Genomic DNA, 72089 nt, shown 5'->3' on the forward strand with positions numbered 1-72089 from the left:
TTTGATGGCTAAGAAGGATGTGAAATCAAGGATGATTAGATGGGTATTGCTGCTACAAGAATTTAACTTTGAAGTCAAAGATAAGAAGGGTTATGTAAAGCAAGTTGCGAATTACCTGTCTAGAATGAAAAGTGAGTAGGCAATTAGTGATGAAATGAAGATAAATGATGCATTTCTTAATGAGGAGATCTTGGCTGCTACTATAGAGAAAATGCCTTGGTTCGCTGATTTTGCATAGTATATTGTGAGTGAGGTCATTTCAGAAAATCTTTCTTTCCATCAAAGAAAAAAATTCCTGCATGATGTGACACATTACTTCTGTGATGAGCCGTATCTTTTTTGGTGATGTGCTGACAATATTATAAGGAGATATGTGCCAGAAGTGGATGTATTGTGTATATTGGAAGCATGCCATACTTCCCCAGTTAGAGGCCACCCTGTAGGTGACCGAACGGTTAGGAAGGTGTTACAGAGCAGCTACTATTATCCAACATTGTTCAAGGATGCTGATAAGTTTGTGTTGAAATACGACCAATATCAGAGGTAGGGGTCGATCTCCAAAAGACATGAGATGCCTTTGACTAAGATGCTTGAAATGGAATTTTTTGAAGTCTGGGGCATCGATTTCATCGGTCCTTTTGTAAGCTCATATAGGATGAAGTATATTTTAGTTGTAGTTAACTATGTCTTGAAATGGGTCAAAGCTGTTTCCTTGTCTGATAATGAAGGAAAGAGGATTGTTACTTTTCTCAAGAAGAACATCTTCTCTTGCTTTGGAGTACCACGTATTATAATAAGCGATAGAGGATCTTATTTTTGCAACAAAGTGTTCGAGCTGCCTAGAAAAATATGGGGTGAAATAGCATAGAGTAGCCACTCTATATCACCCACAAACTAGTGGGCAAGTGGAAGTGTCAAATCGAGAGATTAAAGCCATCCTATCCAAAACGGTGAACTCTAGTCGGCAAAATTAGTCTTAAAAGCTCGATGATGCCTTGTGAGCATACCAGACTTCTTTTAAGACACCCATTAGCATGTCACCATTCCAGTTGGTCTATGAAAAAGCATGCCACTTACCAATAGAGTTGGAGCACAAGACTTTATGGTCACTCAAAAGGTTAAATTTGAGTTGGAAGGAGGCAACAGAGCTAAGAATGGGATAACTGAATGAGATAGATGAATTTCATCTTAGGGCATACGAATGAGCAGACCTATATAAACAAAAGATGAAGAAGTATCATGATTGGAGGATCGAGAAATGAGATTTCCAAAAAGGTGACTTGGTGCTTCTGTTCAATTCCAGACTCAAAATGTTCCCAAGTAAGCTTAAATCCAGGTGGTCAGGCCCGTTTAGAGTTAGTCAAGTCTATTCATCTGGAGTAGTAGAACTTGAAAATGAAGACGGCAACACCTTCAAGGTAAATGGGCAATGAGTCAAACTTTATATTAGACCAAAATACTTGATGAAAAGTACTGCTACTATCTGTCTCGATGAAGTCTGAAGTAATCGAGACACCTGAGTCATGTCGCGACGTTAAATCAGGCGCTACATGGGAGGCAACCGATGATTCCTGTGCTTGATCTACTCCAGGTATACCCTAACCCTTAGTTCAATTTTAAGTTAAAGGTGTAAGGTGAGTTGTTGTTGTAATATTTTGTAGTTAACTAGGAGAAATTCAAGTACCTGAGGCAGTTAACATGGTTTTGTTATTTTGTGAACACCTCTCAAGTGGTCTAATTCTTTAACTATGTGATTTGCATCTAATCGTGACCACTATTCATCTTTGTATGATATTAGTTCTAGTAACTTGATAACTATTGCTAAACAATTGCATGAACTGGATAAGTAGTAACTTGTGATATACTTGTGTGCCATGTGCGTGTGAGATTTTACTTAGTTCCCTTTGTATGTTGGATTCAGAACTTGCCCGGTTAGTCTTACCTAGGTTGAAGGATAGGGGTTAGGAAAGGATCATAGGCTATTTTGATATTAGCCCACTTTAGCCTAAATGACCTTCCCTGTATGCATAATGTCCCTTAATCCCTATTTTGAGCCTGAATAGCCAATTCCTTTTTATGATACCTATCACCATCCCATTTTTATATCATAATGAACCTGTTTTATCCTGGTCCTTCTTGGACACTGTGCACCTTGACTTAGGCAAATGGCCTAAGTTAAGGGTGGCTATCATAGGGGTGCGTGATGTAAAATAAGTATGAAGAGAGGTAGAGTAAAAGAAAAGAATAAAAAGTTGGGTGCGGTGGCAAAGAGCAAGAAAAGAAAAGTTGTGAAAAAAAATAATTGTAGAAAAGAACCGCACCCATCCTGAATAAGTGTGATCAATAAAAGAGAAGAGTAGAAAAAGGTAAATGAGTGAGACCCCAAAAGCTAGTATATTGTCAAGGAGGCTTAGTCACTTTAAATATCATCGAGTATCATACCAGCCCCTAGCCTACATTACAAGCCAAAGAGAAGACCTATAGTGATCCTAGCTGACCTATCTGAAGATCTTGGTAATGAAAATAAGGACAACCCTATGGTATTCGGCATTCATTGATTGGAACTTCATTTTGAGATTGAGTGTCTTGTGATTGTCCCCATGGTTTCATATGTTATGTCTGATATAAGTGCAATGGGACTTCTTTGTAGCAAGGGCACACTGGTTACGTTGCTAGTTTCTAACTTGTTTGGATAGTGTAAGCTTGATACATGCATGGTTGTTGTTGCTGATTTGATGCCATATCTTGATTCCTGTGTGTCACGTTATTGCTCTTCAATAACATACACAGTTGTTTGTAAATTGATTGACCTTGGAGATGGTGAAAATATTTTGAGATAATATGGATGGTTGACTGCTGAATGTACTTTGTATTCTCTTGGTTTTGTTTTAGTTACTTGAGGACAAGCAATTGTTTTAAGTTGAGGGTGTTGATGTGTGAGCAGATGCTAACACATTAGAGGCTTTTAACTGAGAATAATTAAAAAGTGTTAAGGAACTTTTGTCGTTTTTTATTGTTTTATCTTTGATTTTGCAGTGGAAGTCAAGAGAAAAGAGAACCAACAATGATGGAAGTAAAAGAGTTGAAATCTGAAGCAAATAGAAGAGAAGTGTAGCTGATGACATTCCTGATAAGTTGTCAGCACTCTGATAGGTTATCAGCTTCATCGTCAGCCTTAAACAGAGAATGAGATTCAATTGGAAGAAGTGACGACAACATGTGATAAGCCGTCAGCCTTGTCATAAGCCGTCAGAGTCGCCGTCAGCCTTAGATAGAACATGAGAGCTGAGGTGGAGAAGTGACGACATTATCTGATATGTCGTCACAGTTTTGATAAGCCTTCAGGATTCATCATCAGCCTTTAGAAGAAATTATCAAAATTGAAGAGAAGCTGACGACATCCGTGATAAGTCATTAGCCTCCTAATAAGACATCATAAATGTCATCACCTAATCCGAGAAGAACACTGAACTCTGTAATTTTGTTTCCATAATTATGCTGAATTATTTAAAGCATAGTTTAGGATTTTCTAAGGGAGGATTCTGAACCTATTTTGGAACGCACGTATTTTGTTATTTTCTATCTAGTTTCTTGGCTTGAACAAAACAATTAACTTTGAAGAGATTATCATCAATATTTTGGGATTTCTACTTTGATATAATCTGAGAAACACTCGTTGCTATTCATCTTGTTGTAAGTTCATCTTTCAAATTATGAATTCAACTTGTTATATCAATTATTACATTATGAGTGGTTAAATCCCTTTAACCCAAATTATGGGATCTATGGGTTAGGTCTTGGTAAGTTGCTAAGTGTTCAAGATTCTAAAGGTAATAGGACTCCTTGATAAATCTGAGGTTTTAATTATTGCCTATTGGTTGCAAACGATAGATAGCACCTGTTTTGATTTGATTGAGATAAGAAATCAACTATAGTAGGAAGTGAATTATTGACAGGAACTTGGAAGCTACCAACCTTCCATTTAATAATTAACGTTGTAACAAGGTTAATTAACCTGAGGTGAAGTCTGGTCAGTGAATATAAATTTCCTAAGTCCGAGAGGATTAGGTAATTAAATGATTAAGTAGGTCGAGAGACATTTAGGCATAACTTCGATAAAGACAATCTGTTGTTCCTACCTATCGTTAGAATCTTGAATCACTATTAGCATCTATCAAGTACCAAAGCCCATAGTGAACACAATTCTAGTTTTTCATAAACTCTTGATTACAAAAACTGAAACTAAAGTGACCAACAATTATTTGCTAAATTCTCACAACCCCCAATTTACCGGAAACTACTAACTATTAGTTGATTAACTCGCATACAACTCAGATTCATACCATATTCCCTGTGGGATTCGACCCTAACCTAGTTGGGTTATATATTGACAACGATCGCTTACATTCTCACATGAGAAGTGTAGTTTGAGCGTTATCAATTGGGTATGTTGTTATTGCATGCTCCCCGCTTAATCATGAAACAACAACAACAAAAATAATAATATACTCAATATAATCCCAATAGGTGGAGTCTAAGGAGGATAGAGTGTGCGCAGATGTAAGATCCCATAAAATCCTAGTCGTTTGAATCCTTTAAAGCATGCCAAGTGAGGCCCCAGACTTTGAAAAAAATTCAGCCAAGTGTTAGGACTTAGTTTTTTATAAAGACCTCGAACTTTGAGGAATTTATTTACAACTTTTCATACCTTAGAAAGTTAGTTTTTAAGTTGATTCGTGATCGAGAAAGTCAATAGTACATCTCAGGTGAGTTTCAGAATTTATGGATTAGCGTAAGGGTGTGTTTGGAATTTAGAAATAGTGGCTCGAGGAGATAAGCGTAGGGCGCCCTGCCCAGAGCGACACTCCAGAGCCTGCGGTGCCCTGCCCAGAGCGATTCTCTAGATCCTGCGATGCCTCGCCTAGAGCGGCGCTCCAGAGCCCGCGGCGCCCTGGCTAATCCAGCCCGTGTATTTTTCTGTAGTTTAGTTCTGTATTTTTAAGGGCAAATGGGTCATTTTCCCTTCTCCCAACAGCTCCATAACATGGGATTAAAGCCCCAAATATCAGAATTGCTCATGTTTTTCACAAAATCCTCTTAAGAACAAGCCCTGGCTTCATCAAGTTCAAGAAATAATCAAACCTCAAGAACTCACCCTAACCTCCACGAAATTTACAATCAAGGTATGTTAGGTGTTCATTCAAGGGTTTCCTTCCACCCTTGGAGTTCACGAACCCTTTTTAACTATAAGATTAGTGATTTCGTGATTTACATATTTGAATTTAATTGTGTTCATGTATGCATTGATGTTGGGTATTCAATTCAAGATTTAATTGCTAGTTTCATGAATATAAAGTAGCATGTGTGTGATGGATGTAATTTTTATGTCAAGAACCCTTGAATTGTGAATTGACTGTTGCAGTCATGATACATAAGCATGTTATTCATGCCCAAGTATAAGGTTATGCTTCCTATGTGTTTGTCAAAATGCCTAAGTGAATAAATTGTGCATTGTGACCCATTGGTGATCTTCATGATGAATTCATGCTAGAACTACACGTTCAAATTACTCCCATGTCAAAGTTATGCCTTGTAAGTGTTTGATAGAATGTCCATGAGATTGGAATAGTGAAATTATGATATTCTAGCTTGTTTTTCCATTCATTTACAATGTCCAAATATTTGTCAAAATGCCTTAGTGAATACATTGTGGATAATTGATTATTGTTATGTTTTCAAGAATTGTCATGTCTCATTATTATTGATGTCATCGAGTCCTGGGGGTATTAATTACCCAAAATTTAGCTGTTTGCTTAGAATTATAGTAGCTATAAATTAGACTCAGTATTATCACGAGTAGTAGAACCCAGTCAGTTACAGAACTCAGTGAACTCAGTCCAACTCAACCAATCAACACTATCAGTGTCAGTTCAGTCAAGCTTAGTATAATTTAGAAATCAGTTCAGTATCCATTTAATTGGGAGTAGGATTCAGCACCGAGCGAACCCAGGGATGGGGGCATTCCTGACAGCAGAGGTTTGACCCTTAGTAGCAATCCCTACGTTACAGAATTACGTCGCCAGTGTAGGGTAAGTCGTCCTTCTACCATATTAGAGTTGACATGATCATATATATACATATATTCTTGAGTCTTTCTACCAGACTAGGGTTGACACAACATTGTTAGTATCCCTTGGCAAGGTGCTAACACCCTTCCAACTGGGGTCACAGGTTTGACCCCAAACTCAATTCATAATTGGGGTATGTCAGTTAGATGAACACTCCCACAATTACAATTTCAGTATCAGTCTCAGTATAGAACTCAGTTAAGTTCTACAGAATCAGGACTGTCAGATACAATCACCCAGTTACCAGTAATCCCAGATATCAGTTGACCAATTATCAAAACTCTGTACTTAGCTTTAGTGTAATCTCAAAAATAGTATACTTGTATATGTGCAGTGTTGCATACTCAGCGTTTACTGCATGTTCAGTTAGTCATGTACCCCTATTCAGTGATATTCATATTACTCAGTCAGTTATTGTTCATGCATACAACCTTACCTCACCTAGCATACCAGTACATTCAAAGTACTGATAAATACCTTTTTATTTGAGCTATGATGTCTTATATCATAGGTTTAGACACACGGGTTCCTGACCGTACTTAGCAGCCCAGACTTTCAGCAGCAAATTTAGTGGTGAGTCATCATAGTCCGAGGACAGAGTTATCATTTCAGTATTTCAGTAATTCATCATGTTTAGTAGATGGAGTTAGTTGGGGACTTATCCCATCAACTCTATATTCAGACAGTTAGAGGCTTTCAGACTAGATTATTTCAGACAGATGTTCCATTTTCAGTATTCATTTATCAATATTCGGTATTTGATATCAGTTACAGAACCTTATGTCATTTCAGTTATACTTCCGCATTTATTTTAGTATTATTATTCAGTGCTCACAGCAGGTACCAGTCATGGGTTAGCTTGTACTCCTTTGGGGTTATAAGCATTGTATGACGTCCGGGGTACAGACTCAGGACATTACAGCAGACCTTACTCCTAACCTGTAGGTTGGAGAGGTTGTTTCCACTTAATCCTGGAACTTTTTCTGTTTATAGCTACTAAGCAGTGTCGTGGCCCATATTTGAGTTGAAACTGAAAAGTGTATTTGAAGTTAGAAAGTGTTTGTGCAAGTTGTTAGTCGTTTTGAACATAATTTTGATGATTTGTGAGTGAAAACTAGCATTTTACAATACACCTTATAACTAATAAATATGTTTATTGAATTTTGTTTACTCATGACGAAACAAGTATTTGTAAGTAATAAAGTTTGGAATTTCTGATAACCACTTATACCCGACCCAATTCACCTTAGTTACATAAGAGTGGGTGATTCAGATGATGTTCAACTATTCTACTACTTCGTTATGTCTGAGTCGATTTCAAAATTAGACCCTCTTATTCTATGGCTAATTGGAGGCCCTGGCTACTCTACTTTATCTGGCCTTTTCTTTAAGATAGGTCCAATAATGTTGGAGCCTATGGAGTACGGTGACTTTAAGCCAGTACACTATAATAGTAGCTTTCCCTCTTTGGTCTTGAATCCTCATACATGGATAAAGGTAAACATATATCTGTCAGTGACTAATCTCAGGATATTCATCAGCTTGTAGCCTAACTGAAATGTTGTTAATTAGGTAGCGAGCTTTATATTCTTAGATCTTCTAGTTGTTGCTGGATTTTCTAAAAATGCAGCTCATTAGGTATTGTTCAGAAGATTTTTCATTCCTTCGTCCTCCCCATCACTGCATGTGTTTAATTAACTAAAGGTTAAGTCAAAGATTCTTGAATATTTGGCTCATTTTGCAGATTCATTAATTATTTTGTGTCAATTTGATTATCGATACTTCAAGATCCCAAAAATTTTATCTAAAAGGATTTCTACGCCAACAAAATTTCTAATTTCCTTTCCATCAAAGCGGTCGCAGTTTGAACAAGTCCACTAATTACATATGGTGATTCAATTCTTTGTAATGTACATCATTTGTGCATCCATTTTTCCTTTTAGCTGAAAGATTGGAGGTTGAAAACTACATAATGCAATGTTAAGAATACCAATTAAACTTTCTAGATATAACAATGGTTATGGAAAACTACATAATGCAATGTTAAGAAGACCAATTAAACTTTCTAGATATAATAATGGTTATTAGAAAAGTATGATGTCTATGCTCAAGTACTCTTATGTTGAATCATGATGTAGTGAAGAGAGAATTTGGATAAATTTCATCACTCGCATTAATTTTATTTTTGGGATTACTCCCCTCGACAGAGGATTAGGGACAAATATTATATTCTCCATGAAAGACTACGAATTCATTCAATGTACTCCTCACCCCAAGGTAGATCTCATCTTTTTCCTTTTGAGATTCTTAGATTTTGTTTCATGTTTTTTTTATGTTTCATGTATCTTTATAGAACTAGACCACTCGATTCCTTAGAACAGTAGTAGTTATATTGGATCCTTGGGAATCATCACTGGTATGATAGGTGTATATATTTTTTGATAAAAATATCATTTTAATGTCACATTTATTTCACTGTGAAACTTAAAACATTATAATATTTTAGCAGCACAAATATGACATTGTGGAGAACAAGGACACTGCCTCTAGATTAGAATTAACAAATTGTAGAAGAAAAGTAGGACAAGGATAAAAACTTATTTTACCGAAGACATTGCATCCTACTTGTTTTTTGAGGATGTACAAATGTCCAAAGTCAAAACTACTTATCAATGCAAGTTTTTTGTGTTACATTGTAGTGTTACTTTGATGTTGAGATTTAGTCGATTTAGTCTTTTTTAATTTGTAAAAATATGATGGGAGATTTGGGAGGGAAAGCTGGAAAAGTTTTTCTAAAGGTATAACAACAACAATTTTTATCCAACTATTTGGAAATACTGCAATTTTAGGAATAGGACAACTTCTCAACTAACAGCTCTTGAAAGATCTTAGCATGACAATTCTAATAATAACGACTTTATTGCATCCACGAAGGGTGAAACATCCAGTGTTACTGTCCATGAAGTTGCACAATGTATTGAAACCATCACAACAAATGACTGCCAAATAGTTTGATAGCTACATACATAATATAATATAGAAACTAGACAAGTTCATGAACGTTGGTGTGAAAAGTAGGATTCAATCACAACTTCGTAGATTCCGATTCAAGAGAAATGATGGTCTTGAAAGAGAAAATAATTTGTTTTTGATGTTCTACACATTATTTGCTTTTCTTTTGTGTGATAAGTTTAGCTATTCACCTGCATAGAGCCTCTTTGGATTGCGTACTAGGTGTTTTTAAGTCAAAATAGTTTTTAAGTACTTTTATAATGCTTGGGTAAGATTAAATCACTAGAGTCAAAATTCATACGTTGGGATTCCTAACTTATGGCTTTTGACTTATAAATCAAAAGCTATAACCCTATCCAAACAGGGTCATAAAGTACGAAAGATTGTTATTATGATTGTTTTTGATGTTTTCTTGGGTATGAACTCAAAGTTTTCATGCAGCTTTGTATCTTTTGATTTTCTTCTATAATGAACACACTAATTGACTTCAGTGAGTCATTATATACAGAGACGGGTTGCTTAACAATGTCAATATGTCTCTATATTATTTTAATTGTTATTTGAAAGATTACTTTCTTTTTTGTGCTTATTTTTGCTTTGTGTCATGGATCGTGAGTTTTTATAGTCTTAATTTTCTTATAATTTTATTTCAGGTCCACAGTAAAGGTTTGCAGGCTGCGACTAACAATCATGTAGCATTTAATTCTTTTTATTTTTCCTTTTCAGGCTTTTTAAACTCTCTTTTCCATTTTATTTCATGTATTTATGTATTTAAATACCATGAGAATTTTATAAAAAATATGACATATTCAAAGTCATTCTTTAGTCAGTAGTAAAGACTATTTTAGTCATTCTTTAGTCAGTAATAAGGACTATTTTTAGTGTCTTTATATTTATTCTTATTTTACTTTGTTCATTAGGATGTAATTTTTATAATTTTTTTCTTAAATTTCTTTCCTTGATGGATTTTGGTGGTTTTAATTCTCTTAATTTTTTCTTTTCTTGTATCAAATTGATGCTTTTCGTGAGAGGCTTAAGGCTCAGGATCATGTGTTATGTTCTTATTATTATTCTTTTTTTTTTTTTAATTTATACCTTCTTCATTCTTTTAGGTAGATTTACAATTTATATGCATATTAGTTTACTTCTTGCATTTATATTGTAACATTTTTATTTTTTTTATGGAAACATATATTTTAACTTAAATGTGTGAATCACTATTTTTATCTTCTACATATTTTAATTATTTTCATTAATTATTTTTCATATTTTTTACTATTATTTTAATTTAATCTATGATCTTTGTATTTGTAAAAAAAATATTTTTTATGACTACGCGAAGCGCGGTCAAGTGCACTAATATATATATAAAGGAGAATGTTAGAATAGGTGATGTGGCACCTCTGAATGGCCCCGATTCCTATATATCTTTTATTTCCTTTTTTGATTTTTTTCACCATTTTTTGCATTGATCAATTTGTTTAATAAATAAAAAAACTATTATATCTCATGAGTTACAAAAAACCTACATCCATTTACATTTTTTATTTAAGTAACGTGTCCCTTCAACTTTCTTCTATCAAATTCTTATGACTTGAACAATCTATATATAGGCAATGGTTTACTCGAAAGACAACATTGAACTTTTTAGCCATGGTTGAATGCAAAAGAAGAAAATTAAAGTTAGTAAGTTTTCAATATATGTGGTTTTGAGCATTGGACCCCTTACTTTGTATGATTTAGAATTGATTGAATTTTACTGAATATTTCACATGTACAATCATTTGCTAATCTTAAGAAATTTTTTTGTGACTTTTCATATATTTGTGAAGGTGTGATCATTTCTTTATTTTCATGTATTAATATTATTTTGTTGTACATGTTTTAACATAACATAGCAACAACATATAAAAAGTTTTCATTCTTATTATTGAGTATTAACAATTTCAGCTTTATGATATACCTTATTTTTTTTACTAAAAATTTATCATCAACAACAATATAACAAATCATGAAATTGTGGGTTCAAATCATCAAGAAATCAAAAAGGTGGGAGTTCTAATTAACCTTTTGCCAAAAGCATTCATTGGTATCGTCTCTGTCATGGCTTCAAGGAGCTTTCTACCTCAAAACTCTATTCATGTAAAGCCATTATGTTGTCAAGATGCAAAACGATTAGGGACAAAACATGAACCTTTACATGTTCGTAAAATATGAGATTCGTTTGAGAGGATACAACCTTATGCTTCTTGATAAGTAAACTCCACATTTGTGACTTAAGAACAAATGAAGGATTTATTTCTTTTGGTATCAACTTAAGTCATATTAACACCTCACATGTATATACAAATTACTGTTTCTCTCAAACAAATGAAACATTTGATAATGGCAAAAGAAAACTGTTTGTGCTACTTCAGTTTTGGAGAAGAAAATAGACTCCACGAACCTCCTAAACATGATTAATAATTAGAAAGTGGATATTTAAGAAGAGAAGATGTCTTTGCATATTTGCTTTTGCCATTAGTAAATGGTGCCCCTTCTTACACTTTTTATCTTTCATATATTTGTCATTAATCGTCTAATTTTTTTTTGCTTGTTATTTATAAAGTTTGCCCCTCACTTTGGTCAATTCGTACAACTATTGTTAGAAAATCATCTTGTATTGCTCTTGCCATTAATAAAACTCTGGTGTAAAATATCTGAGAGACTTTACGTTCAAATTTATCCATCAACTTTTGATTATGTTCTAAGATTGTGCACAAATTAGATATTCGTTTATGTCAAAGGAAAAAAATAAAATGTTATAAGGGATTAAAATTAGACCAAAAAATTAATGCATGGCGAAATTGCTTAATTACACGATAGAATCTTATCTGGCCCTTTTTACACCATGTAGCACTACAAATCTGTTGCTGCTTATAGAGACCAGCTTAAATTTTTCTCTTTACATACTTGATCACAGAGTGAACAAAAAAATTCAAATATATGAATATAACATATTTGAATAAATGAATTATTTAATCATAATCAAGACGGTTTCTTAAATTGGCTATACGTTATAATTTAAGAGGTTTGCTTCAACTGTCTACACGTTATAATTTAAGAGAGTTGTTTCATTTTTCATATGCTTCATGATTTAATTATGAATGAGTAGTGATCTTTCAGTTTGATTTCAGTTTCATTGATCATCACCGCAGATTGAAATTGTGCATAAAAAATAAAGAGACACAAAATTAAATAATATATGACTTATCATGTTTTAATGTATATGACATCGGACGAAAATGCTAACTCAAAAGTTTCAATAAGTTGGGTGAAAATAATAGAGATGTTACCTGTTTCATTATTTTTCATACGCATTTTACACACAACTCAATAGTTTTTAAAATAGCATTTACATATTTTCCTTAATATTCATAAAGAATATTAATGGTGGTACATTAATAGGTATACTTGAAATGGTAGAATTGCATACGAAAGGGTGGGATAGTCTAAATATGAAAAAGTGATATTCTTTTTTAGACGGATTAAAAATATAAGTGTGTCACATAAATAGAATCGATAAAAAAAAGAGTTATAATATTTTCCACTCGATCCAAGAAAATGGCCGTTACAGCAAAGTTACTATTGATATACCTTATTTTTGTGTACCAAAAATTTATCATCAGCAGCAATATAAAAAATCATGAAATTACGGGTTCAAATAATCAAAAAATCAAAAAGGTAAGAGTTCTAATAAAATTTTTTCCAAAAGCATTCATTGGTGTCGTCTCTGTCTTGACTTCAAGGAGCTTTCCACCTCTAAACTCTATTTGTGTAAAGCCATTATGTTGTCAAGATGCAAAACGACGAGGGACAAAACATGAACCTTTACATTCCAAGAAAGTGCACTGTCATTAATAGGCTGGCCACTTCCAAGGATCATGCATCTGTCCAGCTCAACGCGTTGGACATTTGAATGAGTTTGGCCGATATACTGGCCAATTAACCACTTATGGGTATTCGGATGAGTTTGCCACATGATATTCTCTAGCAAAAGACAAAAACTGAAGTTGGACAACAATGAGAATTCTCTATTTGCTTTTGTTAGCGATATTCATTTAAAATATGAACGTATTTTTAATCTTTGTATATATAATTCAAAGAAGACAATAAGCATCAGGAGTTGGGACTACAGCTTTAGCAATTCTTGCATAGTTCATTTGAGTATCTCTTTTTGTTGTCTCTCTTCCTCAAGTAGTATAGCTATTTTCCTTTTGCTTTTTTCTTTTTTCAAAAAAAAAAAAAAATATCTTATAGAACATCCTTTTTTTCCTTAACCATTAATTATTTTAGTTCTTTTTAATGATTTGAATTTAATAATTTAATAATTAGATTGGTGAACGAAAGAGAACGAAAATGTAAAAAGTGATGAAGTCAAAAAACGAAAAAAGAAAAGGAATGGTGATGTGACAAAATATAAACAAAGCAATTGGACTAATGAGTAGAAATATATTGTGAAAATGATATAAAACTAAAAAAGATTATAAAGGGTTAAAATATTATTCCTTCAGAAGTGACGCCTTTAAATCTAATATTAAACTTAAAGAAAATGATATCTCTTACCCTCTTATAATTTGAATAGGCGTAAAGATCTTTTTTAAATCACTTACGTGCAAAAATAAAGATCTCTTATGCGTAAGAATGAGATCTCTTTTAAAAATGATATAAAATTAAAAAAAAATTATAAAAGTTTAGAAAACAATATCTCCAAACTTGCAAGACAATTCCTCTTACAAGTCTCTTTTTAATGTGTTGAATTTGATACTTTTTTAAATTAGTTTTAATATGTTTAGATGAAAAAAAAAAACTAATAAATTCATGTTCTTTAAAATGTTGCATCCAAGTGTACAGTTAACTATTTAGAAATAACTTCTTAACAAAAAATTAATAAATAGTAACATTTTGAAAAGCTCACTCTAAAAACTTATGAAAAAGATAATGATTCATTTGTATTTTGTCGATGATATAAAATAAAAAAACAAGTGTGTCATAATTTTTATTCTTTTAAATAAATTTTAAAAAATTATATAAATTGTATGTATTTGATTTTAATATTTTTGTGCTAATTCGTTGGAGTTACTCTTTTTGCAGTTGATATTACTAATATATTCTAATTCATTAAAGGATAACTATAGAAATTATTAAAATGACAAAAGAAACTGTGTGATCAAAGTAATATGAGTTACTGTATTACTACTATTAATAAGAGTTAATAAGAGTGAAAAAGCAGGCAGTTCTTCGTCAACATACCTGCTTCTTCACCTGTTTCAGCTGCTCCGTAATTTTATTATATTATTCCTAATTAATTATTTTAAGTCATTTATATATAAGAAAATTAATAATATTTAATTAAAAATGCGATAAAATAGATATTTATGGCATGTCTATTTCAGTTGCTTCAATAGTAGTTTTATTATATCACCTCAGATTATTTATTATATGTCATCTAGGTATTAAAAAATTAATAATATTTAATAAATAATAAAATAGATATAAATAATAAATTAATTCTTGATATTTTAAATTAATAGAACATCTTATATGAGACTCATTTAAGAAAATTCACTAGTATATTTGCTCCATGATTTTACTATATTACCCCTAATTAATTATTGTAAGACATTTACATATAAAAGAATTAATAATATTTAATAAAAAAGGGTAAAATAGACATTTATGACATGTCTACTTCAGCTGTTTCAACCGTAATTTTACTATATCACCCCTAATTAATTATTATAAGTCATTTAGGTATTAAAAATTTGATAATATTTAATAAAAATAAAATTGACATAAAATGATAAATTAATGCTTGATGTTTTAAATTAACACGACATCTTATATGAGACTCATTTAAATTTTTTTCACAAATATTTTCTTATAGTAATTTTGTTATATTACTTCTAATTAGGTATTATAAGTCACTTAGGACATATCCGCTTCGCTGCTTCAATCATAAAATTTGGTTGACTCTCGAATTTATTTCAGTACTACTTAAATTGGAATAGAAGAAAAAGTATTATAAATCATAATAATTAAAAACTTAAATTATTTTAAGATTATAAGTGACTATTAATGCCATAAAATTTTGGATAAGGAGAGTAACATATATTATTTAAAAATTACATAAAAATATTATAAATTACAATAGGTAACAATTTAAAATATTTTAAAACATATTAAGAATCTGATTGATTATCTATCTTATATTTGTGTCATATAAATTCGGGATAGTTTTGGCATTTTATAATTTGCATGTTTCATTGTTTTAATTTAGTAATTTGTTGATGTAAATGATGTTTTTGAATTTAACATATTTTGAAAATTTAGTGCTTTGTTAATCATATAGTAAAGCATATGATTGACTTTTGAAATTCTAATAGTGTCACATAAGTTGCGATAAAACAAGTAACATAAATTATTTGAAATTACATTAATAGATACCAAAATCACAAAGATTAACAACTTAAAATATTTTAAAAAATATATTAGTAAAAAAAATTGATTGACTCACTAAATTTTAAAATTGGGACAAAGCGAGTTACATAAATTTACTAAATTATATAAAAGATACTATAAATCATAATGATTAGCAACTTAAATTATTTAAAAATTTATAGTAATAAAATTTTTACTAACACTCCAAATGCTATTTGTGCTACATAAATTGAGATAACATAAATAATATATGTTGGGCCCGTGATGGCACGGGCTACGATATCTAGTTTAACTATAGTAACAAAGAATATTCATCAAATTTATTTTTTTGGTCAATATTATATTTTCAATAATGAAATATTTTCTTACTATAACTAGCTAGACTTTTAATTATTAATTATTTACAATTAATACACTTAATATTGATGCCATTATAATTTCTTAATGTGTGTTACTCATTTTTTGCAATTACTCCATGTTTATCATCCTCTTTAATTAGTACTAGTAATACAAAATTTTAATTACTTCAAAGATAAGTAACATATTATACACTATCAATTAAAGGTCCAACACGAAATCTTTTTTTCCTCTTTAAACTAAACTATTTCACATAAAAATTTTGAGACTTGTCATCTTAAAGCAGTTTGGATGTACTTAAATACATTAAAGAGGGATGCTTTAATAGTGTAACTGTTTTGACCGTCTTCATGTTCCTAAAAAGATATCAATGTTTAGTTTTAAAAAAACCTTATTTTATTTCATTGTCTTTATAAATTATATATATCCAATTTTTTAACATGAAAGAGAATGACAAAGTAAATAGTTGTTGATTGATTTATATTTTTTGTGAAAAACATTTTTCTTCATACCAAACACACCATTGATATCTTCTTAAAGCCCCTCAACAAATCATTGTCTTTTCCCTGATAGCCCTCGTTAGTTTTTTCTCTAGTGAATTTTAAAATTAGTGCTATGGATGGTCTTAGCTTTATATTAGTGATAAATTAGTAGATTATCAAATAAATTAGGTAATTAGCATCATGAATTAATTTTTTCGCTAATTTTAGTATTTTTTATAGTAATGGAGAGACAGATTGATAGAATTTAAAAGTTGTATGAAAAAATAATGAGGCAATAAAGCATTAGACATATATTCCTTCCCCGTCATCAACTAGACATATTCTCTTAATTAAATTTAAGTTCCTTTTCGAGAAATTGAAAAAAATCAAATAGAAATTTTGAAAGGTATAATTCAATTTAGGTATATAAATTCAATTCTTTTGCATATATATGTTACCCAAATAAAGTACTATTCTTCTCGAAGTATTCTTGAGATTGTGAATATGTATTAATCCATTTCAATAGGTAACTTCAAAATTTCATTAGTTTAATAAAATTTGATATGATAGAAGTGTGTATTAAACTTTTATTTATTTGAGTTTAATGTAATTAATTTTATATGATCAAAATAATTCTAATTTAATAATTTTAACTCATTTTACGACCGCGCGAGCGCGGTTGAGTTACCTAATTATTAAATAAGAAACACTAAAAAGAGAGAAAAAGAAAAAAGAAGTAAATAAAAAGTTAAAGAAGATAAAAGTGAGATTGTTTTTCAAAAGAGGCATGATTAAAAGGTGAATTGAATTATCCCAAACACCTCTCTCTCTGGAGCTTTGCACTAGTTTACGAAATGGGCGGAGAGCTGTTCGAAGATTTGCCTCCGCTGGCTGCGCCACCGTCTTCCGCCAATGTTTCCCCCGTCATTCCGACGGAGATTTCGCCGGCACCACCACTTCCTCCGCCTCCTCCTGCTCTGAAAAGTGCCCTTAAACGTACTAAACCACCTACTGAATCACAACCTGAAAGTAAGTCAATTTTCTTTGCTTAATTATTAGACGTTTCTAACACTCTACGGTTCTTTTTTTTGTGTTTCGCATATGATACAAAAAATAGAATGTTGAATGCTTTGATTTTGAATTAAGGGTTAAAACACACTGAGATGCAATTAAAACGGACAAATGAGTTTGTCAATTAAGTTGCGTAAAGTGACAATTTTTTTTTAAAAGTTTTTTTTTACACTTTTACCCCAACAACGGTAAAAATTGGACAATTGAATAGTTGTTAGGAGAACTAATGTTGTTGTTGCAGTTGTTTGAAGCACTTGACCCTTCTAACTTAATTAATAATTAATATTGCGGGACCCACACATCCCATTAAATTAATCGGAGACTTGAGAGGCACTTTGCCTGATTGAGTCGATGGTTTTTTGGAAACAACCTTCTACCTCCACAAGGTAGTGGTCTGCATACACTCTACCTGCCCTCTTGACCACTTGTGGAACTTCTATGTTGTTTTCAAGTTTATACCTGACCTATGAGGGCATTTGGTCAAGAATATTGTGAGTTTTTTGAAGAAAAAAAGAGTGGTTTTTGTTTTCAAAGTGAAAAATGATGTTTAAAAATTGGAGTTGTTTCTTTTTGTATTTCTGTGAATAAAAACAGTTTTTTGGTGGTTTTTTTTGAATTCATGCGAATTCTGAAATTTAACTTCAAGTTGAATTCAGTAATTTTACGGCCAAAACATGTTTTCTGGAGTTGAACTCCGGAAAAAAGGTAAAATATTTCATGTCCAAATGCCTCTTATGAGTTTCCTGCCTGACCAACTATTTATCGAACCACACCTCAACTATGAATAGTTCACTTTGAAATATCACGATCGTTCAGCTAGAAAAGTGAACAATTGATAGTTGAGGTGTGTTTTGATAAATAGTTGGTGATAGTTCAGGTAGGAAACTCAAAAGACTGTGATGCATTATGTGTGTTTGTGACCATTAATTCCTTGATTTTATAAGTTTCTCGACTGAAATTCTGGTTGTTCTTTGAGATCCTTTATGCCTAATTCACATGAATTAAGCAGGGAATAGGGGATATTTAACTGGTTTGTGTAATTTGGAGCTTTGAAGATTTAGTAAGTTTTGAACTATTTAGAGACTTCCTTTTAGGATTTATGAACCATTCATTAGTGAGATTTTTGATTGATGTTTACGGGTTTACTACATATATATAGTAATTCTCTGATTTATTTTCCAATCCTTCATGTCAATTTCGGTTATTTACAAGAAAATTGAAATTGGGAGACGTTAAATAAGTTCACGTGTCTCATGAAGTCTACGAAGCTGTGTCTAGTAGAACCTTGCTTATTAATGTGTTGCTCATGGCATCTATAATTAGGGGACTCCAAGGGCATTTTAGGAATCTGATCTTCTTTCATAAACTAGATAATGTGATAGAGCTACTACATCATAGGATGTTACTTCCGACTCTAGAAAGGCTTCAACTTGGATTTAATTGTTGTGTTCTAAACAATAGTGAATAAAGCTGAAGTAAATTAGTCTATGCAATTTCATCTTTCTGTGATTTAGTATTGGAATGAAATGGACCTGTTTATAGTATAACAACAAGAACAAAACCAGTATAATTTCACAGGTGGGGTCTGAGGAGGGTAGAGCATACTCAGGCCTTACCCTACCCTCTAATGTGGATGTCAGGGAGGCCTCGGCTCAAGGAGAGATGAAAAAGAAGAAGTAGCAACAGCAAGATAATAAGTTAAACGAAGTAAAAGAACCAATCTGGCCGTACTAGAGAGCTAAGCATAAGCAAATGTCAAATAATACTCCTTGAACGGAAAAGAAATACCTCGGAACCTACTAATTCTCACCTCGGACCTCCACACCTTCTTAGCTGTGCCATGTCCTGATCGAATGAAATTGGCAATATAAATTTCATATGACCTATCCCAACTATTGGGGAATTGATGGGTAATTCATGGATTGATCTGTCCCTTTTTGGTTTTGGAGTTCTCAACAATCTGTCCCTCTAGTAGAATAGAAATTTTCTGTTACACATATTCTAGCAATTCACTTTTGAGAACTTCTCCCTTTTGTTGTCCTATAACTTGTTACTATTTGTTTGTTGTTGGATGGTCAATATTTGAGTTTGGTAAACTATTGAGTTGGGTAGAGTATTGAGTAGCTGTTGTTGATTTGCAGCTTCTGCTCCTGAAAAAAAGCGATTGAGGTTTAAAACAACCACTGATGCCTCGGAGACACAAGTTATTGAGGCCATGAAAAAAATAGCATTACATATAAAGAACACCTCAAAGTTTAGCAAGGCGTCAAAGCTTGCGCTGCAGCTGATTCAGGCTGGCAGTGTAAAGCCTGCTACTAGTGATCATTTCTTCGCCATTCTTGAAGCTGCAATGTCATCGCTCTCCACCTGTCATGAGCCCTCGGTACGAGCGAATTATCACGAGTTATTCACAGCTGCACAAGATACAATCGAGGTGAGCAGCGCATCAAGTGGCTCTGTTGGACATCTTATGCTCGAACTTGTCTGATTATAAACATTTCTCTTGTAGTGTTTTCCAAAGAAACAGCAAAATATGATAACTACGTGGACCATGAGGGCTGTGGTAGCTAATGACCTCTTCACAGACGACAGTTTCGTGGTATGCTTTTGTCTTATTTTGTTTCCAATGTGTCTTTTCCAATAGAGTTCTTCTTTAATAAGTCTATTCCAACAGATTGCTATGCAGTTCGTTAGCAAGTGTCTCATGAAATGTTATTCTGGATTCCAATCTACTACTTTGAAGGCACTCGTTTTGTTAAGTTATGAAGTCACTCTAGCGAGTAGCACTTCTTCACAAAAATTCTTTGCAATGTGATCTGCTGTTATATGATCAGAGTGCGTAGTATTTAGTTCATTGAAGGGTGTTATAAAGCTTCTGGATTTCTCGACACAGTAACACCATTGCTCTTGTTGTAACTAAGTAGTCCAAAGTTGCATGCTTGATTCAAAAGGAAGAGAGTGTTAGTCTCTCCAACTGCCAAAGCATGTAGTCTTACAAAGAGAACCAACAAGGTCCTGCTAACTTTTAGGTGAGAAAGGTAACTTCTAGGTTATCAATCTGAACAAGGGAGCCTATGCGAGCTAAGATGGATCTATGTCAAGCTCAATGTAATTCAACTGAGACTTGGTGATGGCTTGCTGCTGCAGAGTGACAACATCATGATAACTTGACTTATATTGAAAGGTTGAAATAGAAGTATTACTGCTACATTTTGGAACTGAAAAAAAATAGAGAGTTGATTTCTACGAGACTAAAAATAATGTGATTATTTTTTATAAAGTAGTAACAATGTGGTTTCATCTTACATACTTTTTAGGCTGACTGCCACGTGAGCTTATTCTATTTGAGCTTGAGCTTTAATACAGCAGGCACCCAGTTCAGCTAAGCTCGAGTTGCTTGAGAACCAGCTCAGTTTGGGTGCACTGTTTATCCGAAAACTAGTCCTCCAAGCTGTCTTTACTTGAGAATGAGGGACTAATGTTTACAACTCAATACTAGGATCACAGGAAGCATATGTGAGGTGCTATTTGACCTTATAGTTGGATCTAAAGATTTTTTTATTCAATCAAACTTTTAGTGCAGAAAAGTTTCACTTCTGTTTGCGGTAAAAAGAAAGAAAGAAACCCAGCACAGTACAGGTGACGTTTGATAACATTTTTGGCAAAGTCTACATTTAGTTAAAACGATTGATGGCTTCGTGGGATGTATATTTTTGTCAATTTGAGTTAAAGAAATTTAAGATTAAAGAGTTGATGGAATACTTAGCGAGTTTTCAGAACAAAAATGGGCAAATTGCATCTTAGCCTTTTGGTTTACTCTACATGCAAAAAAAAGGGTGATATCTGCAATTTATGATTGACACCTTACAGGGAAGAGTGACAATCTATTTGAAACTTGAAACTGACCCTCTTCTCATAGTTGACAACTTGCATGGCTAACAAATACTATTACTCTTTCTGAATATGTGGTAGAACTGTGTATTTTTTTTCTTTTGACAAACACATGTGCAACATCCTGGGATCTGGAAACTTCTATGAGGAACACTCTTTAAGTCTTTGAGTAGGTATTTCTTGTTGGAAAGCACGGATAACCATGATTTCCATGTAAAACACTTACTGCTCCAATGATTTTTTGTGAACTGTAAAAAGATCAAATAATGGAAATTTAATAATGGTCTAGGTGAAAACTTGAGGAGGAGGTATATTTAAAGACATGGAATGTCTTTGTGGAAGAAGCAGCATCAGATGTAATTTGGGAGTGTTCTGGTAATTTTTTTATGACTCATCTATAAAAGAGAAAAAACGGAAAAGAGCATTGGCAGTTATGAACTGCAGGAGTTGAAATAACATAATAATATCCCTTAGGTCAAAATGAGGCGAAGAATGGTTGATGTTTACAATCCTTTACGCTATGTTGCACGGACTCTCCAAAATTGTGGTCACACTGATGTTAGATTTTCCAAAATGCGCTACTTTTGGAGTACCCGACACACAACTGTCGACATTTTTGAAGAGTTCGAGCAACATCTCTTATAAGTGGAGTTGGATTAAGTTGTTTCTTGAATAAGGTAAGTGGGAGTTGGCTCAAGTTGTTAATGCATTTTTAGGAGTTTGTCTTCTAGTTAACTTCCTTTATTCTACTATTTTATATCTTCGGTGGTGTTTGGATTGGCTTATTTTTAAGTGCTTCTGCTTTTAAACATTTTTTTTAATTTTAGTAATGTTTGGCAAACCTAAAAAGTACTTTTAAGCACTCACTTATAGGCCAAAAAAATACAAAATTATGCCAAAAGCCAAAAGTAGGATCTCCCCTACTTATGACTTTTAGCTTTTAGCTTATAAACTACTTTTTAAAAGCTCATCCAAACACCCTCGATTCATCTCCTACCCCCATTCTTTGCAATAACTTTGACTCTCCATGACACTTATCATTCATTTTAGGGATATTCAGACTACTAACTAAAATGATTTCATAGCATCTCAGTTTTTGTACTTTTGCAATTTGACTTCTTTCATGAGCAAATAATATTGTTCTGTATACTGATAGCTTAGAAAATTTAAGAATCATTTCTGACTCACTATGACATTAATGTATTTGAATCTTTATCAAATGAAAAAGTTAAATGTCTATGAATGCTATGTGCAGAGTGATTCATTTTGGTTGTCATTACTGTTCACTTTCGTAATTGATAATTGCTAGCTTGATTTGAATGAATTTGAAATGCAGATTGGCCATGATCATGTGCGGATGACCCCAATTTCATTGTCTTCCCATCACCTATGTGGGAATTTTTTTTTCGAATGTTGCCATGCTCATTTGCTAATTAAGACAAGGAAATAGAGACAGGTTGTCTTCATCTGATCAGGTGATCAGCACTTGTGCAAGTTCCCTTTAGTTTTGATGGTCTGTTAATTTGAAGAGAAACAGTTCTCACTTTTAGCTTAGTTTGATGGATGTTAAGGACCTAATTGAATCAAATGATATATTTGAGAGACCATTTTGGTCTATGTTGCGCTGATCATTCAGAATCTTTGCAGCACTCGTGTCGATCCGACTCGATTCGAGTGTGAGTGTGGGTATGGGAGCTGCAGTGGATTTGGTCAATCTAACTTGCGTGCTTTGAATACACCGATCACCAATAAGCATAGGTTGACCAGACACTTGATTTTACTAAATAAAATATTGTGTGTTTAAGGCTGCATACAATACACCCCTGTGGTGGTGCCCTTCCCCGGACCCTGCGCATAACGGGAGCTTTAGTGCACCGGGCTGCCCTTTTTTGCCCTTTTTAAAATATTAAGTGTGTACAAAAATATAAATAGATTAGCTTTACTTTAATAATTTCAATCACGTGTCGAAATATACATTTATTGGCTATACCGTAACACCTGATGAAGCTGATTTCTAGATTCGCACATGTCAGGTGCCCACGTCGTCCAAGCAACACAGATTTTGGTCAAAACTTGTTATTAAGCTGTGATTTGTCCTAAAATTTGTTCTAAATTTGCTATTAAGCTCTGATTTGTCCTAAAATTTGTTTTCTCCATTTATCTGGGAGTATGACAGTCTTTTATCTTCTTTTTTTATCTGCTTTGATCCATTTCAGTTTTCAAAAGCAACCAACAGAATTAAAGAAACAATTTCAAATCTTCCTGTTGCAACTCAAGATGATGATGGAGAAGAGGCTGCTGCTTTGAAAGAAAAGACAGAAGCTGCGAATGAAGAAGCCGAGACAGCAGATGATAAGGAAGAGAGTGATCCATTTGGACTTGATGATTTGATTCCGAGCACATCAAAGGGGAAGCGGGTCACCCCGACTAAATCAAGAAAAGGACAAGAAGAAGAAGAAACCAAGAGATGCCTGAGATCACAACGAGAAGCGTTGATTTCCTGCTTAGAAATTGCAGCAAATCGTTACAAAACACCATGGTCGAGTATCTGTTGACAATATATGCCTTGTTATGTCATTCAATTAATTAAAATGTCGAATTCCCTGTCATCTTACAATTTCTCATAGGGTGTTACTTCTATTGGCAGGTGCCAAACAGCTATTGACATCTTAGTGAAGCATGCCTTTGATAACGTTTCAAGGTTCACCTCCTGTCAGAGAGATGCTATTGAGAAACTTTGGGCTTCTGTCCGTGATCAGCAAGTTAGGAGGAAGCAAGGGAAATCTGTCTCCGGGAAACTTGATGTAAATGCTTTCGAGCATCTCCAGCAAAAATATGCAAATGAGAAGATCAGCATCCGTCGTGCTGTTGGAGGCAGTGGGGATCGAAAGTGTCAACAGTGGCTTGGTTGATTTGATTTGATTTCTGTAGTACACAATCCTTTGATCAAGGCACATCTGGCTGCAGAATTAGTCATTTTGTAGTTATGAATTTATTTTACTATGAGAAAGAGGACTACCAAATTTGACAAATACATGAATTCAAGGGTTTGATTTAAAGTGAAACGCTGCCAAACAGAGGCGGATCCAGGATCCGGACTCTTCGAGTGCCAAGTAAAATTATCGATACATTTACGACGCTTGTTGCTCTGTTTTAATCAACAATGTTGATACATTTACGACGCTTGTTGCTCTGTTTTAATCAACAATGCTTGTATACTTCTGCTCAAGATCGAATCCACGACGCACACAAAATGGCACTTTGCCACTTGCACTAGATAGTGTTTTAGTGTTCTGGGTGGCAGATTTAATATTTTACTATATTGGTCTATATATATAGCTATACATATAGAGTTTTCGTCGAAGTTTGCGGATGACGTGCCACCCACGCCTAGAGCCGCCCCTGCCGCCAAACCTTTTCTTCTTTCCCTCGTGTGTCCTAATGAAATACACCTTTACATGTTAAAATTACTCATGCATTCATTTTTATTTGTACATTTTGGACTTTGTCCACCCCTTAAGAAACAATAACTAACGTGGATATTTGACCACAAAGACGATATGGATTAATTGATTCTTAGTCCCATATTGATTCATATTAATCAATATGATGTTCCAAGTTTCAAAACTAATTTATTGTATCTGCTCACTACCCTCTTTAGTCTAAGAGCTTGAATTTTTATTTTGGAGGCAATCAATTCAAACTAATTCATTTTAGACAATCCTTTGAAAGCGTCTCGGGATAAAATGAAAGAGTTATTTTATCCCATATTTGGTGTGAGACATTAGTTGGTACCGAAATTATTTATTCCATCATTTACACTATACTGATGAAAATTATTTATTTCATCATTTACACTGTATTGATGAAATAGGTTATCCCATATACATAGCGAAATGACTAATCCCGGAATAACTCTTTCCCAACAAAACGATCCACTAAAGGGTCGTTTGGTAGAGTGTATAAGATAATAGTGAATAGATTGTATTAGTAATGCTGGGATTAGTAGTGCGGGGATTAGTAATACTGGAATTATTTTTTCTGCAATGTTTGATTTGATGTATTGAAAACAATACGTATTGTTATATTTTAAAAAGAATAGTATTGTTTACAAAAATACCCTTTGACATATTATAACTTTGTGTATTTTCTTTGCAAAATTTTATTATTCTTTTTTAAAAATAAAAAAAGGTAAAAATATAACTAATTATTTACTTTGGAATTTTAAGATTCAATCATTCACTTATAATTTTTTTTTTATCTTTTCTTTATTTGTTCATCATTTTTTTGTTGTTTTCACTTTGTGATGTTCTTACGTTCGAGGGAGATACGTGTAACTTTTGACTGAGACAATAAAATTATTATTAACATAAATTTGTGTTCCGCAGAGTGTTAAAGCTAAGTAGAAAAATTATTTTTATTTATGAATATCCTATTTAACAAAATTAAAGCTTGTATGCAATCATGCAATTTATTTTCGAATTTTGACCAATAAGTATTTTTTAAGATAATGGAGTAGTTTTCTTTTGACTAAAATTATTTGAAGGGATATTATTATCTTGATAAATTGAAAAGAAATAACTTACATTGAATAAATTGAAAAGATTTAGAAAAAAACTAAAGAAATTTTAGGGCGTTTTTGTCTTGACACATATTTATCCATGGATTGTAATCCATGGATTACTAATCCCACCAAATTGGATGTATTAGTTATACACCCTATAATACCATGTATGGTGTATAACTAATCCATTATTAGTTATACATAACTTCAAAATTGCTACCAAACAATGTATTAAGTAATCCCACCATTTAATCCATGGATTATGAAAATAACCCACTAAGGGGTGGTTTGGTACAAAGAGAAGTTATCCATGGATTAACAATACAGGGATTAGCAATACAGGGATTAGTAATGCAGTGATTAGTAATATAGGGATTATTTTTTATCAAGTGTTTGGTTTATTGTATTAAAAACTAGATATATCATATATTTTAAAACTCAACAAAAACTTTTTTACAATTATACCCTTAAATTTTTATGAGATTTTCTACTTTATTTAACTAGTCAAGTTTCTCACCTTTTGCACAATCTTAAAAAAGTTAAAATATAAATAATAATTCTCACTCCGCTTAGTTGATCATTTATTTCTTTAAAAAAAATTGAGTTTATTTAATCAAGAAAAATTTAAAACAAACAAATAATTGTCATATTATAGAGAAATAATTTTTAAAAAAATTTAAAGCACACTATGTAAGAACATAACGGATTGTTGATAATATAATTTTAGATTTTCAAATTATATATTTATTTGACAATAATTTTTTCTATTTAAATTAATCCGTTTGTAAATTGAACAATTACAAAATAGCATAAATGTAGTTCACATTCGAAACTATCAACCAACATAAGGGAGGAAATGATATTTAAGCACTTGATCCAAATACGCAAAGAAAAAAAAAGTTGGCAAATTAAAATGTAACATAATAACCAAATTTATAGTGATTAAATTTAAAATGAAACTTAAAGAAAAATTTAATAAAAAGAATTGAGGGGTAGTTGAGTCATTTAATTCTCTTATCCGTATATTATTAAGCCATGAATAAGTAATCCCATGGTTTCTTAAGGATAAGCTAATACACTCTATGGTGTATTAGCTATCCATGTATTAGGTGGGATTAAATTTAAATTGGGCAACCAAATATTGTACATAGGTGGATTAACTTTTAATCCATGGATTATTTTATGTAATACGGCCTACCAAACGAGTCCTACACTATTTTAGGATTTAACTCTCAAGAGGTAAGGTGAAAGAATGAGCAAAATCGAGCAAAAAGGGGCTATTTATACTTGCACTAGGAAACCAGGTATTTAAAGCATTACCCTTTATTTTCCAGGTTGCACCAGCAACCTGGTGCACCAAATTTTTAAGTCCCAAAACGGACTTCGACAGGGTGTCTGAGATTCGGTTAGAGTCTGATATACGTAAACGAACAATGTAACTACACTAAATTCGACGTTTTGAACTCAATGACTATATTAAAATTTTAAAAAAATATCGTTTTCACAGAGTCGACCCCCAAAATTCGAAATCACAATTTTTTAAATCGTGGGTCGAAATGAGATTTAAAAGTCATAAAATCCAACCAAATATGTTACCACCCTAAAATTAGTATTTTGAACGCATTGGCGAAGTCGTATTTTCTATTCGATGCCATTTCAACTAAATGCGGGTCCCAACCCCATATTTAAAATTTTTTAACTTTTTGACCAACAGGTCAAAATAAGCTCGAGTGCATCGGAACCCGAACCAAAGGTCTACCTAGCCGAAAATTGACAATACAAAGTTGTTGGTACAGTACATTCAACATCCATTGCACGGATCAAAAGAGAACCCCACAGGTCCATAATAAGGCTCTCAAAGCCACCAAACTATCATAATTTTGCACAAAAGGGATCAAATACATCGAGAATCATGCCAATCACCCCCATACCCCAGAAATACCATAATAAAACTATAGGGAGGGGTAAAATAATCAAATAACATAGAAACACATATTTCACATATTTAATCAAATTTCAGGTCGTTACATCATCCACCACAAAAAATCTAGTTTGTCCTCGATTTAAGGCAAAGAAATACCTGAATCAACGAAGAGCTGGGATAAGAACTACGCATATTTTTGAATCGAACTCTTATAGCCTCATCTACATGTCGATGTCTCCACTGAACCTTAACCACAGAGATAACTCTGGAACGCAATTGTCTACCTTCTTTAACTAAAATGGATATTAGCTCCTCAACAAAAGACAATGGCTTTTCTAACTAAACGAACTCCGAATGAATGACATGGGACTCATCAGGAATGTAACGGCGAAGCATAGAAACATGAAAAGCTAGATGAACAGCCGATAAATCTGGGGACAAAGCTAACTCATACGCTACTTCACCAATGGTTCGATGAATCTTAAATGGACCAATATACCTGGTTCTAAGATTTCCCCTCTTCCTAAACCTCACCATACCCTTTATGGGTGAAACTCAAAGAAAAACATGATCACCAACCCCAAATCTCAAGGTACGAAGCCTACGATCAGCATAGCAGTTCTGCCTACTCTAAGACTTTCTAAGTCTATCTTGAATATTTTAGACTCTGTCTAAAGATTCACGAAGCAAGTTTGTACCTCGAGATCTCACCTCAAAAATATAAAACCAACCAACTAGGAAGCGATAATGCCTCAAAAGGAGCCATATCAATACTAGAATGATAGTTGCTATTATATGCATCTGCTAAGCCAAATGCTACTCCCACTGGCCACCAAAATCCATCATATAAGATCAGAGCATATCCTTCAAAATTTAAATAGACTACTCTAACTGACCATCAGTCGGGGTGAAATGTCGTGCTAAGATCAACCTGAGTACCCAAGTCATCCTGAAAGGTCATCCAAAAGTGAGATGTGAACATAAAACCTCAATAAAAAATAACGGACACTAGCATAGCATGTAGATGCACAATCTCATGAATGTAGACACGGGCCAACCTCTCAATATTGAATAAGACCTAAACCAAAATAAAATGATCTTACTTGTTCAATCGATTTGCGATAACCCAAACACTGCCAGAACCATGAGATGTATGAGGCAAACCAGTCACAAAGTCCATGGTGATATGTTTCCACTGCTACTCAGGAATGGGTAACCTCTAAAGCAAACCACCAAGTCTCATATGCTCAACCTTCACCTGCTGATAACATAGGGAGTAATCCAAAAAATCTACTATATCACGCCTCATACTACCCCACCAGTAGTGTTATCTCAAGTCACGATACATCTTAGTAACTCTTGGATGGATGGCATAACTGAAACAATGGGCCTCCTCCAATATCAACCTAATCAAGTTACCTAGTCTCAGCACACAAACCTATCCTCCAATCCAAAAAACTCCATATGAATCAAGTAAGGCTTTCTTAGCCTCCCTACTCAACACCTTATCTTAAATCAACCTCAATCCAACATCTTCAAACTAATGAGCTAGAATTTACTCCATCAAAGAAAATCTAGCCTCCACAAATGCTAAAATTCACCCATGTGTCTAAATATCAAACCTAACTATTTGGTTATGTCATGACCAAGACTACCCCCTAGTCGTAACATGGTGCTTGAAACCATAAGTAATCCCAAGCTAACCCATGAACTGGCATAGTGTTTGAGAAACTAATTTAAATTGTATAAAAACTAAATTTACTAAGTGGAAACATGATTATGAGAAAGTCAGAATAAATGTAATACTGATAAAGTTTACATCATGATAAAACTGGAGAAAGAAACTTGGATTACATGTAATGGCTTTAACTGACTATCTATGAAGCCTCTACTATACAGACTACGAGTATCTGGGACATGCCTCCAACTACTACTAATCAATACATAAGAATAATAATAGTACAGTAAATGAACTACAACTAACCGAAGTTCCTGAAATAGGAGAACTCATCACCTGCTAGCTGAGAGCTGACAACTATTTGACCCTGGTGTATGAGCTACATCTGGTACCTACATTATGAAGGATGTAGCTACAAATTCATATATGTGGCCAGCACATTGGAATGCACTGAATATATGAGCCATGTACTAAATCATGGAAATATTTAAAACATGCTTTAAAACTGAGGATATAAGTTATTTGATGAAATATACATTTAAACATAGCTATATGTGAAAATTTTAAGTCATAGTGAGATTTTATAAATCATGAGCTTAAAACAATTTTGTAAGCTGGCAAGCAGTAAAAACATGAATATTGTATGTAAATCTCATGTAAAGCTGAACATGCTATAAAATAAAACTAAGGATTATGTAAGGATACTGAGCATGAAAACATGAACATGTAAAACTGAGAATGCAAGACCAAGCATAAACATGTACTGATATGATCTGAATAACTGATATATGAATAACTGAATAACAGATTTTTGATTACTTAGTCATGAAAACCTGAACTGACATACTTTAAATACTGCACTGAGACTGTGGGAGCTGACTACAATCAACACGGCCAAATCTGAGCTATCAGAGTCCAACCTGTAATCCTAGTTGGAAGGGTGTTGGTACCTTTCTAGGGGTACCAACATATGACTGACGATGTGGATCTACAAGGGTAATGTCATGAAGGACGAGAGTGTTATGCCTAACTGACGGGGGACACCTCATAATCTATGGTGGTGTCGTAGGTCTGGAACTTAGGGACTGCTACTAACAACTCATGCCTAACTGACGGGGGAGCCGCCATCCCTACATTCACTCGGTGCTAAGTGTTACTCCCAACTGAATGACACTAGTATTATTATTAGTTTAACATGATATGGTACTGTACTGATAAATGCGTAAAGCATGAATATGATGATCTGAATATGATAATAAAATTATGGTCTAACTGACTTGTTACTTAAAAATGAAAACATATAAAAACACATAGGTATCGGGTGTTCATAACCCTCCAGCATTGAAAGATAATAAAATATGATAACAAAGTTTAAAAACAGTGGTATGAAATCATAGTTCAAAGACCCAAAACATAAGACATTTTATTAATTGAGTGAAGTACACGAACTTGAACATGGGGATGAGTTAAACTTGAGAAAACAACATATTTTCATGATTTAAATCATAACTCAAAGATTTGACAAGGAATCACTTGAATAGAACACGAGTAATTGAAATTTGAAAAAAACTAGTTTACATGGGAACACATGTTGACATGGCTTGAATTCAAATTACTAAGAAATACATGGATTAAGTTCATAAGTTTCATGGATAATTTTATAAAATAGAATACAATCCATACTTTAAACCAAAAAGAGGGGTTTTGGGATCAATGGGTGAAAGGCACCCATTGATAAATACCCCACATACCTCAATAGTTAGATTCTTGAAAAATACTTGAACTTTAAAACTTGCACTCATGAATTCTTGGGAGGAAAATCTTGAATTTTTCATTCTTGGGAAGGGGAGGGTTTCTACGAGACTAGTTTTGGGAATAATGGGCAAATAATGACCTTTTGAGTGTTATAAGTCATGTTCTAGACGACAAGGGTTGAGGAGAAATGACCAAATCACCCCCTTGACCATTTAATCTTGAAATTAGAAATACAATGTCTCCGCATCACGGACCCTATAGCGGGGGAATAGCCTAAGTGGTTGTAATACCCCACAATCTCCTAGATAAGTTTTCAACTATTTGTTATATGTTTAAAGGCTCCAAAGTGATTATGTCAAGCCATAATTAAGTGTTATGACCTTTAAACTTATGTATGAAATGTTTTTTATGCAAATTATGGTCATAGGAAGCACTTAGAGCAAAGTCGAGTTGAGAACACTAGTATCGATTGAGTTTTAGTATCCCATCCTACAAAGGTCAATTTTAAATGAGTGTAATTCCTGGTATATAATGATTAAGGTGTCCTACTATGTATCAAATAAAATATGCTCGAGTCTTCTTTCCAACACAACTAGTTTCACCTTAATCCAATATTGTAGTAGAAAGTTATGCTCATTTTACTTAAGAGTGTCTGACTGTCAGAAAGTGACGACTAAGTTGATGAGTTGTCAACTAGGTGACGACTAAGTTGATGATCCGTCAACTAGGTGATGAGACATCAACCCTAGTCATCAACCTTAACTATAAAAGAGAAAAAACCATTTAGAATTAACGACTAGGGTGACGGGACGTCACGTAGTTGACGGCTTGTCAACCTAGTCGCCAGTTGAGGAAATTCCTGCATTTTTGTTTGTTTCTTTAAGGGTATTTTAGTCTTTTCCTCACTTCAAACCCTACTCCCCACGACTTAAAATCATCCAATAAGATTTGTTATCCATTACTAATCAGTTTTAAATGCCCTTAATCCTCTTCATTCTCACTACAAAAAACGGGTCAAATTGTGGGGGTTAATTTTACGAAAACTCCAGCAAAATGTAATTTTGGCGGTTCCCTAAACCTCCACAAAACGAGCCGTCACAAACAAGTTGCGGCAATTTTTTTCGACCCCCATAATTAATTTGTGGTGATTATTTTACGCCAGTTGCAACCCCCCATAATTAATTTGCGGCGGTTATTGACCCCCGTTATTCTAAATTTAATTCTTTTTATAATAAATTTTTGTTTAAAAATTGCAGGAGTTTAAAACCTCCGCTATTTTTTTTAAAAAAAATTAGTGGGGCCCATCAATTTCAATTATTAATTATAGATTCTAATTTTAACTCAAATTTAATTATTTCTTTAGGCGTAACCTACAATCCAATTTTTATGAAGAACATTCAATATTTTTTTTTTAGTCACAGCTCCATTTTACAATTCTGGAGTACTTCATACACATAAAGAAACAACACAATAAAAAAGTACCATATGCTAAGAGCATAAACCCAGAGTAGGATGAAACCAAGAACATACTCAAAACAAACACATGTTTTGATACCACAATTCATACCCGAAGTAAGTCTTCAGTAGTGCAACATAAAGACAGTAGTAACTGAAGAAAATAAAAACAGACTACATCATTGCTCAGTACTCATCATCGTCTTCTCCCTCACCTTCATCATTGCCTTCAGCACCAACCTCCTCATAATCCTTCTCAAGGGCAGCAAGATCTTCATAGGCTTCACAGAATTCACCTTTCTCCATGACCTCACCAACATACCAATACACAAAAACACGCTTAGCATACATAAGATCAAACTTATGATCAATTCGTGAGAAGACCTCAGCAACACTGGTAGAGTTGGAAATTATGCACACAACCCTCTGCAGTTTAGCAAGGTCACCACCAGGAACAACAAGGGCTGGCTGATAGTTGATACCACACTTGAATCCTATGGGGCACTAATCAACAAATTGGATGGTGTGCTTAGTTTTGATGGTAGCCACAGCAGCATTAACATCCTTTGGCACAAAAGCATTCGTATCATTCTGCACAAAAGTATTTCATATGTGTCATGCCTATAAAGATTTGTAAAGTATCAAGAAGTTGATTCCATATTAGCTAGTATAAGGCTCAAATGATGAAAGAGGCATAACGAATGCATCATTGATACCCCTGCAACTTTTTTTGAATGATGGTCTACCCCCATTGTGAAAGTGCTATCCAGCTCGGCCAAGTATACTTTTTAGTGTGTTGTACACTAAAATGACATGAGGACAACATATCACATTCCTGTTTATGATTGTTGAATTTGTTTTATTGAAAACTTCTTATATATAATACAAATGCATTCTCTCATTTTTGCTACAAAAAAAAACTTCAAAACCCTAAAATTTGTTGAAGGGAGAAGAGAATAACGACGTTTATCAAGACACCATTTCAAAAAGATAAAAAAGGAATTGAGAGTTTTGAAAATTTTTTAATGTGAGATTCAACATTCAATATTATTATCATAGAAACATGAGCAATCATATGGTTGATTTAGGTATTCATAGAAGAAATTATAAAGAATAACCTAATGTTTATGAAAAGAGAGAAGAAGATACAGAAGAAAGTGTACATACCTTTCAAGTTACTATTTCTCAATCCAAGTCGACGTTGCCTTCTTTCACAAGTAGCATAACAGTACCTCAAAGCTCCATTTAACCCGCAAGAGGATCGAACCTCCATTTATTGTAACTCATCACTCATTAGTTATTACTCATTAGTCGGTTGTTTTAGTAGAGAAAGTCCTTACTTTTATCAATGTTTTATGGCAACTCATTACTCATTAGTCATTACTCTTCCTTTAGCTACCAAAGTACTATATTAGATGCCTCTTTCTCTTGTCTGGTCTTTTGTGTTGGATGCCTCTAAGGAGACACAAGAAAGTCTTCTCTCATTAATTATTTTTGTGGTTTCTAGCCCTTCTTGTTTCTAAGTCTTAGTATCTACTCTAAATCCAGCCACATTAACTTAGATCTATTTATACCCTGTGTTGACCGGCTACCTCAATTTTTCTTGGAATTAAAATACCCCATCTTTAAATAGTACGCCTTACTAAAGTTAGCTAGCTCACCAAAGTCATTGGATCAATTCTTTGTCCATTTCTCAGCCTCACTAATTCACTTACGCATAGAGAATTAGTACAACATACAGTGGAGTTAGCACTAAAAAATATCACACTCAAATTGATTAGTCCTCTAATTATGACACATCACTGTGTTACCTAAAATAGATGAAAAGAGTTCAGAAGATATTTATTTTGTAACTTAGGATAGATTACCTGAAGGTGAAAGTTTTAAGATCAGATGGTCATTTCAGATAGCAAATTAGTTAGGATTTATGGAACACAGCGGCTAAGAAAAGGATATGAGAATTCCTAATTCTATGGGTTATAACCACCCATCTCATCTTAATCAGCAAGAATCCTCATCCTCTACAACAAACAAATTCCCTACTACTCCTATTGATGATAGAAGAACAAATGAACAAATTATCCATAGAAATACCATTTTTATCCCTAACCAAGCCCTAGATCTACATAATCTTACTCAAACTTCAGATCCAAATCCAAATCCAATTTGACAACTATCGACGAGTTCAACAAGTGAGAGGAATACTAGCACCATTCGGTACAAAGAATAACTCAAAAATCATGCTAAAATATGGGAGGACATGTACTAGAAGATTGGGGAGAATTCATGCCAAGTGGAGAAGAAGGAACACCATAGTACCTGAAATATGCATCTTGTAATTGTCACCGTAATTTTTATCGAAAAGAGATCGATGATGAATCACAAACACCTGGTATGCATAGAAATAACAGCATCAACCACCATATACACACGTAAACTCTGCCTGGATATATGAATAAACTAGATAAAAAATTATTTTATCAAAGAATTACAATCACAATTCTAGTGCAATTCTAGTAGCCAGACAAAAATAAAAAAGCCATTAAGAGATCTAATCTCAAAACAGGATATTAATTACAATTCTTAACAACCATTAGATTAGATCTGTTGATACTGAAAGCTAACATGTTCACTTTTGAAGTTAAAGCTAAAAGATGATTTGTATACAATACTAATATTTGGTATTAGAGAAATTTAAAAATGAGCCAAAGTGATGAGTAGTTAAGATAAAGACATACAAGATGAAAATATTTTAGAGAAATTGATAAACCCAATTTGGGAGTGAGAGCTTCAATTGGGTAGAGAAACAATTTGGGGAAATGAGAATGTGAGAGTTGCAATTTGGTAAAGTAAGAGGGAAAAATATTTTGTCCAATTAAAAAAAAAAAGAAAAAATTTCAGCCTTATTTTTTTATTATAGCGGGGGTCTAAAGACCCCCCAAATTTATATTTTTTTTATCGAATATATATGCTATTTTTTAATTAATAGCGGGGGTTTAAAACCCCCACAATTAATAGTGGGGGTCTAAAACCCCCCGCAACTTTATAAATTTTAGCAGCAGATTTTTAACTCCCATATTTCATATAATTTTATGGGGGTTAAAATAACCCCCGCAAATAAACCCCCACAATATTACCCATTTTTGTAGTGTCTCAAGAACATCAAGATTAGAGTTTTCTCATCAAGTCATCTCTCATGAAAAAAGTTATTCTTCCATCCTTGTGTCCAAAATGCATGGTTTTTAAGATTGAATTTCCTTATTTTGAATTAGATTTTATACCCAAATAGGCATATTCTTGAATTATGATATTACCATGAGATTGAAAGTTTTAAGTGAATCAAAAATTACATATGTTCATGTTTTGACTTTAAGATTCATATTGTGATTTTTAATTTCATTATCTTGACTGGGATTGCTGAAAAATTTTAATGTGATTATTGAGCATGAAGTTTTGCATGAATTTCCATGAATTAAAACATGAATTTGTAAGTCCTAAGAACAAGTATTGAGTTTACAAGAAGATTATGCTCTTATGCTCTATTTATACGTTTATACCATGATTTAAAGTAAAGATTGATCTTTTGATACTAAGATAAGATATAAAATCCATAATTGTTCATCTTGAGTATGATTTAAATAAAGAGAAGCATAACTGGTTTTCAGACTGTAAATCTTTATACTATTTTAAGGTGGATTTCTTAAAGTATGAGCATATAAGTATTATGGGAGTAATATTTAGCACCGAGAAAGGAATGGGGATGAGCGTATCCTAAATTCCTAGAAACTACGAGCCGCTGTAGGTTATGCTTTTTCCACAATATGAATGAAGTTCAGTATCACTTAAGTTAAGGTTCTATTTTGATGGAAAGGATACGTGGGTAAGACGTTGGACTCCATGGTAGCTCACATGGTGTTATGTCAGTTAGAAGAATCTTCCACAAGAAAGAATAAAATTAAGGATTTTAGGAACTAAGTTTAAAAACTCACAATTTTATTCAGATATTGTTTTACATAAGTTATTATCCTTGAGATTTCAGGTTTTAGTTTACGCATAATCAAGGTGAGTCTTTATCACTTAGCCTACATGATTTGAAAGTATACCTAGATTTAGTTCTACTTATTCTACAAAATTAAGGATTTAAGAAACTAAGTGTAGTGATTCACCAGCTTATCAGACTATGTTTGTTACTCATGTCTTAAGATACTTCAGCTTTCAGTTTATTTCAGTCTCCTGATGAGTCTACTTGCACTTAGCATGAATGTTTTAAGATTATGTATCTATTCAGTTTTACTTATTGCATTCATTCCCACTTACTTAGTATATTCCAGAAGTACTGACAACATATACGTCTGTGTGGCTACAATGTCTCATAGTGTAGGGACCAGTTGTAGCCCTCACATCATAATCAGATAGTTCGCAGCTTCCAACCAGCAAGTGTTGAGTTCTTTTGGTTTGAGGACTCGAGTCAACTATAGCTCTATTATCATTCTTTATTCAGTCATATTTAATAGGGATAGTTGGGGGTCATGTCCCAGCTACCTATAGTCAGTACTAATAGAGGCTTCATAGACACTCATTTAGAATTGATGTATTTACTTTCAGTTTTGTTTTGTATAACTAAAGTGTAAATGTCTTTAACAGTTTTATATTGACATATTTAGCAAAGATATCTCTTCGCTTATTTCTTTTAGATTTATGTATCTTATTTAGTTGCTCATGAGTTATGTAAGTATCATGAGTTAGATTAGGATCACGTGTGGTTCGAGGCACCGTATGACGTACAGGGGGTAGTCTCGGGGCGTTACAGTGGCTTAGACCCTAGTCCGAGGGAATAGCCCTTAGGGCACAGACTCTATTTTAAAGGAATAGCCCTTGTGTCATGGATCCTATTTTGAGGGAATAGCCTACGCGGTGCGTACCTATCGTGGACCCTTACTATTTCTTACGAAAGTGGTCATAACTTTCGCTCGGGTATTAGATTAAAGCAAAATTGGTGTCATTAGAAAGATAACTCAATTATCTATAATTTGGTGGGTCTTAAGATGCAAAATTATACATATGTAAAAGTTATACATGATAAAACATGACCCTTGTAGTATCAAATACCAAAATTTGGCCGAAATAAAGGCTCTTAGCTCAACTTTCCTCCAAGTGATTCCTATGGTCAATTTTAACCTCAAAAATATTCTTAACACTAGGATAATGATTATGAAATATATATTCAAATGCAAATCATGGGATTAGGGTTTACACACGTAACAACGATGGTCTAATTTTTAGCTAAAAAATGTGGGGTGTTACAGGTTAGCTAAAGACTGAACCTCTAAGGCCAAAGGCCTCTCCTTGGTCAAAAGATGCACCGAGCTATCCATGCTAGTCGACTTCTAGCTCAAGGCATCCGCAACCACCTTAGCTATGCCCGAATGATTGAGAATGGTCAAGACATAATCCTTAAGCATCTCAAGCCAACGACACTATCTCATATTAAGATCTCATTGGGTGAAGAACTACTAAAGGCTACCATGATCCAAGAAAATCTCACAACGAAATCCATACAAATAGTTCCTCCACAACTTCAAAGCAAACACAACTGCGCAAATACAAATCATAGGTGGGATAATTCCTCTCATATGACTTCAATTGATGAGACACATAAGCAATTACCTTTCCCTCCTGCATCAACATAACACCTAATCTAATACCTGAAGCATCACAAATCACTATAAAGTCCACTCCAGTAATACCCCATACTTTTCTTAGTCCCGTTTAGTTCTTAGTGAGTCAAGGTCAACTACAAAAGTGTATAACTCTTAATGTGTGTACAATTTTCAATATCTAGACCCACCAAGGGTATATAATTGAATTAGCTTTCTAATGATACTAAGTTAGCTTAAATTTGATACTCAGTTAAGAAGTTATGGTGCTTTTAGTGAAAAGCAGTAGAGCACTACGATAGCATCACATCGTGGTGAAGTACAAATTTGCAAATGTTCATTTTCCACTAAAGCACCATGATTACACCATGTTGCGGTAAAGCTCAAAATCAAATTTGTCCCTTTTCAGTAGCTCACCGCGTTTGTCCAGTGTCACACCAGAAATCGTAGTGCAGTGCAAAATGGCACTCATCCTTTTCCAGTGATGCAACGCGATTAAGCTACATCGTTCCATGGTGAAAAATGAAACTCGTCCCCTTACCAGTATGCCACTGCAATGGCATTGTGTCGCATTAAGGCCCAAAATCGAGATTCCAGTTCTGAACTTAATTTTTTAAAGGGAAATTTAGTCTTATACCAAGCACCCAAATCGTGAGAACACTGGATTAAACCTATTCTAAGCCTAATACACTCATTATTCACAAGATTTATCTCCAAGAAAACCCTAGAACCTTAATTTCAATTCCTCAAGAAACCTAAATTCCACCATTCTCCTTTCAAGATAACCCAAAATTCAAGATTTCCAATTCAAGATATTCAAGAAACAATCTTCAAAGGCATAAATAGGAACTCAAAGTTCAAGTTTCTTCATCGATTCATCAATTAAGGTATTTGGGGTTTTCAACAAGGATAATACTTTCATCATTGTTCCCAAAATTAGTTTTAAAGTTGAATTTTATATGAAATTATGTGAATTTCAGTCTAGAGTTTATACCCACTCATTACTATTTGAATATTATGAGATTACAAGTGATTCAGATATTGAATTGCATGTCTACTTTCGTATATTTATGCGTATGACATAAATTCCCAAATTAAGAATTGAACTATCAATACTTTCATTACTAAGCATGAACTTTATGATGATTTAACATAAATTTGATGCATGGGTTATTAAGCCCTAGTTAAATATTGATATTTCAAGAATGACAATGCTTTAAGCACCTTATGATTAGTTATTTTCAGATTTTGATCAAGATTTGATCTTTTAATCTCAGCTTAGATATGGAATCCACTTTACAATTTTATCAACAGTTTGCAGTAAACAGATTCATAAGAGGTTTTCATTATAAACCCTTATACTAGTTTTAAAAGTGTATTTCCTACAGAACGAGCATACAGATTAAAGAGAGTAGTATTTAGCACCAAGTTGGTTATGTTTACATGTCCAGGAACTACGAGCCAACGTAGGTTCAGATTATCAAATTATTTCCATTTCTATATAGATAACAGTTATAGATGTGATCACTTCGTGTGCCAATCCCAAGACTAAGCTTTGATACTTGAACTTGACCATTAATATTTTAACAAGTCTTAGTAAAATGAATTTAAGGGTAGATGGACAACCACTGCAAAAATACCAAAACCCAAACATGACCCTTGGCCTTCTCTCCATATACCAACTCAATTTCTTAGAAGAAGCACATATTAACAGCAGCTTTAATGTCCAAACAGAGAGGTCCAATTCTGGTAGGTGAATTTATAAAGGCTTTTCAAGAAATCTTGAAAACTTCTTTCAACAACTGAGTATATGCATGGTCTATACAACATGGTAGTCTTTGATGGCCAAAGATTCAATAATTCTTTATTAGTAGAAGTTGTTGATGATGAAGAATCCTCAGCTAAAACACAATCTGGAATTACGATTTCAGGAATCACAGAAATGACCGAAATTCAAGTGAACGAGGAAGTGGTTCTATGTGTCGTTATTAAAATTTAAAGGCATTCCCATTAGAAGCTTTTTTCATAAAATAACAAATAACAATGATAACAAAGAAATTGTCATTCCTGTTGTAACCTGGAAACTTTTACACGCTTGTGTATCTATCCTGGTAGTGATTTTGACATTCATCATACATTACCTCCTGCTAAGCTCGGTGCAAATATTGTTCGAGCTTGTAAGTTGAAAGAGTCTGAAATAGGTGAACAAAACTGGGCAATATATGCTCATACTGGTCTTTGTTTTGTTGCTAGTTATCGTCATTCTATACGTAACCTTTCAGATGAAAGCCAAATGAAAATAAACTTGCCAGAGATGCCTGCTATCATAAGGATTGCATTTGGAATGGATCATGCTTACAAAAATGTTGAGCAATTTTTGATTGTTAAGTCAATTCCCAAGCCACTCGAATTAGTCTGGAAGAACTTGGAGTTGTCATGATGTTGAATTAAGATGAATGATTAACCATGAACAGACCAAGCTAAGCTTCCATGGGAACTTACATGAACAAGAGAGGAGCTGGGAGCTCAATAGGAAAGCATTGGAATAAAATTCTTTTTTCTTATTGAATGGAAAAACTCAATTGATTTTGTGATGTAGTGTGTATATATATACAAGTAGCTGAATCAAAACTAGAGAGTAGATATTTATCCTAACTAACTGCTTATTATCGAAACTTCCAGCCAACTAACACTTAACTAACTTAAGTTGGGATTAATCCTAGATGACTTGATATGTAAAATGCGAACATAATCTCAACAACAACACCCCCTACCACCTTTAAGTTGGAGGTGAGATATTCACTGACAACTTGCGTAAAATCTCAGAGTGTTTGGGTCCACTCAAGGCTTTGTTTAGGATATCAGCTAGCTGTCTACTTGTTAGCAAGTGTTGAAGAGATATAAGTCCCTCTTGAAGCTTATCTCTAACAAAGTAACAGTCCACTTCTATGTGCTTCGTATGCTCATGAAATACTGGATTCTTTGCTATGTGGATAGTTGACTGACTATCATAGAAAACTGATATTAGTAGCTGACTATCATAAAAAACTGATATTGGTAGATTGCATGGATCAGTTAGTTCTTTCAATAATCTCTCCAACTAGACCAATTCTCCTACCACTTTCCATATTGTCCTGTATTCTGCTTCTTATCTTTGACTTCCATCCAACTGGACTATCTCTCATGAGCACAATATAACCACTCACTAATTTCCTAAAATTGAAACAGGTAGCCCAGTCTGAATCACAATAGAAAGTGATCTTGCAATCTGCATGTTTTGACAAGAAAATTCCTTGACTCAAATCACTTTTCAAGTACCTCAATACATGAAAGGTTTCCTTAAGATGTGGTTCTTTTGGTGTCTGCAAGAATTGACTTAGATGTTGGACACTGTAAGTGAGATCTATTCTTGTGTGAGTGAGAAAATTCAATTTTCCAATCAACTTCCTACAATAAGTAGGTTCAACTAGTGGTTTTCCTTCATTTGGACTCAGTTTCATGTTGGTCTTAAGAGGTGCAGTTGTGGTGCTATATTTTGTACAGTCAAACTTCTTAATCAAGTCTGTGGCAAATTTTTGCTGTGAAATCAATACTCTATCTTCTTTATATATGATCTCTAGCCTCAGAAAGTAGTGTAGTCTTCCTAAATCCTTGATCTTGAATTGGTCATGCAAGAAAGACTTTAATGATTGTATTTCTGCCATATCAGTCCCTGTCATTATTATGTTATTACCATATACAACAACAAACACATTATATGTTCCATCATTCTTGTAAAAGAGTAAGTAATCACTGGTAGAGTGTGAGTAACCTCTTGAGTATAGGGCTGCAATTAACTTCTCATACCATTATATGTTGGCTTGTTTAAGTCTATATAAAGACTTGTTGAGCTTGCAGACTATGGTTTTGTCACCGACCAACAACCTTTGTGGAAAACTCATATACACTTCCTCGTGGAGATCACCATGGAGGAAGGCATTATTCACATCAAGCTAATACAAATCCCAACCTCTTTTTACTGCTAGGGTAATCAATGTCCTTACAGTGGTCATTTTCACCACTGGTGAGAAAATTTTTGTGTAGTCAATCCCAGCCTGCTGTGTATAACCTTTCACTATAAGTCTGACTTTGTATCTTTCAACAGAGCCATCAGCCTTGTGCTTGATCTTGTACACCCACTTACATCCAATTACCTTTTTTCCTGCAGGTAAGTAAACTAGGTCCTAAGTGTTATTGGCATATAATGCTTCAGATTCCAAGGTCATGGTTGCTTGTTATGTAGGGTTCAACCTCGCCTCTTCATATGAAAAAAGCTTAATGTCATGTTCAATGTGATTCATCATCTGCTGACTATCATGTGAAAGGAAAGCAAGGAAAGTGTGTTGTGTAGGCAGTTTGTAATTATAATCTTTCATATGGGATCATATACTGTGTGTTTTATTAGATCCTCCAACAATTGGAAAGGATTCATTTATTACTGGTAAGGTGATTTGTAAAATTGATGAGGTGGTTTCATGCACACCATGGGAAGTTAAAGGTGGAGATGTGAATGGTTGTGAGGTATTAGTAGTAAGGGCATGGTCAGATGGTGCATTTGTAGACACGGGGTGATAAGGATCAGTAACATGTGCAATATTCTCATCCAGCATATAAGCACTATCAAGATTGTTAAAGCCAGGTGTTGAAGAACTATTTGAAGGACTGAGCTTTCTTAAAACAGAAACAAAATTAGTATCAGAAAAACAAAGTGCAAAAGGAAATACATGCTCATAAAACACCACATCCCTGGAAATGTGTACCCTCCTAGTGGTCAAATCTAGTACCTTGTATCCTTTAGTATTGAAAGGGTACCCAATAAACACATGGGGTGTGGCTCTTGGTTCAAACTTTTCCTTATAAGTTTCGAGTGTAGTAGGGTAGCAAAGACATCCAAAGGACTTGAGGTGTGAATAGGTAGGTTGTTGGTTGTATAGAACTTTAAAAGGGGTTTTATTTTTAAGTGTTGTGCTAGGGAACCTATTTATCAGGTAAGTAGCTGCTAGAATGCATTCCCCCCAGTATCTTAAAGGTACTTTGGAGTGGTAAAACAAAGCTCTGGCAGTTTCAAGGAGGTGCTTATGTTTTCTCTCTACCACACCATTTTGTTATGGTGTGTAGGGACAAGTTTTCTGATGCACAATGCCCTTACTTTATAGGAAAATGGAAGTTTCTCTATTTGTGAACTCTAATCCATTATCAGTTCTGATGGACTTAACCTTAGTATTGAACCGAGTTTCTATTAGTGTGACAAGGGCTTGAATGGTATGCAGAACATTGCTCTTACAGTGTAGGATTTGGGTCCATGTTGATCTGCTGAAATCAACCATGGTCAAGAAGTATCTTTGGTTGGTATGGGTTGGTGTGTGATATGGTCCCCACAGATCAATGTGCAGGAGTTCAAATAGATGTGTGGTTTGGTATGATGCGTGTTTTAGAAAGGGGAGTCTTGTGTGTCTCGCCATGGGACAAATAGTACATGTAAAAGGTTGCTTGGGAGCAAATGGACCAGGTATAGTAATCATCTTTTTCATTTTGTTGAATGGTAAGTGACCTAGTCTAGTATGCCACATATAGTCTACACTAATTTCTTTAAATAAAAGTGATGCATGAGAAACATGAGAACACAACTTTGAGTCTGAAAACTGACAAGTCTTAAGATTGCAAGCATGTTCATTACTAGGAGAAATGAATCTTACAAGTGGAGTAGAGTAGGTATTAACATCTTGCTTATTTGATACAAATAAAACATGCATGAAAAAAAGTAGATAATGAAGAACCAGATGATTCATTATGAGAGGTGGAATATGAGCAGTAAGGAGAGGACTGATTGTGGCATCTTGTACAGAGGTAATACAGGCTATTTCTTGCTCTACCAATCTCTAGAGGGCTCTTCAGTGAAGGGCCCTGCATGAATCATGATGAACTATTAAAGCTAACAGCATTTTTAAGGTGAGAGGCCAAACAATAAACAAAAATTAGATTGAACTTAAAACTGGGAACAAATAACACCTTCTGCAGAGTTATTGCTAGACTCAAATGTGCATCTCCAATTTCAGTTACTCTAACCTTATAACCATTTGGCAAGGCAATTAAGTATGGATAGGCTAGGCTTCTAATTTTAACAAGCAGTGACCTATTATATGTCGTATGATTTATTACTCTGGAATCTATGATCCAAGAGTCAGTTGACAGTGTGTCACATTTACAAGACAAATCGCCAATTTCAGTAATAGAAAAGTAACAAGCTAGGATACCTACAAGGTTCACAACACACTGTCCATTGATGAAACCATCCACTGATTTTCTAGGATCCATGGGGTTATCTGCATCCTTCACATGGACATTCTCTAACAACCTCAAAAGTTGATTGTACTACTTTGTGGTCAACCTATGTGCATGTGAATTTGTATGCTTTTTACAGCCATCAAAGCTTCTAAGTGGTGTACTGTCAGTACTTACCATCACACTAGCTGCTGTAGGACTCACATTTTTGCCTTTGGTAAATTTGAAATCTGGTGGACATCCATGTAACTTGTAACATTTTGCCTCAGTATGGCCATTTTTCTTGTAATAAGTGCAGAATAATTCACTTCCATTGGTGAACTGACTTGCAGAGTAATTTTCAGAGGAAGAACCAAAGTTCCTATATGAGGTTTTACCCCTATTTCTGTAGGCAGCATTGGCTGGTCCATAGTTGGTTCTGAAGGTCCCATTACCAGAACTGACACCTATGTTTCTATAACCATAGGTGTCGGCTGAGCGAGTGTTAGCAACTAATGAAGTTGACTCTAGATGAAGTTTATTGATAAACCTTACTTCATGTTGTTTTTCTTCCTAGATGAGAATAGAAAAGGCCTGAGCTATGGATGGTAGGGGGTTCATCATCAGTATGCTGCCCCTAACCACTGTATAAACTTCATTGAGGCTCATTAAAAACTGAATTAGCCGTCTATCCTGCTTAGCCTTGTGTAGTTTATTCTTTCCACCACAATTGCACACATAGGTACACTGAGTACTGGCATCCAAGACACTCATTTCCTCCCACAATCGTCTAGCATTAGTGTAATATCATATGATATCTAGGGTTCCTTGGGTGAGATTATTAATCTCTTGTTAGAGTTGATAGAACCTAGCACCCTTAGTTTGGTCATACCTAGCCTCTAATTCATCCCATAATTCCTTAGCATTATTCACGAACTGTAAACTATCACTAAGTTCCTTGGACAGAGAATTCAAAAGCTAGGAAGTTACCATGTTATCTTACCGTTCCCATTATGCGAACTCAAAGGAATCAACATTCGGTTTTTGAACTTTTCCATTGATAAATCCGACTTTGTTCTTCGCCGACAAAGCTCAAAGTACTCTCTTCCATGAATTATAACCTGTGCCATCAAATTGGATCGAAATGATCGAGGAGCCGACATTCTTTGAAGGATACATATAGAACACGTTGTTCGAATTTGATGTTTCATATTGAGAATTGGGGATCACAGTCTCCGATGTGTTATCCGCCATTGATGGAGAAAAAAACCTCGATTAACAAAATTTCAATTGATTGGGGAACTGAGCTGCAATTGTGCGAAAAAAAATTAAGGAATGTCGAAGAGAAAGAGAGCTGTAAGTAGCTTGAAATTGATTAAAAAAGGATGTATATGAACCACTACGGCTCTGATACCATGTCGAGATGTTGAATTAAGATGAAGGATTAACCATTAAGAGACCAATATAAGCTTCCATGGGAGCTCACATGAACAAGAGAGGAGCTGGGAGCTGGAATAAAATTCCTTTTTCTTATTGAATGGAAAAAAACTCAACTAATTTTGTGATGTAGTGTGTATATATATACAAGTAGCTGAGTCAAAACTAGGGAGAGAAGAAATCTATCCCAACTAACTGCTTATTATCGAAATTGCAACCCAACTACCGCTTAAATAACACTTAACTAACTTAAGTTGGGATTCATCTTAGCTAACTTGATCTGTGAAATGTGAACATAATCTCAACAGGAGCAATGCAGGCTAAATTCAGTACAGAAGAATGAGAGATTGAATTTTCTAGTAGAGCAACAAGACTGACAAAAAGACAAATGTTTATTAATACTATTATGTAATTGAAAAAGTACTTAGATGACAGAAATTCAAGTCAAAGTGCAGATTAACAGTTTATAGTTAACGATTTATCAGTGTGGGATGGGATGTATTAGTCAATTTTCTGATGGTATGAATTTTATGTGTTCCGTTGGTACTGTTTGGATAAATATGTAAAGTTGGTTTGTTGAATATGGATTTGGTTTGCGTCATCAGGAAAATGAATATCGTTGGTTAACTAGCTAGTAGCAATTTTCTTTGGAAAAATCAAAAAGATCTTATTGTATGGAATTTTCATGGATTTATCTTTAAATCGTCTCATGGTAAATGACATTATAGCTGTCTTCTACAAATAAAAATGAGTGACCTAACTAATTCCTATTTCCCTTTTCGGTCAGGTGACCATTTGGAAATGTGTGAAAGATATTGTCAGTAGAATGTGGGAAGGTTATATTAAAGAATAGTTAATTATTATTGTTGTTATTATTTATCTTCTTATCGATAATGAGTCTTTTAATTTGACCTCAATTAATATTCATGTTCTCCACCTTTGATTGTGCACAAGCAGACATTTAAACTTTTATAAAGTTGGACAAATAGGCACACACATCCTACTTGATCTCTCATGCTCATTGCCACGTATATCGCGTGTTCTACTTGTTCAACTCTATACAAGTCTAAGTGTTTACTTGTGCACGCCATGCTAGTTGAGTCCAAGTTGAAGGAAACACTTATGTAATTTATCTAGCTTTTACTAAAAATATCATTTTATGATTTTAGGAGAGAATGCTAACTAGTTTATAAAAAGGGAAAAGGCATAATTTTCTCCCTAAACTATACACGAAAAGTCGATGACACACTTAAACTATCGAGAAAATTTATTACACACTTATACCATATAAAAGTGAATTTATTTACTCCCCGCGACACTCATGTCCAGGTGCATTTCTTACATTTAATATAAGCGCGTCCAACCTTTTTAAAACTAAAAAATAAACGGGCAAAAATATTAAAAATTTAATAAATTGAAGACTCATCTGATACGTTTTCCAAAAACCTCCATTAAAGTCAATTTCGGGTTCCCAAATCAAGAACCCTCACCCAAATTGGTCATTCAAAATGGAAATTCAAGCTCGTTTGTTTGAAGAATTGGTAACCAAATCTTTTTAATCGTTTGACTTCTTACTATATTGTGAGAAATTATAGTTCTTTTCTCTTAATTTTTTTCAAATTTTGATAATTATTTCTTTCAGTGTTTCTTCAAATTTGAATTAATTTTTTCATGATTGAGCATTTGTATCAAATTTGTATCAGTTTCCTACCTTGAAATCAAGCGAATTCAACTTGTAAAAATTTAACTCAACTTGAAACGAAAAGAGAGATATTATTTTTGAGAAATTGACAGTGAAAAACATAGAAAATTAGTACTTCATCTCTTCTATCGGGTTCAAACTTGCAAGAAAATTGAGAATGGATTCATCGATCTTTGAGGGTTTTCAAAATGGATTTGTCGGTACATATTCTACCCGAATGAATCGGATAGTCTAATATTTGGGTTCGATCGGGTTATTTAACATACATTATGAGTTTGAGTCGGGTTAGGATTCAATATAATAGAAAATATCGAATTAGATGTGTAGCATCACCACAGGGCGAGTGTACTCCACTCCACTCGTTAAACTTGAGAATAGGTGTCGCTGATAGTAAATAAATTCACCTTTTATATAGTATAGGTATGTAATAGGTCACCTCAATGTTTAAGTGTGTCATCGATTTTTCGTGTATAGTTTAAGGTGAAAATCATGACTTTTCCCGTTATAGACATGGCAATTTTATGTCAAATGCATTGTTATGTTTGATACATTTTAAAACTTGTGAATAAAAGTCATGTTTCATATTTTTCTAAATAAAAAAAAAGGTGAAATATACTTCCAGAAAATTATGATCAAACAAAGTTTTGAAACTTCAATCCAAGCTTCACCAAATCTGATTTTCCAAAAAAACATTTGAAAATATATATTCAAACACTGACGACCCCAAAATATAAAAACTTAAGGGAATAAATAGTCCTAGGATAAAAGGAAAGATTATTTTATCCCATATTTGGTTTGAAGTATTTGTTAGTAATGGGATTACTTATCCCACCATTTACTCTATAGTGATGAGATAAGTTATCCCACATGCATCCCGGGATAACTAATTCCGAAATTAATTATCTTGGGATAACTTTTTCTAAAATTTACATATATACACAAGATAAAGTTACCTTATTACATTAAATACCAATTTGACAAAGTAATTACACAAACCCCAAACTAATTACATTAATCTCCTTTTTTCTATTTTCTCTCTCTTAAATATTATACATCTAAAACCACATTATTGGCTTCCGATTTTTTCTCCCAACTGCTCCCATTACGGCACCCGTACTTTCCTCCATTTTTGAATCCCTTAAATTACGAAAAAATACAAGTAACCTCTAATAAGAGGTTACCAACTTGTAAGTGTTCAAGCTTTAATTGATTTTTATGATTTACTTTATTAATTTTTTGAAATTTTTTTTCAACTTTATCAATTCAGGGTTTTTTCCTTTTTTTTGTTGCATGTTGATTTTGTATGAAATTTCTGTATTGTGCAATCATATTCAAGTTCAGTAGTTCGATTTTTTTTTTTCATATACTACAAGTTGGTTTTTATTTTTTTTTCAGTCGATTTTTTTTATTTTTTTCATATATCTTTGATTTTCTTGTTTTGTAGTTCGATTTAACACTACTGTTAAATCAATATAGTGTAAATTGGTAATGGATTATCCTCCTAACTTTAGTTTAGGAATTACTCAGTTAGATGCAAAAGAAAAAGATATTCTCGTTGGATCTGTTCCTGGTAAATTTGATGAAGAAGATTAGAATTTCGCAGAGAATCGTTCAAAGCACCGAAACGACCCGTTACAATGAAGAAATTGAAGGAAGTTGTCACTTTTAGATTGAAGAAGTTAGGTTCAAAAGAGGCAACTTAAAAGAAGTTTGATGATTCTGGTCGACCGCGTCTTCCGAAGGTATTGATTTAAGTTGTTGTATAAGTTGGCATATATATAATAATACTTTATACATTAGTTATTTTGTCCTACTATTGTATAATATAGGTATTCTGAAATATATTTTAATATGTTATACATTGGGAGTTATGAAAATTTAAACAGTTATAAAGTATTAATATTATATAAGGTAACATTATACATTAGGAGAAACATATAGGTCATACTTATTTTAATGTGAAAATCAGTATGATGACATTATACATTGTTGCAGTTTATTTTTTAAATGTATAAGTTACCTCATAAATGTATATCTGTTGTTTAATTAGTGTTTAATTCTAATTTTGAGATGTATAAGTTACCCTCATACATGTGTATTTGTTGTTTATTTAGTATTTGATATAAATTGTTACATGTATAAGTAACCCTCATACATGTTTAAATGTTGCTTGATTAAGGTTTTGATTTAAATTTTTAGATGTATAAGTTATTCTCATACAGGTGTAACCGTTGTTTATTTAGGGTCTGATATAATTTGTTAGATGTATAAGTTACCATCATACATGTGTAACTATAGTTTATTTAGGTTCTGATTTTATTATACATTACTTCAATTTATTTTTAAATTTATAAGTTGCCCTCATACATGTATATAACAGGTCCTAAGGAGCAACACACCGATGATCAATCTGAGCGTGTCATTCAGACTCTTGGAGGATATGTTGAGAGCTTGTGTTATTGACTTCATACTCTTTCAGTTTCTTGATAGTTAAATTTGTGTTGTAGTAAACTACAACAAGTACACCTTTGGTGTATTGTACTAGAAGTTTAAGTTCTATCTTCATTTTTGATCGGTGCACTCTGCGTATGAAATTACACTAGATATATTGTTGTATTCTTAATTATATTTGCGACGAGGTTTCTACTTGTAGAAAATTATCTTTTGAACGGTGTAATTCACAAGTAGCAACCCATTTCTAACCCATTGCAAATATCTTAATACATGAAGAACAGGATGCTTCAACAAGTACTTTCCAAACATAAAATAATGCAATCTAGTTGTTTATATTCAAATTATTGCATACAACAACATATCCAATGAAGTTTCATAAGGAATAAGGAGGGTAAAGTATAGTGAGAAGTACAACGGGTAAAGTTATGCAGACCTTACCACTGCCTCGTGCAGGTAGAGGGGCTATTTTCGAGAGTCCCGCAACTCAAGCACAATAATTTCAAGTACAAAGAAAGAAGAAGATAGTGAACAAAATATAGCAATTAACAAGAATATATATTCAAATTACATTATAAAAAAAGGCAACATTAGTCTCAAAGTATGTTTTCAACAAAGATCGAGTTTAGTTACGAATTTCGTCATTCGTTAAAATCGATATTTTAATACATATAATAAAGCAATTTTTAACCTTGCAAACCTTTAAATATTGCATACATAGTAGTACATTTCTTGATGTTTGTTTCCTACAAAATCATAGTCAGAAATTAAAGGATCGGAATTTCCTCATTTTTTTTCATGCCCCTTTTATACAACTTGAATTCAACTTGATGTACAATCGTATTTATATGCTTGAATTCAAAAATTTATGTGATGAAGAATACGAAGACACACACTCGTAGCAAATACCTATAAATTCAAGTTTGAACTACTTAGGTTATATGACTGTTAACTAGGGATGTTCAAAGGAAATCGACAAACCACAATCTGTTATATTGAGAAAAAAATCCAATTAGTAGTTTGGTATTGTAAAAAAAGATATTTTCTAGAACTCGTGGAACTTGAATTCCCTACATATTTTTAAGAAACTTATTTTTTATAGAAAATGTTTTTCAAAATTTTTAACCAATCAAACATGAAAAATTAGAAAACATTTTACAAAATTTCTGGATATTGAACACATCCATAATGTAAAGATAACTTACAATAATTAACATAGTTTAACCTATTATTATTGAGAAATTTCAATTGAATTTTTTTGTCATGTATAAATTTTGAATTTCCATGACATAAGAGTAAATTGTAGTATTGTAATATACCCGCGAAATAATCTCATCATTATTTAATTCTCGTGTTATAATCTTAATATAACTTGTTCACTATCAAACGAATCCTACAATTTAAGGTAAGAAAAATACTCGTGTCCTTTCTTTTATTTTTTTGGACATAAACATATACTAAAAATAAACTAGTTAATATCAATTCCATAAATAGCTTTCATCTCTTCAATAATGTACGCGAGGGGTGTTTATTCTCTTGCGATTGATTAATTTGGAGCTGTAAATTCACTCACAAAATTTATTGTCGCAACCAAAATATTCAGCACTCTGTCGCTAAGACTGCAAGTATGCTCTGACTTAAATCTTTTTTATCACAAATATTTTCGATTCATTCGTAAAAGACGCCTTCAAAACCCACTTGCAGTCTTTGTTATGACAATTCAGTACATAGCTGCATCAATTTTTTACATTGAGTCAATGTATTAAACAAAAAGTATTAAAAATAAAAATATATGGACAAAATGCAATTCCTGGCACTGCCCCAGTTTTCATTATACATTTGTCCGAATGTATAATCAAATATTATACATTCGTAATTTAATGATTCAACTACACAAAACCCAACTATAAAACACAAACTACTTCAAAATATCTAATACCATATTACCGTACATTTCTTGGACTGACACAATTTCATTATACATTGGCATGAATGTATAATAACACATTATACATTCATAACTTTATGAGCTTCAGCAACACAGAATCCAACTTTAGAACATAAACTTCTTCAAAACCTCTAAAATCATATTACTATAGATTATAAGATCAACAAATAAAACTGACACTTTTATATCATACCATTTTTTATCAGATTGTTTCGCTTTGGTATTGGATTTGTCGAAAGTTGAAATACAAAGCGGAAAATTAACCAAATCCAAAAATAGTTTCTTCAACTCAACGTAAACCCTCACTCTATTGTCGTTCCTAATGACAATTGGAGAAGAATTTCCTTCATCCACATAGTTAACTTCATATTAATTTTAGTAGTATTGAAGAACGTATGTAGAAGAAGATTTTAGTAGTATTGAAGAACGAATGTAGAAGAAAGTGGTTGTTTTTTGATTTTTCAGATCGTGATTCACAGAAAAAAGAAAAAAAAAATTCATATATAACAAAATATTTGAAATTCAAATATCAGTTACTTTTTCTATCCATAAATGAGTTAATGTTAGCTAATTACTGCCTTTAATTAAAGAACTATAAAATAATTAAAGATTCTCTTACCTTAAATATAGGATTAGCTGGTACATGATACATTCAACCAATATATAATATTTGAACGAATGTATGAGTATGTTTGCAAAAAACGAGAGAGAAAAAACAAGAAGGTATTTTATTTAATTATTTTCATTAATTAGGAGATTTATGTTGTTTACACTAATTTTTTCCCAACCAACAGAACCCTTAGGTTTGTTTTTCTTTTTTTTTGGGGGGGGGGGGGAGAAACAATTTGGGGGAGTTGGGGGCATAACTCAAAATTCCAAAGAAAATAACAAACCAAAATGTCACTGAAAACAACAATATTGGGAAAATATGTAAATTTCTCTACTCTATGGGTAGCAATTGCAAAAAGCCCAAACTAAAATCCTAAACCCTAATTCTCCAATCACCTCCCTATAAATTTCCTAAACCCTACTCTCTCCTTTAAGCCTTCAATTCTTCCTCTGCATCCAAAGGTATGGTAATTTTATTCTCTTTTTCACCAAACTTCATTACTTTCATTGTTTATTTTTCTAGTAAAAAGCACATATCGAAGGCTTCACAGTTAGACTATTGATAAACCACTGCGAAGCTCAAAGCTTGTGCTATATCAACATTTTTCATGTAACTACTAATCCATATATTTGGTGTCCTCTTGATCTGCATTTGTTGCATTTGCACAGGAGGATTTGTTATGTGATGGATATTCTTTTAATACTTCATGTGAAACTAATTTTATTAATCTGAATTGGTATAATTGCGTACGATTACAATATATCCAGTGTAATCCTAGTGGAGTTGGTAGAGTGTAGAGTATACGTAAGTCTTACCCCTACCTGATAGAGATAGATTTAATATAAATGTATATCTACGAGACAAGACAGTGAGTGTTTTTCCTCCGACCGATTACTCCACCAATCCCTGATTTGTGTTGTTTCATTTTTGGCCAAAATATTGATCTTTTATGATGTTCTTGTGGAAAATGTGAGAACTTTACTCAGCTTAGGGTGTTCTAGTACTATCAGTGGCATGATGGAACAATCTTCTGATTGATGTAGTGATTGATGTTGCGTAAAATATGAGCATGGGTGTCATCTAGTTTATCATCCAATTAAAATGACTGATTGAATTTGTATGTCTGATGTCTTTTTGTTGGAGGAAATTTGTGTAATTTAGTAATCCTCTGTTTTAAATAGATAGTGTTTTGGGTCTGTATATAGAAAGTGTGATACGAAATGTATGCCTATGAAAAAAATTGTGGGGATGCAAGTATACATCTAGACTATTATAGTCTCACTCAAGGATAAGATTAATAATTATTATGCTAGTCCTTGTTTTAAGTTAACCCTAAAGATTGATCTTTTACGATGTTCTTGTGGAAAATGTGGTAACTTTACTCCGCCTAGGATGTTGTATTTTTATCAGTGGCATGGTAGAACAATCTTTTTCTATGATTGATGTTGCAGAAAAATGAACGTACATGCTATCTAGTTTATCATCCATTTAAAATGACTTAGAGAATTTCTAGGTCTGATAGGAGTATCTTTTTCTTGGTAGAAATGTGTATTAATTTTTATCCTCTGTTTCATGGAAGAATTTGAATATATCTTGTGTTGTGATAATTATATGACTTGCAGGTAAAATTAAAGTAAGATAGTGTTCTTGGTCTGTTTATAAGGAATATTATTCAAGTGTATGTTGAGGAAAGAAATTAAGGGGGGTGAAATAAATATATGTCTAGGTTATATTCTCTCTCTGGGGAAAAGATTGTAATTATCATGCTAGTCCTTTTATCTTTTGTTTGGATAGTTATATTCCTTTTTCCCTTTATTTTGCTTCGTTGCGTGGTTAAATAAGAATCTCAAGCTGTTTAGCTTGTATTTACTGGTGTATTGCATGTTATAATGCAGGTTTAGAAGTAACAATGGCGAAAAATCCGAAGGTTTTCTTTGACATATTGATTGGCCAGGCTAAAGCTGGAAGAGTTGTGATGGAACTCTTTAAAGACAAGGCTCCTAAAACTGCTGAAAACTTTCGAGCTCTCTGTACTGGGGAAAAAGGGGTTGGGCAGTTGGGGAAGCCATTACATTACAAGGGCTCGGGGTTTCATCGTATCATTCCTCAATTCATGTGCCAAGGTGGAGATTTCACCAGAGGAAATGGGACTGGCGGAGAATCTATATATGGTGCAAAATTTGCTGATGAGAATTTCAATGTGAAGCATACTACACCCGGCCTTCTTTCAATGGCAAATTCTGGACCAAACACCAATGGATCTCAGTTCTTTATCACCACAGTACCAACACCTTGGCTTGATGGTAAACACGTCGTATTTGGGAAGGTTGTAGATGGCTATAGTGTTGTCCAGGAAATGGAAAAGGTTGGTTCAGATGGTGGGAAAACATCTTGCCCCGTCTTAATTGAAGATTGTGGGGAGATCAAGGGGAACTAGTATAGGCATGCATTTTTTGGGACAAGCTGCTAGCATTTGTAAAGGATTGCTAAGTTATGTAGTTCTATTAAATAACTGGTGACATTGTAATATGCTTCTTACCTCTTTTTGATGCCTCGTTTTTACACTTGGGATGATAATCTTGATTAGGTTGAATCGTAAGTTTAGAAAGTTTATTTCAAGGGTTCGAAATCCAGAATGCATTTGTTGTCAATATGTTATATATACACGAACATTAGGAGATTATTCATATTCTCTCTACTTGCTTCTACTTACATTTGCTTGAGATCTATTGTACTAAAATTGTTTAGATAAATGCTAACGACAAGATCAAAAGATAAAAATGTTTTTCTTATTCAACAAATGTTTCACTTCAGTATTACAAGTGAAGCCAGAATTTGTACTTTCTGTTTCTTTTAAATAATATAAAGTACTAGGTAATGTAAAACAGCTGAGACAACATCGTTTATGTTCAAGCTTTTTCATCTTGCACATGCGTGCATCAAAGAGAAGCTTGAACTAGTCAACATTCCTGTAATACCCAAAATTTTCTCCATTGACAGTATACAGCAAAGGTTGCATTTTTATAGATTTCTTTCAACTCAATCCTAATCATCATCAACCAGTTGATCTTCATCATCCCACCTTGGTGGCCTAACTACTAAAAGCACCATTCCCAAGCTCTTGTTAACCCCCATTTCCTTCAATGTCAATCCTCTTTCCACTTTCAATCCCTCGTCACCGCTCCCATTGCCAACACCAAGCACCAAGTAAAACCCATCATCCAATGCCACTTCCTTCCTTCCCCTATCAGCCACCACCAAAACTGGCTCTTCCTTGTACTTTCTCTTCTCCCTCCATGGCAAAAACTTCCCACTCTTGAATGCTACCGCAACTCCACCTCTCTCTAATCCTGCAATTGGTTGCCATCCAGGCAAAACCACCCATCTCCTCCAATCCTTGTCCGCCTCCACTACACCAAACTCCCCCACGCCAACACATTCCCATGGCGCTGCCTCCAACTCAAATTCCCTCTGCTCCGCCTTACAAACTGGCAAAACCACTACCGTTGTCGACTCTGCTACCTCCCCAAACTTCAGCCTCACCAAAGGTACTGTCATCGCATCATCAACCACACTCTCTTTAGCAACCTCTTTTCCTTGTAGTTCTTGGACAAGCACATTTCTCCCGCTTTCAGACTCCACAACTTCAAGCGCCTTCTCCATTGCATCCACCCTCGATTCCTTAGCACCTGCAGCAGCATGCTCTTGAGCTAACCTAAACAACCAAAAAGCCAAACAATCACCAGGTGAATCACCATCAAACTTATCCCAAAGATACTCCATACGTCTACGTGGATAATCCTTCATTGCCCTAGCCACATCCTGTGCTTGCTTCGCATCAAAACCGTTCCTAACACTAAACCTGGCAGCATCCGCTCTTTGCCTAGCATTAAGCAACCGAATTTCATACAACAACTCACTACCTCCAGTGTCGAAATAAGCCAACGTTTCTTTATCAACATTAGACTCAACTAAAGACTCAAGAACCTGTGCACCAACCACTAGCCTATTCTGCTCAACACCAGTAATCCCAGTGAGTTCTTCAAGAGTTGGAGGAGTAAATCCTTCGCTAAACAAAGCAGATATCAGTGGAGCATATTCATACCAAAGGCCAAGACGATTAGCAAGAACTTCCAACTTAGAGTTGGTGTCAAGATTACGGAACTTAGGCGGAAGTGGAGAGGGAGGTGGTCTAAACGGTTGATAAAGTTGTTGTTGTTGTGGACCTAATGAATATTTTTGACCTGATGGAGGGATGATAAGTGATACTATTTTTATAGGTTTTGGGGTGAGATTTGGTTTGTGGGTTATGGAGGGTGGGGGGTGGGGGTGAGAAGGGAGGAATGGGGTGGAGAGAGATAGAGGTTTAGGGGAGTTTACTGTGAGAGAAAACATGGTTGAGGACTGTTGGAAAGTGTGTGAAACTGTAGAATGATGAAGAAGAGAACTATCTTATCTTGGTTTTTGATATTTTTGATGTTTGGTTTGTTGATATTTTTTGTTTTTTCTGGGCTTTTTTGTGGATTTCCAATGATGAGTTTGGTTGGGCCTGGTATTGGGCCTAAGCTTTTTCATTAGAGTCCAATAACAAAGTCCAGCCCAGACATGGTGACATGATGTTATCTGGCCTCTGGTATTGGGCTTAGTTTAACTTTGAGGCTCATCTCATTATATGCACTAGCAATTGCACACAGTGGCTTAATTGGATACTCCCTTGTAATCAAGATCCATTTTTTCCCTAAATGTAAGAGAAAATTCCATACATTGCTATAGTTTAGAGTGTAATTACGAAATATAATTATGATTTGTGTTTTTATGGAATGTAGTTATAGTTACTACATCAGGCGAGTCTCAACTGTATCAACAAAATAGTTATATTTAGGCAGGTGGCAGCTATACAATCACAAACTATATTAGCTTGAAAAACATGAAAGAAGTTGAACCCCCTCTCCCCAAAAAAAGAAAAATAAATAAATAAAATAAAAAAATACACGAAAGAGATGTGTCATAACATCAATGCACATGTGCATTATGTATTGTAGTTTCTTGTAGGGAAAACATGGTTGAGGACTGTTGAGAAGTGTGAAGAATGAAGATGAACAATAGGAACTATACCTTATCTTGTTTTTGTTGATATTTTATGTTTTCTTGGGGCATTTTTCTGGACTTCTAATGTTTGATAAGTTTGTTTGGGCCTGATCATGGGCTACGCATAAGCCAGTTTATTAGGCGCCGTTTGATATCTTATTAGAATTATACAAGTATTAATAATGTAGATATTAATTATTTCATTTCAGGAGCGATTCAAACATATTTGTGGTCAAAATCAAACGGAGGCATTAAGATTTTAAGAATTATTCGTATAAAGTCTATATCAAAAATTATATAATCAATTTCTTCTAATAATTCTTTTAATTAATAATATAATTAATGCATTCTAATAACTAGTGTACATATTCGTGCTTCACGCGAAACAACAATATTTTTTTAAAGAAATTATAAAATTTTCCAGAGGCATAAGAAAATAAAAGTTTTGTATGTACACATACAACTTAATTAATTATTAATTTTTCTTTTAAAATATGAAAAGAATTGTTCAAGACAACATTTTCACTATTCAATATGTTTGGAAGTATCTCTTGAAATTTTAATACTTGATTCTCTTTGTTTAATACGCGTGTGTATAGAAATGTGATTTTTTTTCAATAAGATAATATAATTGTTTTTCAAAATACAGTTATTGATATACTAAAATACTTGGTTCTAATCTTTTTCTCCGAAGCCAGGGGTTCTAACTTTTTCTCCGAAGCCAGGGGTTCTAATTTTTTCTCCGAAGCCTGGGGCTTTAATAGGAGTACTTGAAAACGTATCGTTAACTTTCTACTAAGTAATTATAAAATATACTCAGTAAAATAGTTATTCCAAATTAACAGAGATTGTTAATTTTTGTCGTTTCATAAATAGTAATTTTAAATTACTTGTCAATTTATAAAATTAATAAATAAATAAATAAATAAATCTTTCTTATTTTATTCTTAAAATTAATTCTTGTTAAAAGCACAAATAAGTTCGTAAGTTCCAAAAAATTTCTTAACGAGTAAATTATTAAAATTCTTCTTCTTATTTATAAGTAGTGATAATTAAATTTTTGATTGTTTGAAAATTTTAAATTAGTTTTAAAATTTTAAGCAATTATGTTATTCACTTTTAGTTTTATACATGTAAATTTTCTTAAGTATTTTTATCCTTTTAAAATACTTAACTTTTATATAATATATTACATGTGAAAAATAATTTTATTTTTCTTAAAACAAAGTAGAAAAAGATTCAATATCCTTTCATACCTATTTTTAACAAATTTTAGAACAAAATTATTTATTTATATATTTAATACAAATTGAATAATCTAGCATGCACATTTTATCTTATTTTATCCTTTCTCTTCTCTTTAATTTTCATATCTTTAATATTCTTTTTATTTGTGTTTTTTATCCTCACTTCATCTTCTTTAAAAAAAAATGGCATACCTCATTCATTGTCTTCTTTCTTCTAATAATAACCCCCAAACAATAAAAAATAAGTAATCAAAAAAATAATACATTCAAAAAAATTAAAAGACAAAGATTTAGATATTCTTATAGTAAATCTTTTACTAAAAATTAAACAAAAAAAATAATAATTATTATTATAAAAGAATTATATGTTTACAATCATTTTACTAAAAACTAAAGAACAACAATAATAATTAGTGTTATTGTAAAAGAATTTTTCCTTTACCCCTTTATCTCGAGGCCTCTTTATTTGTCGCCAATCTTTTATCTCGAGAAACCTTTAGATGAGTTGCAAAATACATGAAAGAAAAATAAAAAAAGTAAAAAAGAAAAAAGTGAATTAAGAAGAAGTAGTAGAAAATGAAAATGAGCATTCAACAAATTCATAGGTGTTTGTTATTTATAGAATGGTTCAACCATTAGAATTAAGTAATTGAGAGTTGAGGAGACATATAATTTAAGTAGAGAAGAGTAAGAATTAGAGTTTTTTTTCAACTCATTTGATATAATTATTGCAATAAATATAATAGTTTTTCAATTAGTAAATAAATTGATAAATAAGAAGAAATGAAAGGAAAAAGTTTTTAAAAAAGAGAAAAAATAGTAAATCAAATGGTGCATATATATATATATATATATATATATATCTTGTAAAAAGTTGTGGAATGTATAAATCCAATGTTTGAAATAGTAATAATAGCAATTGGTAAATTGTAATAATATATTGTAAAATGTATTTTACTAATTCTTGGATGAAGAGGAGAAAAATTGGGACAAAATTATTACTATTATTATTGTTGTGAAAAAAAAAAATTGTTTTAGTCATTAATACAATTAATATATTTTATTATTACTTTCAATAAAGAATATGAATAAGTGGAGTAGTTTTTACAATAAAGAATAGAAATAAATGAAGAGTAAATGGGGAGGTGTTAAGAAATTTTAATATAAAATTTATTGCTATTAATTATTTTAATATAGCAAGTAAATGGAAAAAATAAAAAAAATGTCAAAAATTTGAGGGAAAAAAATGAAGGCCTTAAAAATTTGCTACATCAGCATACTTTTAAGTCTCCTTTATATATATTGATTCTTAAGGACATGTAACAGGCAAAATAGACAACAGATATGAAACAAGTGGAGTTATATACTTGCCCTTTAACATTGAGACTAAACAGCTTCAATCTTTCTTATGATCCTTTTTTCAAAAATAGAATATTACTTTTATATTTTTGTATAATACACGTAAGTACTGAAATTTTATTAAATTTAAATTCATAAATTAATTTAGATTATGCTAAGTTTAAGAAGCTAGTCCAAATAATGTGCCTAATAAAATTAGGTTAATCATCTAATCTCAAATACACTGGGTTAATCCAATTGAAATGATGAGTCTATTTTTATTAACCTATGACCCAAATGGGTGCTAGTCCAGCTTAAAAGTCCAAGCCCATGTCTCTTGTCACATGAGGTGGCAATCCATGTTAAATGAAATGAGCCAATAAAAGCATGTCATATGTCAATATTATGTGACAATCCAAGTTAAATGAAATGAGCCACTAAAATCATGCCAAGTGTACAGGTGACATGTTCTAACTAATCAAATTAGAGTTTGTCATAAAAAAAATGTGATTGGTCAATTCCAAATCGACCAATCAAAAAATAATTGGCTTACCCCTCCAACTATAAATAAGAGTTCTTATAATTCACAAAAAGGGATAAAATCATAAAATCTCTACAAGTTATAAGTTTCAAGCAATCAAGCTCAAGATCAAGTTCAAAATCAAGAACGAAGGAAATTTTGTTCAAGATCAAGTTACTTGTTCATATTCATCTTCCTGGCAATCATCCCAAGTGTTTGTGATGAATTAATATCCAAATTCACGCCCGAAGACGAAGATTCAAGATCAAGCTATTCAAGCCCTTGAATCCAAATCAAGTTCAAGTCCAAGTTAATATTATTTCGAGGAATCAAAGGATTATCATAGAAATTGTAACACTTACTATATTTGAAATCAAATTATATTTTGTTACTTCAATTTTTCTGTCTTGATTTTTTTTCTTAATTTGGAGAATTTGTTGTCTACAATTTTTGGCACACCTAATGGGTCCTTCTCTACCCTTCATCTCTTCGCATTAATCATCCTATTTAAGAATACTGAAATGGCATCAAAGAAGTTTTACTCTAAATCTATTATTGCTAAGGCTTCTGACTCCAAGTTTTCTTTTGAGGTGGACAACATACTTGATGCTACCATGAAAAGTGTGGGGCCTATTACTACGAACAAAGTAAACTTTCTAGGACAACAAACACTAGAAGTATCGTCCGCATCAGCTCCTGTGTTTGAGCTTCAATCTTCAAAGAGGGCAAGATTTTTTTCAAATGAGTTGGAAGAAGAAGAGAATATCACTGAGATCATTGAGAAAACTTTAGCCCGACTTAGCCTATTTAAGACTAAGGACCACACTATGTAAGAAGATGATGATGCCTTGATCATCAAATCTACTCCAATCACTCTGCGTGAACTATTTTACTCAGATTTCAATTTGAGAAAAAATTCATGCTTTAATCCTTCATCTTCAATGGCACCTCAACTATTGAAGAATAACTTGCAATTTTGACAAAGACAATTGAAGTCCTAATAAAATATATTTAAGATCAGGATAATCGGATTGTCAAGTTGAAAGTGTTATGGGGGGGGGGGGGGGGTCTCAATTCATGCATTCGAGAAGTGAACAATGGAACAAAACAAAAGAGACTCGTCTGTGAAGCAAATACATGTTACTGATGAACTGTAAGTATTTACTGAATGGTCAATTTCAATTCATCAAATAAAGAACTTTATTATGGGAGCCATTAAAGACAAGTACGATGTTGCTTCCAAACCATCTCTCATATATGCCAAGCCATAGTCTTCAAGTATTGATGGTTTGAAGATGCCTGCAGGTTATTAACCTCTGAAATTCCAATAATTTGATGGTAAGAGAAACCCAAAGCAACATGTTGCACACTTTGTTGAAACTTGCAATAATGATGAAACTTATGGAAATTATCTTGTTAAATAGTTCATGCGCTCCTTGCAAGAAAATACATTTGATTGGTATACTGGCTTTGAGTCCGGTTCTATTTATAGTTGGGAACAACTCAAACATAAATTTTTCAATTATTTTTATAGCACGAGATGTACTGTAAGTATGGTTGAACTTAAAACTATACGCTAACAAAAGGATAAACGCGTCATTGAGCTCATCAATTGATATAGAAATGTGAGTATTAACTGCAAAGACAGACTTAGTGAGGCTTTCGAGATAGAAATATGTATTCAAGGAGTGCATTGGGGACTTCGTTATATCCTAAAGGGCATCAAACCCAAGTCATTTGAAGAACTTGTCACATGCTCTCATGATATGGAGTTAAGCATGACCTCAAGTAGAAATCAAGGACTACCTATTAATGAGATCCGAAAAGGAAAAGACAAACTAAAAGTGAAGAAGGGGGCAAGTTTGTGCCAAAGTCAGAGAGTAAAGAGGTGATGAATTTTAAAACAACACCATTAAGGATTGCCACAAATCTAAGTAAAAAGCAAAGTGTAAAAACCACATCTTTCTAGAATAATGCCAGCAGAAAGTTGACTTTAAAGAAAATGCAAGAAAAAGAGTATACATTTTTGGATTCAGATGTCCTAACAATTTTTAAAGAACTCCTTTCATTGAAACTCTTTGAGTTACCTAAAATGAAGCGCCCAGATGAAGTTGGAAGGGCTAATAATCCAAACTACTATAAATATTATTGGTTGTTGGTTCATCCCATAGAAAAATGTTTTATCTTCAAGGAAAAGGTCGTGGACTTGGCTCGTAAAGGAAAGATATTGCTCAAAGATGAGAAAGAAGGTATGAATCAGGTCTCTATCAGTTTTGGTTCACTTAATCCCATATTTGTTTGCAACTTTGTTGAAGTACATGAATATAATGATTTCCTAGTCCCATCGCCGCAAAAGATGATTAAATTTGTCAACTTTGAACCCATCAATGTTAGCAGGCCATTGCTTCTTCCTATGATGAATAAAGTAATAGTGAAAGAGGAATCATTATAAGAAAGGCAATCTCGTATTGAGCACACTGATGATGAAGGATAGATACTGGTAACTCGAAAGAGACATCGCAAAGTGAACTCACGAAAGAAACCAAGTAAACAAGGAACAAAAAGAAAGATGATCAAAAGACCCCAAAATAAAATGGTGGAGAAGAATGTGAGAAAGCTGAAAATTAAGAAGAATTATCGTCCAAAGCCTCGTTATCCAGTGACACTGGATGAATTCTTTTCAAGTTGGTTTTAGGAGGAAAAATTTTATATTGGAATCAAGGCCTCATGCTGTAATATTGATAAATAAGAGACAACAATGGGAGACTCATCATTGCCGTTAATCCTATCACATCAAGAACCTGTTAAGTCCCTTTTTGAAGAAGTGAACACTTGTGATGCAAAGATCAAATTCACTAATAATGACCTCTTGTTGGCTGAGACATCACACAATTATCCCTTATATATGGTTTGCAATGTGTACGAGCATAAAGTTAAAAGAATTATGATTGATGATGGTTCTGGAGTCAATATTCTTCCAATTCACACCGTAAAGAAGCTTGGAATCTTGATAGATGGGTTGTTTGAATATTGTCTTATGATTACAGGATTCAATCAAGGAGGGAAAAGAGCCACAAGTTCTATTAAACTGGAAGTCAACATGAGAGATATGTGTTCAAGCATGTTAGTGTACGTAATTGATGCAAAGACCTCATATAACATCTTATTAGGAAGGCCATGGATACATGATAATAAAGTAATCATGTCTACCTACCTTCAGTGCTTTAAGTACTTTTGAAAATGGGATTCCAAAGAAGGTAGTTGCCGACAATAAGCCTTTACTAAAGTAGAAGACCATTTTAAAAATGCAAATTACTTGAAGAAATATATCCAAAAGAAGGTATATGTTGGTTATGTAGGTCATATACAGGAAGTTGATACTACAAAGAAGAATGATGAGGCAACGAGAAAGGAAAAGGTGGTGGTTGAAAAGAGCCTGATATTTTCTGGTGTGAATAAGGTACCTGAGATCAATATGGCATTGTTGAGTAAGAAGATGGCTCCAATTATTCTCTATGTCCTAAAGGAAAATAAGGTTAAAGTTAAATAATCTGGGTTACAACAAAATATGTTACGAGGGTTGACCTTTCCTATTAAGCAAATTGACATGATCAAGTCACCTACAATATTGATAGAATGGTTTCTTAAGTCATCTAATCTTGCTGCGCATAAATTATTTCCTGAAAAGAGTACGTCTGAGAGTGTTGACCTCAATTGCTCTAAATTATAGCAAAATCTAGGTACAATTCCGATGAAGCCTTTAAGTTAGGAAAGCTCCCACCTGAAGCATATGGAGCGCCAAACCATGGTCTAAATCTTACTCAAAGATTGATGATAGAGAAATGGTATTCTGTCAAACAATCGCATGAAGGTTTAGGTTATAAATAACCATCACCAGTCCGTATATCTATAAATAGGGCGTGTATCAACTACATTAACCCTAAGAAAGATTCTATAGCATCTAACAAAAGGGTTTCTGTGTTTGATTGACTCATTGACTCAAGTCCAAGAACTTTGGTGTTTGATAGGTTTGGGACAATGAAGAAGAAATACAAATGCCAAGGAAATGAAAGAAGGATGGAAGAACATGTTTATGCTAAAGAGCCTAATTTTCACAAAAGTTACACTAGTTTGATTCCTTCTAGAACGAGGCGAGAGACAATTGTCCTAGTTTCATGTGAAGATGTCCTCAAAGCAAGAAGTCATACTATAGTTCATACTAAGGATCGTGATAAAGATGTAGAAAGTGTAGGATTATCATATCACATCATAATTTATGACAACGATGGTACTCTCCAATATGTAAAGATTGAAGATGAGTTCATTAATATCAACACATGTCATCACATATCATTCAATGATAGTGATCCTTAAGAGATTGAAGATGCCAAAGATGCATTATCTGAACTTGAGGAAAGGGTGAGGAATACTGTTGATGTACTGAAGGAAGTCAATTTAAGGATTGATGAAGATCTAAGGCCTACGTATGTAAGTACCTTACTGGATGTAGATGAAAAAACAAGTATGTTGAGTTGTTTATGGAGTTTTTAAATGTATTTTCTTGGATCTACAAATAAATGTCAGGATTAGATTCTAAAATTATAATTTATCGCCTCGCTGTGAAGATAGATACTGGCCCTATTAAGTAGGCTCAATGCCACTATAGACCTGAATTAGTCCCTTTGATTAAAATTGAAATCAACAAGCTCCTTGAAATAGGTTTTGTCCGTGAAGTCAATTATCCCATGTGGATTTCAGGCATAATACCTGTAAGAAAGAAAAATAGTCAAATCTAAGTTTTTTTTTACTTTAGGGATATTAATAATGCATGTCCTAAAGATGAATTTACTCTTTCAATACCCGAGCTTATGATTTATGCCATAACTAGATATGAGATAATGTTTTTCATGAATGGTTTATCTGGTTATAATCATATTTGTATGACACCAAGAGATGAAGAACTCATAGCCTTATGCACTCCTAAAGAAATATATTGTTACAAGGTGATGCCTTTTGGTTTAAAGAGTGCTGGTGCCACTTACCAACGAGCTATACATAATATTTTTGATGATATGCTTCATAAGAATGTTGTGTGTTGCGTTGATGACTTAGTGGTGAAATCAATAAAAAGTGATGATGACCTACATGATCTGAGAATGATATTTGAACGGCTTCGAAGATACCAACTCAAAATAAACCCTTTGAAGTGCGCTTTTGAAGTTGCTTCTAGAAAGTTCCTTGGCTTTACTGTTTGGCATAGCGGAATTGAAATTGATCAAGATAAGGTAGATGCTATTTTGAAGATGACTGAGCCTAAAGATATTCACGAGTGAAAATTTTGCAAGGAAATGTAGCGTATCTTAGGACGTTCATTTCAAATCAAGCTGGGAGGTGTCAACTACAATAGTCTTATAAAGAAAGATGTCCCTTTCAAATGAGACCAAGCCTGCACCAAGACTTTTGAGAGTATAAAGTCTTATCTAATGAAGCCTCCGATACTTGTAACTCCTATACCTGAAAATCCATTGATATTATATATTGCGACACAAGAAAGATTAGTAGGAGCACTTCTAATACAAGAAAGCCATAAAGGGAAAGAAAATTCCCTTTATTACTTGAGTAGGATGATGATACCAAATGAGATAAAGTATTCACCTATAGAGAAGTTGTGTTTGACACTTCTTTTCTCAATTCAGAAAATGAAGTATTACTTTCAGGCTCATTTTTTATGACTTATCTTGAAAGCAAATCCTATTAAGTTTGTCATGTCCAAGCCTATCGTAAGCGATAGACTAGCAAGATGATACCTATAATTCCAGCAATTTGAAATTATAGTTATCTCTCAAAAGGTGCTGAAAGGACAAGTGCTGGCATATTTCCTGGACGACCATCTAATTCTGCATGATTGGAAGTTATCTGATAAATTACCAGATGAAGCTATTAGTTTGTAGAAATCCAGTCTCATTAGAAGCTGTACTTTGATGGTGCTGGACATCGTGAAGGAGCTGGTGTTGGAGTAGTATTTATCACTCCCAAGGGGGAAGTTTTGCCTTATTCCTTAACTTTAACACAATGTTGCTCTAATAATGTCGCAGACTATCAAGCGCGCATACTTGGACTCGAAATGGCTGTTGATATGAAACAATTATAATTACAAGTCTTTGTAGATTCCAAGTTAGTGATCAATCAAGTTTTAGATAGTTATGAGGTCAAGAAACCTGAGTTTCTTCCTTATTATGATTATGCTCAGAAATTGATAAGTTGGCTTAGAGAGGTAACCATTCAACAAGTCCCTAGGACGAAAACAACAGGGTTGATGCATTGGCAACTTTAGTTTCTACATTGATATCTCTTAATCAAATACAAGTCATCATTTGCAAAGATGGGTAGTACCACTGCCAAATGAAAATATAGAGAAAGTTGAACAAGTTATCACTACTTCCAAGATCGATATTGAAGACCGGAGACAACCAATAATTGATTACTTCTATTTTGGAAGTTTACCAGAATGCCTTTAAGGAAGGACAGAAATCCAACGATGAGCCCCTCGATTTCTTTACTATAAGGTTACAATCTATAGACAATCATGTGATGGAGTACTCTTATGTTGTTTGGGCATGGATGATTTTGTTCAAGCGATGCAAGAAGCTCATTCTAGATTATGTAGGGTGCATCAGTCTGGGCCAAAGCTTCAGTTTTATATAAAAAGGATGGGTTATTAATTTCAGACTATGGTGAAAGATTGCTTGGATTACACTCGAAGGTGTAAATCTTGTCAATTCTATGCAAATTTCATACATCAACCCCCAGAGGTATTATACCCGATGATTTATTTATGTCCATTTGAGGCTTGGGTATTGGATATTGTTGGAATATTACCAAAGTCTTCTGGTAGAAATTTGTACATCCTAGCTGCTGATTACTTTTTAAAATGGGCCAAAACTATTTCTCTGAAAAAAGTAAAGAAAGAAAATATGGAAAACTTTATTTGAGTCAATATTATCTACCGCTTTGGCTCCTAGAAGTATACTAACGGATAATGGTAAGCCATTTGATAATAAATTGATGACAAAGATATGTGATATTTTGGCTTCAAGCAACGTAACTTCTCTATGTATTATGTTGTTCCCAATGGTATTGCTGCAACATTCAATAAGACACTCTGTAACTTGTTGAAGAAGGTTGTTTCAATGTTTAAAAGAGATTGCCATGGTAGAATGAAAGAGGCTCTTTGGGCATATAGGACAATGTATCGCACGCCAACACAGGAAACCCCTTATTCACTTGTTTATGGAGTTGAAGCATTCCTACCACTTTAGCATAAAATCCCATTATTGTGGCTTTCTATTCAAGAAGGACTCACTAATGAATAAAACACTCGGTTACACCTCAAAGAATTAAAGTCTTTGGATGAAAAGAGTCTAGATGCTCAACAAAGTTTGGCATGTTATCAAGTTAACCTATCTCGATATTTTAATAAGAAAGTCTGACTTAGATGCTTTCAAGTGGGTGACCAAGTCATTGTAGTAAAAAGACCTATTATCACCTCTTGTCGATCTGGAAGCAATTTCTCAGCTAAATGGGATGGGTCATATATTGTACAAGAAGTATATTCAAGTGTTGCTTAAAAGTTTGTTGAATCGAAAGGTTTGCAGATTGGCTCTATAAATGAAAAGTTCCTAAAGAGATAGTATCCTTGAAGAGAAGAAGAATGCTCCTTAAGGAATGAGCCTAAATTGCATGTCACTTCTGGCCCGTAAGATTATAAACGGTGTACGGATAAAAAAATTTCGCTAGGTTGAAAATATCAAAAGAGGCGGCCTAAGCAAAATTTAGGACCAAAAAAAAATTATGGCTCCTTCAAAACTATGTTATGACTTGATCCTCTTCATTGAGGTATGTAGACACTTAGAGTATTCATTCTATGTTCAGTCTCATTAGTTAAAAAAAAAAGAGTCTTGTTCGGATAAACATAATGTGCCTAGCAAGGCATCTAAAGATCATATCTATGGATGTTCTTTTGTTAATTTACCGGTCTCCTTAATGGGTAATGCTGTAATGGGGACAAACCTCCACAAAAAATGAATTGTCTCGATAAGAATAATATGATCTTTCAACAACTTGTCAATTTTATGAGTTGAAACCTTTAGATTCGCAAGCCATCAAGTTGGAGTTTCAGATCCACCATAGTTTATTTTTTCAATATAAAGTCGATAAAATTCTTCAATAGAAATCATTCATGATTTAAGGATTTTCTGTAAATAAGAAAGGAAGAACTTGGCGGCGACGTGTCGAGTCCAGAATGTGAGTTGACTTTTTGAAAAGATTTGTGCATATTCGTAAAAGTTTTGGGTGTAAATTTTATAAGTGTCATACCTCTCGAAGTTTTTTCAACGGGATAAGAATCACATAGTTTTAACATTCACACTCTGAGTTTTGAGTTTTCTGTCATAGACGCGCAAAGCAGAAAAGTTAAAAAAAAATAGAACCTGAGTCGATTCAAAAAAATTATCTAGAATGTTTCAAGCATTTTAAAGTTTTGGATTTTGGATATGATTTAGGTTGGAAAGTCTTATTTAAGGATAATCAAGACGATTGTCATCTCGGTATTCCTACATCAAGATATAGTTTTTTAGTGTAGTCGCGCAAACCTAAAAATGTCTGTTTGTCAGCACTTAATGTTAACTTCAAAATATTACTTAGAAAGATCCAACTATTCTAAAATTCTAAATTTTTGATATGTTTTAGATTGGGGCGTCTGGTAAAAGAAGAATTAAGCCGATTGCTATTTTATTGTTACAACATCAAAACATGATTTTTTTTGGTATAGTCGCGCAAATATGAAAATGTAAGCCTTTCAACATTTAAACTTAACTTCAAAATATTATTTAGAACAATTCAAGTTCTCTAAAATTTTAAATTTTGGGTATGTTTTGAATTTGGGAGTTTAGTTTAAAAAGAAATAAATGAATTTCAATTTTGGTGTTCTTACGTCAAGATACAATTTTTTTTGGTGTAGTTGCATAGATCTAGGAAGGTTAGTGTGCTAGAATTGAAAGTTAGCCTCAAACTATCATTTAGAACGATTCAAATGTGAAAAAAATTCTCAATTTTGGATATGTTTTAGATAAAAAAATTTGATTTTTGAAAAAAACCAAGTAGCTCATAATTTTGATATTTTTGCCTCCAGATATGAATTTTCTACCATAAAACACAAGCTGGTAAACAACAAAACTTAGCTGAAGTTGAGGCTTAATACAATATCATCAAAGCATTATAAGTAAACATTTTTAGAAGTTGAAAATCAAAAGAAGTATTGAAAAGAATGTGCAATATAAAGTCAAATGGAATGAGTTTATTGATGTTAACGAATTCAACTGATCAGACTAAACAGAAGGAAAGAAAACAAAAAGGTTTGAAAATAAATTTTAAGAACCCATCTCTTAAAGCTAATCTAAACACAACTTATAATTAACTAAGTTATGGAAAAAAGCTTCTAAGTCTTGCTTCTTATTTTTGACATCATTTGAGACATTTTTAGTTGCCAAGGAAACGTCAGCATACTTGGTGAACTCTTCTTCAACAGCGGAGACTTCGTATTCAATTTCCTTAGGTTTTTGCTTGGCATCATCTTGTAGAGATTTTAACTTCTTCACCTTCTTTCTCTCCTTCTTAAGAGATTGACAAATAATAGATAGTCTTCCTAATTTCTCATCCCTTTCCTTCATCAAAAGTTCAAGACGCTCTTTAGCTTTTAGATATAACTCTGACTTTTTAATTTCTGTGGTCTTATAAATATGGGTCGATCATGATTTGTCATAGGAAGTGGTGAGCTCGAAGAAAGTCCCCAATAAGTTCTCCAAGGAAGAAATATCTCCACCCATTTCACTTATGCCTTTAAGTACTACTTGAACCTCATCCGCGAAAGAAGAAACACAGTCTGTAGTAAGGCCTTCTAAATTAGTGCAGATGCCAGACCAAAGTTTCATAATGAATTTCATTCTAAGCTTTGAAACAACCTTTCTTCCATAAAAAATGGACATGGTTATTGCTGGTTATTGGTGGAAATTTGATTCTTCACTTGCTTTAGCTTTCATATTAGAGAAGAAGTGATCTCTTGCTCCAATTTTGAGGCAGAACATGCTTTTCTAGAGTCTGGTCCCACTATAGATTCACTACTGGCTTGTGGTCTACCGCAGTAGAAAGCACCCAATATGTTGACTTTTTTTTGCTACAAAAAAATAAGAAACAATTAGTGAACTAATTGGATTACCATAGAATAAGTGAGAAAGTTTGAATCATTACCTTTTTGAAAGCTGTCAGTGTCCTTGAAGAACTAATATTATCACCAAAAATCTCTACCAGGTGTAAATTATCATTTGACGGTTCTCCTAAGAATGGTCTCACTTTCTTCCAACAATGATCTCCATGAATGTTAGTGCTCTCATCTTTAGATGACCGCTTGTTAGGAGCTTGGTGAGGTAGGATTGGCGTCTATTATTCTCAAACTTCTTGATGTGAAGGTTCCTTAGTCTTATCTATGATTACTTTGGACTTTAAATATGTCCACGACTAATGCCTCTTCCTCACATTCTTGAGGAACGTCAGTACTAGGATCCATGACACTCACTAGAGATTATATGTGATATTCCAGAACACTCCTATGCACCTTTTCCCACCAAGACTTATAATTTAATGATGAGAATTTCTTCAGGTTTGAATCACTAGGGGGAAATGTCGCCTTAGCCATGGATTTAGCCAATACACAAATGCGTGCAAATATCAATCCATCTTTTAATGAAGCTTTTAAAATTTCTTGGTCTAGTAAGACAAGTGAATCTTGGAAAAATTCAAATTGACAGCTAAACCTGTGGAACTATAAGGCTCAATAATGAAGGCATTCCCGTCCCTTAAAGCAAGATAGTTTGAGCGAATACTCATGAAGAAATTTGACTGGAATTCCTTAGCATTTCTATCATCGCGGTAGTGATAGG

General features: G+C 33.4%; 3 protein-coding genes and 2 pseudogenes across 4 annotated transcripts; 3 read left to right on the forward strand and 2 right to left on the reverse strand.

Annotated features, from left to right (window-relative positions):
* The first annotated feature begins 17135 nt into the window (after positions 1–17135).
* Positions 17136–24602, forward strand: LOC107850920 (nucleoporin NUP159). Its single transcript, XM_016695757.2, has 5 exons — positions 17136–17488; positions 19672–19964; positions 20040–20129; positions 23638–23960; positions 24069–24602. Exons 1-5 carry the CDS (start codon positions 17314–17316, stop codon positions 24331–24333), a joined length of 1146 nt encoding a protein of 381 aa, XP_016551243.1. The 5' UTR covers positions 17136–17313; the 3' UTR covers positions 24334–24602.
* An 8214-nt stretch (positions 24603–32816) lies between these two features.
* Positions 32817–34070, reverse strand: LOC124889579 (annotated as a pseudogene).
* Positions 34071–34724: 654 nt separating this feature from the next.
* LOC107849342 lies at positions 34725–40894 on the forward strand (annotated as a pseudogene).
* A 12315-nt stretch (positions 40895–53209) lies between these two features.
* On the forward strand, positions 53210–55521 carry LOC107850604 (peptidyl-prolyl cis-trans isomerase CYP19-3). 2 transcript variants are annotated; one of them, XM_016695245.2, is made up of 2 exons: positions 53210–53363; positions 54798–55521. In XM_016695245.2, exon 2 carries the CDS (start codon positions 54812–54814, stop codon positions 55337–55339), a length of 528 nt encoding a protein of 175 aa, XP_016550731.1. In that variant the 5' UTR covers positions 53210–53363; positions 54798–54811; the 3' UTR covers positions 55340–55521. The 2 variants fall into 2 exon arrangements, with proteins under 2 accessions (XP_016550731.1, XP_016550732.1); XM_016695246.2 differs by having other exon boundaries at positions 53339–53368.
* Positions 55522–55672: 151 nt separating this feature from the next.
* LOC107850603 (rubisco accumulation factor 1.1, chloroplastic) lies at positions 55673–57792 on the reverse strand. The gene has a single exon (XM_016695244.2). It carries the CDS (start codon positions 57295–57297, stop codon positions 55948–55950), a length of 1350 nt encoding a protein of 449 aa, XP_016550730.1. The 5' UTR covers positions 57298–57792; the 3' UTR covers positions 55673–55947.
* Between the last annotated feature and the right edge of the window lie 14297 nt (positions 57793–72089).

This window comes from Capsicum annuum, chromosome 12, assembly GCF_002878395.1.
Source record: "Capsicum annuum cultivar UCD-10X-F1 chromosome 12, UCD10Xv1.1, whole genome shotgun sequence".
NCBI lineage: Eukaryota > Viridiplantae > Streptophyta > Magnoliopsida > Solanales > Solanaceae > Capsicum > Capsicum annuum.

Excerpts from the sequence above, each read along its gene's own strand:
- LOC107850604 (XM_016695245.2), top strand. The coding sequence starts at position 54,812 with ATGGCGAAAAATCCGAAGGTTTTCTTTGACATATTGATTGGCCAGGCT.
- LOC107850920 (XM_016695757.2), top strand. The coding sequence starts at position 17,314 with ATGGGCGGAGAGCTGTTCGAAGATTTGCCTCCGCTGGCTGCGCCACCG. Across the intron at positions 19,965-20,039 it reads CTGCACAAGATACAATCGAG|TGTTTTCCAAAGAAACAGCA; the intron begins GTGAGCAGCGCA and ends TTTCTCTTGTAG. Across the intron at positions 20,130-23,637 it reads TCACAGACGACAGTTTCGTG|TTTTCAAAAGCAACCAACAG; the intron begins GTATGCTTTTGT and ends GATCCATTTCAG.
- LOC107850603 (XM_016695244.2), bottom strand. The coding sequence starts at position 57,297 with ATGTTTTCTCTCACAGTAAACTCCCCTAAACCTCTATCTCTCTCCACC.